The following is a 71,797-nucleotide window of genomic DNA, read 5'->3' as shown; positions in this document are numbered from 1 at the left end:
GAATCAGGATAGTTGGTTACCTTTTAGGCAGAGGGAAAGTGTAGTTATCAGGAGGGTATGGAAGGAATTTGTATTGGGTCAACTTAGCTTATCTGCACTACTTTTTCCAGAATTTTCCATTCTATCATTCTAAGTTAGTGTAGGTTGTCTGAACTCGAGCACAATATCGAAGGCAGAAGTGAAGCAGTAACCATATATATATATTTTTTATGCACGAAAGGTGGTTCAGAGTATCAGATGTGGTTGCATTTAAGTTCATATTGTCCCTGATTTCCTGGTTCACCTTGGTCCTACTGACAGAGGTGCACATGGGGCAGTCCTGCACTCCTACCATGACCCCAAACCTCCTTCAGCTTCTCCAACTCCTGGGCCAGACTGTCTGCTTTGCTGACTTCAGAACCAGAGGCAACAGCTATATATAAACTCTTCACCCAGCATCCACAGTTGTGTAAGGATAAACTCTATATTCTAGAGCAATCTTCATCATTTTCTGTAATGGAACCTCGACTGATTCCATAAGGTCATGAGAGAGGCTTCCTGGGTGCTGGAAACATTTTATGTTTTGACTTGTGGTGATAATGTGAGCTTTCCATCTATATTTAGACCAGTTTTCTATAGTTATGCTATATTTCACAGGAAAAGTTGAAAAAATAATTAAATTACATATTACCGCCAAAATAGACCAAAACTGCTGTCAGGACTTGTTTAGAATTATTGCACTTCACACATTAAAAAAACGGTTTCTTTTAATAATTGTTGTCTCATTTCTAAATAATGAGCTATGAGAAAAGGGCTTGGGATGCTAATTACAGGTTCTTCTCTGAAAATAACACATTACCATAGGTGTGTATGGTCTTCTTTCTAACAAGAAGGAAGCCAAAATATTTATAATCACCACTAAGTTTTTTCTCCTTTAATTCTACTTTGAAATGCTGGAGGCATATTGATGCGCTATTTAAGAATGTTGATAAATGGATGTAATATGTGAATTTAGTTATGACCTTGAGGACATTTACTGAATTAAATGTTATTGTCCTCATTGCTTCATTGTATTTCAGCATCGACATTTGTTATAATTCCTGCCTTCAACCGATATCCATTATGAGTATAAATTCAACAGAATATGAAAATGTTAAAAGCTTATGAGATCCTTGCCAAACCAATGTGACCTCCACAAAACATTACATATCTATACTATATATACTCAGAAGCTCTTAAATCATCCTATTTTAAAGAAGAGAAATATATAAAGTATTAAACTGTGAACTTTTAAAAATAGGAAACTGAGGGGGCCTGGGTGATTCAGTCGGTTGAGCGCTTGACTCTTGGTTTTGGTTCAGGTCACCATCTTGTGGTGGTGAGAAAGAGCCCCACACCGGGCTCCCCACTCAGCATAGAGTCTGCTTGAGATTCTCTCTCCCTCTCTCCCTCTGTCCCTCCCACTTGTGTACTCTCTCTCTCTCTCTCTCTCAAATAAATAAATCTTTTAAAAATGGAAATTGAAATATAAAGTATTATTACTTTAATGATAGAACTCTCCAAGACACCGTTCACAACTCATGGGCATTCATTAACAACTTGAGAAATACCACACTGCCAGGTCTAGCCCCAAACTAAATATTCAGTCTTATCTACATGCTAAATTTTAGGCAATCCAGGCTACTCACCACTCCCCAGTGGGCTCTAAACCTTCCCTTATTTCCCTTTTCTCTTGCTCCTGGTCACCAAATATCTCCAGTTATCAAAACAGTACCATATTTCAAGGCTTGGGTAATTTTACCTCCTCCATAAATCCTTTCCCTGTGCTTGACTTCACCGGAAATGATATCCCTTCTCTCTGGCTTGCATAGTACTCCCCCCCCCCCCCCCCCCCCCGCGAACCCGCCTTGTAGTGTTAAACACATTCTACTTTGAATTAATTAATTTCCAGAGTTTCATGTATTTCCAGAGTTTCATGATTTGGTAGAGTTCTTCTGAGAGAGGGAGGTTTGGGAATCAGGAGCTTTAGTGTTAAGCATGTCAGTAAGTGTTGAGAAGGTCAACCAGAGAAACTGTGTAAGATGAAAAGACAAAGGAACTAAAGACAGAACTCCAAGGAATATCAGTATTTTTTTTAAAGATTTTATTTATTTGTTTAACAGAGAGAGATCACAAGTAGGCAGATGGCAGGGGAGAAGCAGGCTGTCCACTGAGCAGAGAGCCTGACGTGGGACTCAATCCCAGAACCCTGAGATCATGACCTAAGCCGAAGGCAGAGGCTTAACCCATTGAGCCACACAGGCACCCAGGGACATCAGTATTAAAAGGCAAAGAAAGACTTACTTAGAGAAGAGTCAGGAGAATCAGAAGAGAATTGAATACACAGAAGCCAAGACTTTCAAGGAAGAAGTTATCAATGGTATGAAATTTGGCAATGACTTAAAGGAAAATGATGGGAAGCCCTTTGTGTTAGCTGGTGATGTTTTTACTCAGCTTCCTTGTGATTCTGAGAATTTTGAAATATCTAGTCTGTATCAATCTTCCAAAAACAATATATTTTTGGCTGTGTAACTAGGGTGGCCAGATATAGAATTGTAGGAAGGAAGGGGCTTAAACTTATATAAAGACTGAGAAGGGAGTCAAAACATTTAAGAGAAAAACTGAAGATATCTGTGAAGATATCTGATCTGTGGTATCTGTGATGTTTGTTGAGGGAAAATTTGCCTTAGACCAGAGGCAGTACTTATCTTCTGCTGTGATGGGAAACAATGAGTAGGTACAGAGATGAAATAGTAGTCATCATGGAAGAAAAGTTAAGGGAGTTCCTGCCAATTTATCTCAGCTTCCCCCAAGAATAATGATTAAAAACTAACATACATTTAATATTTATTATCTATCAGTCCCATGTTAAGCATTGGACATAGATTTTCTCATTGAGTTCTTGTAATACAATAATGCTATTATTATCTAAATTTACATAGAAGTAACATACAGATTCTAAAGGATACATGCACCCCAATATTTACAGCATTATTGACAATAACCAGACTATGGAGAGAGCCCAAATGTCCATTGACTGATGAATGGATAAAGAAGATGTGGTGTATATACACACATATATATACTATGGAATATTACTTGGCCATTAAAAAGAATGAAGTCTTGGCATTTGCAATGACGTGGTTGGAACTTAAGTATATTATGCTAAGTGAAACAAGTCAGTCAGAGAAAGACAACTATCATATGACCCCTCACTCATGTGACACTTAAAAAAGAAAACAGATGACCATATGGGGAGGGGGAGAGGGGAAAAAGGGGGAGAGACAAACAAGCTGTAAGAGACTTGAGGATAGAGAACAAACTTAGGGTTGATGGAGGGCTAGATGGGTGATGGGCATTAAGGAAGGCACCTGCTAGGATGAGCACAGTAAGTGATGAATCCCTGAATTCTTCTCCAGAAATCAATATTACACAGTATGTTTATTACCTAAAATTTAAATTAAAATAAATATATTTTTTAAAGTAAATTTAGTAGGAGAACACAGAGGCTTAGAGAAATTAATTTGCCCAAAGTCACATCTTCAGAAATGGAGAAGAATCAAATTTTGATTCCCAGGCCCAAATTATTAGCCAATCGGAACCCGTAGTGAAACTGAAGCAGGGGCTTTAGTGGGTGGTTGAAAAGGAATAAGGAAACTTGGATATTGATGAAGAATGGAAGAGAATGCCAGGTAACACTGAAGGTCTGAGTTGTTCAAAATAAGAAATGGTAATGATTCCAAACTACAGAGTCATGGGATCTTCTCTAAAGCTCTTGCAGAGAAGGGAAGCTCTGTGGTCTGACGGGGGATTTAGAGAATGAACACAAAGGAAGGACAAGGGTCAAACGATGCGGTAAAATGGCGAGGCGGTATTTTATGGTGAACCCCGCTACGGAGGCTGGTCAAGAAGATGGTGAAGCTAGCAGAATACCGATCACCCAAGGAACGTTTGTGGCCACGGACCACTTAATACTTTCAAAGCGTATTGAAAAGTGGGAGTGACTAAGTTCATTGTAGGTTGTGGTCTGGTCAGAGTGGGTCAATGAAATTTTAGATTATAGGAGCGGAACAAATCCAGATGCTGAAGTCTAGTGAATGACCACAGGGAAGGACAACTGGAAGAAAGTGGAGGTAAAGTTCATTAAAACTGAGATCAGGAAAATCAAACATTGTGCATTAAATACATTTCCAAGATATCCAAGACACCCAGGAAGATGGTGGAACTGAATCTGAATGAAAGGAGCTTGAGCCAGAAGTTCCGTTTGTGTGAAGGTAAAGGAAGAAAGATTTTGGAAAAGAAAAGGGGTGGGGGGGCGCTAGAATGTGTCCTTGTCACCACGCATACTAAGAGAATGGAGTCGTTTGCAACTGAATGGAGAAGCTGGCAAGCATGGTGGAAAGGACTAGCAAGTAGGGCAGGAGTATGGGGACAAGCCAGGAGAGAGGAAGCCCAAAACAGAACTAGGAGAAAGGATAAATGAGGATAGGTGACCAGAACGGCAGGGATTTGGGGGGTAAAGGTCAGCAGGAATGAGAGATAAACATTGGTCAGCCTCGGGATTCACATGGTAATACCTGAATGCAGATATTTCCATGATAGCTAAGTTTGGGGCAAGGCAGAAATTGTAGCTCCTGATGAACTTCCAATTTCTCTAAAGTTGAGATAGAGGAAATCAGGATAGTGAGAACCATGTTTCCCATTATGCATCTCTTCTTCGGATCTGGAGCAAATTCTATCCTTCTTTCCACTTTTCTGAATCTTAGCCACCCTTAAGACCTACACGACCACCAGCTCTCCCCGAAGGCTGTCTGTCTCCTTGAACGAGGAACTCCTATTGTCATTCTTACACATCAGCCTTGATTACTTGCAACACTAAACTCACTTTTCAGTAGTTACGGCCTCTTGGGACAAGGAGATATAGCTTTTTCAGTGAAACACAAAGCGGAATGTGACAACCAAAGATCTTATAAATTCCTGCCCAACCAGACATCATGGGAGTGAAGGCATGGAGTGAAGGCATGGACCCAATTCCAGAATTCCGAACAAAGCTGACCTAAGAATGAGGGGCGGTCCTTTCCCCACCTTGCCACTTGCCCATTATCTAGAGATAAAATTGTCCCCAGTCTCCTCCTTGGTGACTCCGAGTCATCATGTCACCCATTTCAACATTTGAACAGTACCTGCTTCAGAGGGTTTGTGAAGATTAAATGGGTTAATATACGGGAAAGGCTCAGAGCCCCACCACAGGAAGCATTATTTAAATGTTTTCTATTATTGTTATTCTTACTATTGCTTTTGTCATTATTACTATTATACTCTCTCCCATCATTGGTTAGAAAAATGTAAAAACTGTACAGATCCTGCAAATAAACAAGGGCAGTTGTTCTCATGGACTCACTAGGGGAGCTTTCACAATATAAGACTGTGGGGGGAGAGGAAGAGTGGGAGAGACAGAACAATTCCCCCCAAGTGTGTCCACATTCTGACCCCCAGAATCTGTAACTATGTCACCTCCATGGCCAAAGGGACTTTGCAGACATGGTTATTTAAGGATTCTAGGATGGGGAGTTTATCCTGGATTATCTAGGTGAGCACGGAGTAATCACGGAAGTCCTTACACAAAGGAGGCAAGAGGGTGAAAAATGAGATTTGACAACAAAAGCAGAGGTTGGAATGGTGTGCTTTGGAGATGGAAGACGGGCCATGAGCCCCGGAAGGCAGGCTGCTTACAAAGCTGGAAAAGGCAGGAAAACAGACTCTCCCTGAAGCTTCTAGAACACAGTCCTGCTGACACCTTTGATGTTAGCCTTGTGAGATCCACCTCAGGCGTTTGGGCTGCAGAACAGTAAGATCATGAATCTGTGTTGTTTTAAACCATTACAGCAGCAGAAAACAAGCCAATGAGCGAAAGGGGTTAAGAGTGAACATTTCCATCTGCTCGAGGGACCAGGTCTTGTTCTTGCTGTCGTGGGCTTGGTCTTGGCTTCACCTCCCCAGTGACTTCCCCTCACCTGCAGCCAGAGCTGAGAAGTTCTAAACTGGGAGATGGAGGACAAGAGGAAGGTTTCTGAGACTAAAGGAAGTGACTTTATCACAGAGTCGGTCCATCCAATGGCACCATGCAAGGTTACAGAATAAGGGCTGTGACGCTCCGATGTTGGGCAAAATGAGAAAGAAATATGGACCCGAGCAGTTCCAGATGCTAGGTTTTCCACAGAGGGTCCAAGAGTCTACCAGCTCCCACCGAAGCCTGCCTCAGCTCTGTGCCAATCACTATTATTTAATTAACTTATGCGTTGTGTGTTTCAGTGGCTCTGTTCGTTCCCTTGTTTTCAGCCACACTCAACTGCAAACTTTCTGAGATTAGGGAAGTTTTGTACTTTTTAAAATCCAATTGAAATGGATCCTTGGACTCATTCATTGTGGAAGATACAATCTTGGCCATAACATTCTGGCTATCTTTGCTCTGTAATATCTTGAAACTCCATCTGCTCTCCGATTCAGCCCGGTTTTGACGCTGTGTGTGGCCAGGATATTTTGGGCAATGTCTTACCGCATTTTAGGATGACATAATTAGATTGATTTCAGTCTAGCAGATTTTACTCCCACCAAGCTGGGAACACCTCATAATAATTACCAATGTGATCATAATCACCGATGGCAATTTTTACATGAAGCCAAAAAAAAAAAAAAAGTCTAAAATATATATACCCGAGTATCAAAAAACAGGGTTGTATACCTTAGCCACCACATCTTGCGTCATAGGAAAATATTTTCCTCTCACGGCGCTTCACTTCCTTCAGGTCTCCGCTCAAATGTCACCTTTAAAACGTCCTTTTCGGAGGATTCTCATTTGCCGCGGCACCTCCCTCCTTGCATCCTCCCCTCTGCTCCCTGGCTGGCTGTCTTCCTTCGGTTCTCTATAGCGCGCTCGGCACCCCATTGATAATATCCATTTGCTTGTTTTTTTAGTATCTGTTACTCCTCCCCCTCCAGCAATAGGGACTCTGGTAACATGACTTACTGTGTCCCCAGGTTCTAGAACAGTGCCGGGCTAGAGCAGGTACCCTGTAAGCACTTGTTCAATGTAATGGGGAAAGCACTGGGCTTGGAATCAGGAGGTCGCTGTTCTGAGTGTAGCTTGTGCCGCGCCAGGGTGGCCAGTCGGCTAAGCGTCTGCCTTCTGCTCAGGTCATGATCTCAGGGTCCTGGGATCCAGCTCAGCGGGGAACCTGTTTCTCCCGCTCCCTCTGTCCCTCCCCCCAGCTGGTGATCTCTCTCTCAAATAAAGGAATAAAATCTTAAAAAAAAAAAGAGAGAGAGAGAGAGAGAGAGAGCCCAGCTTGTGCCAATTCACAAGCTGTGTGACATCAGATAAATTAACCTCCCGGATCCTAGATGGTCTTCACTGCAAAATAAGAGCATTTGCTGTCCTGCTTACCTCTCCGTGTCTTCAGAACTATTGAATGATGCACAGATTTCCTGTGCTTACTGTGCCTGGTGCTGGGGGGCCTCCCAGCAAGAGTCCACCCGTCCATATATGTGAAAGATAATTCAAACACACGTTTTGTCCCTCATATCCTATCATTCTGTTTGAAAGCTGCCTACTCGGGTTACCTTATTTGTCGGTTCACTGAATTGCTTGTACCGAATGGCGCTTTGACTTTCTGGACCGAAATGGAAGGACACTGTGTTAAACAGCCAAATGGAAGTCTCTGTTGTACTCATCACAGCCACACAGAGAGGACACCCGCATCCCCAGCTCACGCGGGGCCCTTCACCAAGACTCAGAGAGAGCGCTCTCTCGGGTCTCAGGATGAGGGAAGGCTGTGCTTTGTCCTGAGAACTCATCGGCTTTGATCTCAGAACGCCAGAGTTCAGTAAGCGGACATTGTTTCTTCTCTGATGGCTTAGAGCGTTTACAGCCAGGTCTGTGTCCTTCCCTAGCAACTGTTTTTAGAACATGACTATGTCTTATTTATGTTCTTGCACAAGGAGTCCTCTGGCCCAGATTGCTTAAGTAATTCATGGTAACCTTTTGTATGGTATGTATTTTTATAAATTAATTTAGCCCTTTCATGGGATGAGGTCAAGAGCAGATGAATTTCATACACATATACACACATCTTATAATTAAGTGTTTAGAGAATAAAAAAAGCACAAAATTTGTTTCCAAATGTCTTTCTCGGACTCTAGTTCTGTCTTATGGATTGATTTTGTCTGTCTCTGTGACATCCTGCTGGTGAGTAGTAAGTTCCTTCTCCCAAAGCTGACTGGTGTTTCATGAAGCACAACCAGAATCAAGCAGTCTACTTGCAAATCCAACATCAGTGTTCAACGCTTGTGCAAATGAGGGCGCCTCCTCCCGAAACGGGACTCACGAAACCTCTAGAACTGTAGAGAATACCTTAGATCCTGCCACTTAAATAGGCATCCAGAGAAAAGAAGTAAGAATTAAAACCCTTTCCTTTTTTCTTGCTAAAATCATGACAAGCCAAAAACCAAAACCCAAACGAAGCAAAACGAACCATAAACAGAACCTGGGGCATGAATGACATTTGTCGTAACTGATGAAGCATTCTTTTTGGTTAACATGCTCCTCTTGGGCACCTGGGTGACTCAATCAGTTAAGAGTCTGGCTTCGGATCAGGTCGTGTTCCCAGGATCCTGGGACTGGGTCCCCTGTCCAGCTCCCTGCTCACGGGAGAACCTGCTTCTCCCTCTCCCATTCTCCCTGCTTGCGTTCCCTCTCTTGCTGTGTTTCTGTCAAATAAATACATAGAATCTTTAAAAAAAAAAATACAATCCTCTTAATTGTTTTGAAAGATATGTAATCGATATGGAGACTATGTTACCACCAAGCCATTTAGAAGGCCTTTGAGAAATACACAACCATTAGGAAAAAATACCTTCTTCATGTCAGTAAGTAAAAGGTTCTTTTAAGTTTAATTGTTATGGCACGAGAGCTTTCAGGAGTTTGGGATGCTGTATTGAAAATCTAACCACACAGCTAATCTATTGTTTAGAAATGTGGGAAGGGTTATCTAACTTCTAAATTGTTCTCAGTTAAAATTTCAAAACTGTCCTTTGATCGGTACTGCAGGGGGAGGAAGTTAGATCTGCCTTCAAACACTTATAGACCCAGATGTGGGTCTGACCCTTTTCCAATCCCTCCTACCATTCCTTCTTCTTTCCCCCTGACTGATCTAACCCAAAGAACTGTATCTTTCTAGTTCCAGAACGTCAGCCTACCATGCCATGTGGATTCCAAATATAATTGTCTTCTACCTTCCTTTAAAGACGTCTTCCCCATTTCCCTGCACACGTGACTTCTACCGAAACCAACCTCATTCACTACTTTGCTTTGTCTTCCCCTACTCCACATCTCTGCCAAAGGAGTAATTCAGTTCCTGCTTCTAAGTCACTTGTCATGGGTCAGGATACCCCTCACACTTCCCTCCAACTCCCATTCCGCCCTCTATATTCTTTTAGCTGTCTTAAAAATTAGTAAATTGACCTTCCTAAGCACGGGAAACTAAAGAATATCCACCCTGCTGAATGTACATAGCCTGAGAAGATCCTGGAATTCCATTTTGATGTATATTAAAGATACAAAATGAATAACACCAACATTGATGGTATTAACTCTAACACTACAGGATTCAATTTAATTTGCCTTGATTGACTCAGAAGCGTTATTATAATAATCCCCCTGGTATTATGCTGCTACTTAGAAATCCCTGTTACTAAGTATTTTCCCATAGTCTGCCTTTACTTAGTAGCTCATGTCATCTATTTTTAAGATATTTTAAGAGTGATCAGTGATTTGTACGCTCTGCCTGGCACATAGCTGGCACTTGCTAATATTTGTTGTTTGATTTGAATTTCATGATTGCCATAACTAATTCCATTCCAATATGCCAGATGCTCTTCCTATTAGCACTGATTAGCAAAGCTGAATCATGAACCATTCCAGCATGACAAGTAAATTATATAGAAGTCACATAAGAGAAAAATGCAGACATTTCACTTGGGAAAAAAAAAATGGACTTACATTTTTCCTTTCTCTGAGCTTTCACTTTTCAACATTATAAAGCTAAAAATTTGCCTGAGTTTCTGAAAATTGTGTCACTAAAAATGAAGAGATCAATTAGCATGGCTCTTCCAGTTACATCCTCATGCAGACATTTCGATGGAGTTTTACTTAGGTGAAATACAGATCAGTGGTTTCTAAAACCTAGCCCACTGGCTGCATTACAATCCACTGATAAATTAAAAAAAAAAAAAATACAGGTGTGCCTGGCTGGCTCAGTCCGAAGAACATGCGACTCTTTTTTTTTTTTAAGATTTTATTTATTTATTTGACAGAGAGAGATCACAAGCAGGCAGAGAGGCAGGCAGAGAGAACGAGAGGAGGAAGCAGGCTCCCGGTTGAGCAGAGAGCCCGATGTGGAGCTCGATCCCAGGATCCTGGGATCATGACCTGAGCTGAAGGCAGAGGCTTTAACACATAGGAGCCACCCAGGTGCCCCGAACATGTGACTCTTGATCTCGGGGTTGTGAGTTCGAGACCCATAAGCCCCACATTGTGTGCAGAGAATACTTAAAAATAAAATATTTAAAGAACAAAACAAAGCAAAAACCAATACAGATTTCAGGCTTAATCCCCTAAAAACGTTGACTTGGTCGTGTCTAATGTGGACTCAAGGCGTTCTTATTATTTTAAGTATACCAAAGTGATTGTGATGTACAGACAGGTTTAGGTTGCTAAGACTAACTCAGAACATTACATAATTGGCAATCAATTTCTAAATGAGTCAGCATACAGACAGCTTTAAAAACAGAAGGCATATGTTTTCTTCATTTTATTACCCACTGTGCCTAACGCATTGCCCTGCTCACTCTACGAGCGTCATCATTTCTTATAGACGGACTACAGTCAGAAATACCTGCTCAATCAGGCCTTGTCCAATTCAGTTTTATTCTGTGTGGGACCGAGAAAAACATCTCTTTAGTAGTTTTAGACTTGTTTGAAATACAAGGTCATCAAGAAATATTCAGTCGAGGGGCGCCTGGGTGGCTCAGTGGTTTAAGCCTCTGCCTTCGGCTCAGGTCATGATCTCAGGGTCCTGGGATCAAGTCCCGCATCGGGCTCTCTGCTCGGCAGGGAGCCTGCTTCCCTCTCCCTCTCTCTGCCTGCCTCTCTATCTACTTGTGATCTCTCTTTGTCAAATAAAGAAATAAAATCTAAAAAAAAAATATTCAGTCGACATAACTTCATGTGGATACACCTAAAACCTCAAGAACTTTCTAACTTTCCAGAGGGATGCTGAGGCAAATCTGCTGTGCATAGTTATAAGCATGGACCAAGGGTTGAGAAAGAAAAGGAAGGTGATGTGGGGGGCAAAGCTGGAGGGTGTTTCTGCAATGAAGCCTCATGGTCAGGACATCTGGGCACTGGGACGGAACCGATGGATCTGAGTTAGAATGTTCTACTGTGTTCTGGTGGGCTTCGGTATGAAGTCATCACAGTCAAAGCTAAGATTACATAACTCTTTATGATGGGGTGAGATACTAAAACCAGCTCTTGCCAAGAACTGGGGAGTGTTCTTCAGAGACATGCTTAGAATATTCAACGAAAGTGGTCTGCATTTTAATCTCAGGAGTTCGGGTTATCTGTATAGATCACAGAAAACAAGAGGCAATCTTGAGCTTCCAGATTTTTTGCAGAATGATTCAGTTGAGTCTGTAAAGGCATATATCTGCTGTTTTCGTCATTTATTCAACAAAATGTTTCCTGAGCCCCTACTTTTGGCCAGAAAGTGTGCTAAAAATGGAAGAAACTATTCTAAGCATTGAAGATAAGCTCTTTCATTGCTAATCAACCACAGAAGGAACAGATGCATAAATAAATAATTATAATACATCAAGTGATAAAAGAAGAATCTAAAGGTATTACATTGTCACCAAGTACAGAGCAACCAACTGTTTGAGGGCCAGGGGTCTACTGACTAAGGCAATGGGGACAGAGGGGAGAGAAGCCTGTAGTGTCTTGAGACACACCCTGGGAGATGCCCAGTGTGTACTTTACAAGGGAAGTCTGGGACTGAAGACATGTATTTGAGAGCTGAGGCCATGGCATCGATAAGACTTCACAGGGGGGAAAGAAAAAAACCAAATGCAAAGAGAAAGGGGAAGTAGGGAAAGCAAAAAGGCAGAGACCACCAAGCATCTCCCCCACAAAAGGAGCAAGTGACACAGAGGAAGTCAAAGAGCCTGGGGTGAGCGGAGGCAGGGATAGATGTGGAGGGGAGGAGAACCAGAAGGCAGAACGGCTCTACTGTTTGTCTATGAGGAAGGAGAGGGTTTCAGGAAGGAACGACCGGTCAACACTGTGCATTATCAAAGGTCAGAGAATTTAAGGGCTGAAAGTTGTGCTGTACGTTCTGAGAACTAAGATGAATTTGTAACCTTCTAGCGTGGAGAGGTGCAGGCAGAAGCAAGGTGTGTGTGGAGCAAGGTGGGGTGGAGGGGCAGCAGAGAGAGCAGAGCGAGGGCAACCCCTTCCAGCCGCTTTGCTGGAAAGGGAGAGAAAGCAGGGGGACCACAGAGTGAGGGGCAAACAAGGTGGACAGAGTGGGTTCTTTTTCTCTTGTTTTTGTTTCGGTGGGGGAGGGGGATCAAGGTAGGTAGAGGGGCCGTTCACATCACTGAAGGAACTGCTGGACAGAGATTGTCCCCCAAAACTCCGAACACAATGGGGAGACTACCTGGGAACAAAGCATCCGGAAAGGAAGCCCCAGGAAGGACAGCCAGCAGGGAATCGGGTAGAGCTGGTTTCGAATCCTGACTGGCTCTTTTCCTAGCTGTGTGACAGGGCCCATTGTTCCACTTTTGCAGGATTTCGTTTTCTCACGTATTTCTTCAACCAAAATCCCCCCGCAGAAGCTGGAGTGGAAGGTGCCCAGCATGGTAACAACCAGGTACAGGCATTCCCTCCCCTTCCTTTTGTCGTAAGCAAAAAACAAAAAGAATTTAGTAAGAGCATATACATGTATTTACTCACCTTGAAATAAATATGTGGATGGCAACTGAAATTTACATAGGTTCCTACCCAGAACCAATAACTGTATTCAAACCAGTAATTCTAGATTTGAAAATGTAATAATGGAAAACATAAACGTATTTGGAAAACACATGAAACAGTAGAAATATGTAATAGGTATTTTTAAGTTTGATGAGCAGATGAAATAATGCAACCATGACTTCTACGTGGGGCACATTAGCACATAGACAGAACATGGAAAGGACAATTTGTTAATGTTTATCCTGGCCAGGGGAGCAGGAGGCTGACTGACAGCCATAAATTCTATCCAAAAGAGAAGAGGTTGATTCATTTGGCTCTACTTGCCTGCAATGAAATAATTCTTGCTGATACATCCCAGCCTTTGCTTGGCAAAATGGTGTTCAAGGAGAGGTGTTGGTGGGGGTCGTCCTGAGTGGATTGTGGGTTTGCTCACGTAATCTAGAAAGTGGGTTCCGAGCCTAAGGACTATGACACGCAGACTTTGGGGTCTGGGATTTGAACCCCCTCGGTTTCCCTTCCCCCAAAGGACAGACATCTCATGACAACTGAGAATGCTCTCTTGGTCAGCAAAATCAACTGTTGAAATGATTCCCTGCTGGATGATTCAGGCCAAGACAGGAAGGTCTCAGCCAAGTTACATGTTAATAGTGCAGGCCGTGAGCAGTTTCATCCCTCAAATCAATCCTTTTGGTAAATGTGTGTGGTGTTTGTCCACGCTGGTCTTCCAGTATCCAATCAAGCATATGATTCCCGAATCCAGATTTCCAACCCTACCTACAGCTTGAGAAAACAAGTGGCTCTATAGAGGCATTTGAGGGGCGCCCCGCTGGGTCATCCAATAAAAACATTGTTTCTGGGGGCGCCTGAGTGACTCAGTGGGCTGAGGACTCTGCCTTCGGCTGAGGTCATGATCTCGGGGTCCTGGGATCGAGCCCCGCATCAGGCTCTCTGCTCAGTGGGGAGTCCGCTTCCCCCTCTCTCTCTGCCTGCCTCTCTGCCTGCTTGTGATCTCTCTCTCTCTCTGTCAAATAAATAAATAAAATCTTAAAAACAAAAACAAAAAACCATTGTTTCTGGATGCCGAAATGTTCAACCAGACCTGTGCCCTGACCGCCTTTCATCCTTCTCCGTGAATACATCTGGGAAGGTGAGGTTGTCGGACAATCCGATACTTTAAAAGGCTGAAAAGTTAAGATAAGGCACAAAAAAGTAGGTAGGAGAAGTAGGCAGGAGGCGTGCGCGTGTGTGCGCGTGCGTGACGGCAGAACGTGCCTGCGTGCGCGTGCATGTGTGAGCGCGCAGGTGCGCGTGCTCCAGCGCGCAGACGGAAGAGGCCGCGGAATCCGGACGTGCGGGTCGCGCGGGGACAAGCCCTCAGGAGTGCGGGTTCGGAGAACAGGTCTGGAACATTCCGGTCGGAGCTCTCCCGACTGAACCAGCCAGGCACCCCTGTGCCCCCCCCCTTTTTAATTTACCTATTTATGAGCTTGCCTACCTGTATATGGCTCTTTGAGATACCAGGTTTTTTTTTTAAGATTTTATTTATTGTGTGACAGAGAGAGGGTCACGAGTGGGCACAGCGGCGGGCAGAGCGAGAGGGAGACGGGGAAGCGGCGCCCCGCGGAGCAGGGAGCCGGTCCGGCCGTCCCAGGACGCGGGGATCGTCCGCCGAGCCGCAGGCAGGCGCTCAGCCGACTGAGCCACCCGGCGCCCAGACACCGTGTTTACGCGGACGTACAGTGTGAGGCGCGGGACGAAGGAGGCGCCGGTTTGCTCAACCAGTGGGAAGCAGAAACACCAGACGCCTGGGAAAATGGGAGATGAGCTCCAGGTACTCCCTGCCCCGGAGAAGCCGCAGGCGGACTCAGACAGGGCACCGACGTGCCCGCGGGGCTAGGACGGTACCCCGGGGGCTCCGGAAACCTGCGGGTTCTGACGAATGGATGCCTGTACTTGGAGTGACAGCCGTCATCTGGGGGGTGGCGGGGTGGAGACAGGAAGAAGTACTTATTTTTAAGCCGAATGAAAGCCATTATCCAATGTTTTAAAAGATTTTATTTACTTATTTGACCGACAGAGATCGCAAGTAGGCGGAGAGGCAGGCAGAGAGGGAGAGGAGGAAGCAGGCTCCCCGCTGAGCAAAGAGCCTCCCCGCCTCCAGCCCGTGCGGGGCTCGATCCCAGGACCCTGAGATCGTGACCTGAGCAGAAGGCAGAGGCTTTAACCCACTGAGCCACCCAGGCGCCCCCATTATCCAATTTTTATAGGAAACGCACACCACCTTAAAGGCAGGTAGAGACCAATACATACAACGGTCACCAATATTTGGAAATAACAGAGGAAGGAACGGAAAAGGGACCAACGAAAAGGATTCTTATTTATACAGCTAGTCCCCGTTTTATATTGTCAAAAGATAGATGATTGCATGTGGCATCTAAGTCAAAATAAGTTTTGGTTTACAGCCCTATACCATCTGCACTACTTACTATTTTTATTATGGCAATATGTTTGAAGAAGCATTTGATTTTAAAAGAAATGTCATAACTACTTTTAGAATTATTTTCCTACATAAAAGGCTGTAGACTGCAAGAAAAGCTCAGAGGCATAGGTGGCTAAATAAGATTTTTCAATGGATAGAAATAAACTAAAAGTCCCTAACATTTCCTTAAAATGTCTCATGCTGTCAGGACAAGTGGAACAAGTTAATGCATTGCTCAGGCGTACACACAATTTATTTATGGTATAATGACTCAGATTTGGTGCTTGGCTAGTAAATTCAATTTTTGCATTTCTGTTCACTGGCTGGAAATATTATTTTCCTGTCATACTGACTTAATCATTCATGAATAAAAGGAGATTAACATGTTGGGGAGAAAACAAAAATAAAAGGTTTCTGCTTACAAGGATTTTTTATTAGAACAATCTTAGGCAAAAATTATATGCTGAACCAACAGTTATGGGATTTCATTAATTTTACTATTTATGTTCTTCTGAATATAATAGCAGAATGATAGAAGTGTTGTATACAGTATTTGCAAAACTGGATCAGAAGTCAGAACAATAGGAAACATATATATGCCTCCAGTTCACCTGTGCAGGCGATAATCATGTGATCGTCCATCAAACATTACAGTAAATAGAATTCCTCCTCTTCTTTTCAAAATGCCAGGCCAGTTCAGCCCAGACCAGAATATGTTTTTGACCTGCGGTTCCAGGACTGTCTCTGGAGGTGAGTCACCGTCTGGATCTACTCCCGTCTAAAGATCACACTCGCCACCCACACTTATCTTGAGTGGCACTGTATCCTCAAAGAAACTGTAAGAGCCTGCTCTTCCTAATTCACAGAACTAACTCAGACCTATTTCCATGGTAAAGAACTTAAGTTCTGGAATTAGCCCCCCTAGTATTAAAACCCAGGCTCCATACAAACAGGCTTTGGGCCGAGTTCTTTGAGATCTCTATGTGAGAGTCCACCTGTCTCTAAAATGAATTTACAATAGTACAAACGTCATAGTGTTTTTATGCATATCAAATTACATGGGCCTGTGAAACTGCTTAGCAAAATTTATATTACACATATATAGTTATTTAATGTATAATTTATATGTATAGAGATGATGGATATAGATATGTGTGTGCATTTATATTTTTTTCAGTTTTATTTCTCTTAGCATTCACCCCCTTTGTTCTTATCTTGCCAGTGTTATATACAAAATGGTCTCTGGTATTTCCCCATCCTTGTTCTCCTTCCGTGCTGCCCTTTGCCAAAATAAACACAAGCAATCTAACCAGAAGGAAAACAAACAAACAAAGCTCACATCCTAGAAACTGTCTGTTTTGTATCCATGTCCATCCTTCTGACATTTCCCCCATTACTTGAAATAGCAAAAAGATAAATAAAAACAGCTCGGGTAATCGATAATGTGCTTGTCTTTCACCAATTCGAGTTCTGAGACTCTAGATCCTGGGATAGAAGCAGCTTCCGCTGACGGGAGCTCTTCAGAAGAGCATCTGAACCTGGGACTGAGGGGGCGCGGGGAGACACAGGCAAATAGTCAGATGCGGAAAGTTTATTCCTGCCTGTGTTCTAATACTTTCCTGGGGCTTAATCACTGCTTGCGTGTCAGAAGTGAAGAAATGAAAAGAACAAGCAGAATGGATTAGGACCAACTGAATGGGAAGGGGAGAGCTGGAGCTCAACGGACAGACCTCCCAATTTTGTGTTCAGGCTACCTGGGCTCCCTGGAGCCACACCTGCATGGTCACAGAGCCTCTAGCAGAAAAGGACCTACCACGAGCCTTTTTAAGCAGGAGCTGGGCCTTCTGGCCATTTTGTTTGCCTGTGGGCCTAAGCTCCACAAGGAAACTAGGACTGAACAGTCTTTGGGCTGATGGTTGGTTCCAAAGTGAAAACAGCCCCACCGGTGCAGCTGGAAATAGGAGCCTTCCTTCCCTCCAGCATCATTTACTACACCCGAGGTCACTCACGCACGTGGGAGAGGATCCACAGACAGAGAAACTGGGTGTCCTTGAGGGGCCTTTCTGAACGCTGCCTGCCCAGCGTTATCCAACTTCTCTTCCAGCCTTGCTGCTGGGGATGTGCTCCCCGGGTTCCTTCTCAGCCTCGCCGAGGAAAGACAGCTGCGTGGATTCTGAAATCCATGGTATTGTGATACAATAACAAGTAGTTACTTGGTTTTTATCCCTGTTCCAGCATCCAGTTTCCAAAATTCTCACAATTTCCCAAGACACCAGCCCTATGGAAGTGCTTTTGTTATGCTAATTTGGAAGGTTCCTGGGTCACCTAAGGATGGGGAGAGAGGCTGGTTACCAGAGGAACCCACCACGTGACTGAAAGTTTGCAGCTTTCAGTCCCTCCCACCCCTGACTTTGAGTTGGAGACTGAGTTCAGCCACAGCGGCCAGTGATTTCATCAGTCACGCCTGTGTAATGCAGCTTCCATAAAGACCCTGAAGTCCGTGTTTCTGAGTGCTTCCAGGCTGGAAAACACGAGATCTGGGGAGAAAGATTTGCTCAGAGAGATGTGAAAGCACCACGCCCCTTCCCCACACCTTGCCTTGCGCATCTCTTGCACCTGGCTGTTTCTGAATTACATCCTATGTCCTGAATCATGTCCTGGATTATATATTCAACAAACTGATTTTCTAGTAAACAAAACGTTTCCGAGTTCTGTGAGGTACTTTAGCAAATAATGGAACCTGTTAAAAAAGAAAAGTACAGGCCCAAAGTGGTGTCGTTTAAGTCAGTAAATTAAGACTTTATATATAACTTAACTGGGGTTTCAACTCCCCCCTCCCTCCACCCCCCTACCCCCACTCCAGGAAGAGAACCTTTAACCAGCCAAACTGGAATTTCCTAGTCAACACTAGTAGGTAATCTGATTGACCCCTGCTAGTCTAGTCTAGGAAGGGGCATGCTTGCCTAAAACTGCATTCCTTGCTAATAAATTCCTTTTTCTTGCCCCTCTCCGTGTTTGGAAAACTTCCATTTTGTACAGCTTCTTGGAGCTTTCCTTTGCTTGTTAGATGGGATCCTGCCCAATTCATGAATCACTGAATAAAGCCAATTTGATCTTCAAATCTACTTGGTTGAATATTGTTTTTTAACAAAACCGAGGAGGGGCTCATGAGAGCCACTGGTTTATAGTTGGTCAGAAGCACAGAATCTGGACCTGCAGTGGGGACATCTGAAGTCTTGTGGGGCTGAGCCATCAGTCTGCGGGATTGGACACTCTCCAGGTAGGTAGTGTCAGAATAGAGTTGAATTATAGGACACCCCCCTGGTGTTCGAGTGTCACTTGGTGTGGAATCAGAATCAGAACAGTTCAAATCAAGAGAAAGAGCTGCTGACCTCAAAAGGGTGCGGTAGAAAACTGGGAGGATCATAAAGCCAAAAACAAGATAGTGGCCTAATGACAGCATTTAACACAAAATGGGATACTTACCATCTTCTTCCCAGTAGTTTTTATGATTAAACCATGGAAATTAGGACTGGCCAATTCTTCCTGGAAGAGCTCCATCGGAGGATACTTTAAGGAACCAGGTGAAGGAGAAGCACCACCCCACCATGTGAGAAAGCTGCCACACGTTATCCATGTCCTTTTCTCACCTTACTGGAGCTGGCAGTGAACCAGTGCTGCCAGGGATGGGACTTGAAGGGCTGGAACTAGGTGAGAACTGCCTGAGGAAGCCAAAGGCAGGAAAGCTTGGAAGAGCAAATAACCAACTGCCCCTGGGGGGTAGTGAGAACCCAGCTCAGTGGCAACAAATACCAACTAGGGACTTGAAGGCTGAGTGAACCAGAATTCAAAGTTGGGCAGAGAGAGCAGGAACAAGGAAGCACCAAACAAAGACAGCACAGGATGATTGCCAGGAAGGAGCCAAGCTCCCTTTCCAAGCAAATGATCTGCCAAAGGCTTTCATGCCCAATGAAGCTTCAAGACCAGCTCAGCCACAGGACGTAAGGCCGACAGATATGCAGGAATCAAAGATGGTTCTAATCAAACATCAAATTCAAAGGTTCTGTAAATATGCTATCTGAGGTTCACTTTAAATAGGGAGACGATCCTGCATGTACAGACCAAACAAATCTGGCCCTCCAAACAGAACAGTATAAAAAACTCCTTTTTCATTCAGGATACATCATTCTGAATGGAGATAACAATAGCTAAAAGTTACACATATTCAGGAAAAGTACCAGCTAATCTTGTTAGTGAGGAAGGAAACTTACCCTGCAATGCAAAATTTCCTCTCAGTTTACATCTACATAAAAATAAGAGAACATTGAAGAAAGGAGTCAACTTCACGCAGTTTGAGAGCAAAATCATACCATGTTGTTTCTTTCCCAACGTTAAAATTTTGAAATAAAGAACGATTCCATCCTTAGATCCTGAGCTCTTATTCTTACGGTTTTTGTTCCCAGTATCATCTGTCATGTCACAGCAGCCCTGCGGAAGAGGAAGAGCAGAGTTACAGTGCATGTTGTACCGATGAAGAAAGTTAAGGCCCAGTGGGGTGAGGGAACTTGTCCAAAACCCAACAGCTTCAATAAGTAAGAGTCCCAGCATGGAGCCTCAGTCTGTTGGCTCCAAATTCAGGCCCACTTTGCTGTACGGTGTTACTTCACCCAGTTCCATGGGTTGGTTCTAACTGTCGGTTTGGTATCCCATCCTGGTATTTTGCCTCCTTGTTCAGTCTTTCCAGACTTGACCATTAGGATCATTCCAGATGATGGAGTTCAATTGGCCCTTGAGTAACATGAGTTTGAACTCTGTAGGTCCCACCTATACACAGAATTTTTTTTTTTGCTAAACATAGTACCGTTCTGTAAATGTATTTTCTCTTCCTTATGATTTTAATAACATTTTCTTCCCTCTAACTTAATTTATTATAAGAATACAGCATATAGTACATAGAACATACAAAATTAGTGTTGATTAACTGTTCATGTGATCAGTAAGGCTTCTGGTCAACAGTAGGCTGTTAGTAGTTCAGTTTTAGGAAAGTCAAAAGTTCTACATGAATTTTCATCTTCGCGGAGGTTGGCATTCCCCATATTGTTCAGTGGTCAACTGTATTCTGGTATGCCAGAATATCATGCTATTTTTGAAAATCCAAGTATTTTCTGGTGTTTTTCCAAGTGTAGCACCATTATTTAGTATTTCAAAAACCTAAATTCTGAATTATGTACATTATGAGATATATCCAGAGAGTTCTATACTGCATTTACATTTTATATTAAATAGAGATTACTTGAGGACGCCCAGGTGGCTCAGTCATTTAAGTGTCTGCCTTTGGCTTAGGTCATGATCCCAGGGTCCTGGGATGGAGCTCCTCGTCCAGCTCCCTGCTCAGTGGGGAGCCTCCTTCTCCCTCTCCCTCTGCCTCCCATCCTTGCTCTCATATAAATAAATAAAATCTTGTAAACAATGCAGATTAAATAAATAAGTAAATAAATAAATAGAGGTGACTTGCTAGAAAGCTTTCTCACTACATCACTTCGCTTCTAAAACCTATTCAAAGTACCCTTTGGTTGTATTAATTCCAATTTTCTAAATTACTAGTGAAGTGAGCATTTTTTGTTCTCAGAATCTTTTATTTCCCAGAGCTAGTTTGGGCTCAGTTTCCAGAAGTCCCTGATGGAATTTGAACAGGGGTGAGGGAGAGCATCAGGAATTAGGAAGGGGCTGTGTGGAAAATGGAGTGGGAGGGAAGGCATAGGGCGAGGAGGGAAGAAAAGATGAGGAAGCTGTAGGTTAGCATTCTTCCCTTTCTTTTCTTTTTTTTTTTTTTTAAGATTTTATTTATTTATTTGACAGAGAGAGATCATAAGTAGGCAGAGAGGCAGGCAGAGAGAGTGAGAGGGAAGCAGGCTCCCTGCCGAGCAGAGAGCCCGATGAGGGACTCGATCCCAGGACCCTGAGATCATGACCTGAGCTGAAGGCAGCGGGTTAACCCACTGAGCCACCCAGACACCCCTCTATATTAAAATTTTTAACCCTATTTTAAAATGTCAATGAAAAAATTTCAGCCATGGGGTAGTTCAGTTCTTTGGGATATATACCCAAAAGTGGGATTGCTAGATCATATAGAAGTTCTATCTTTATTTTTTTGAGGAAACTCCATACTGTTTTCCACAGTGGCTGTACTATTCTATGGAAAAGTATACAAGTTTCCAGTTTTTTCACACCCTTGCCAACATTTGTCTTTTTTTGTTGTTGTTTTTTTTGGCAGTAGCCATGCAAACAGTGATGGTCTCATGATGGTTTAGATTTGCATTTCCCTGAAGATCAGTGACGTTGAGTCCCTTTTCATACACCTGCTGGCCATTTGTATCTCTTGATGGAGAAATGTCTATTGGAGCCCTTTGGCCATATTTTAATCAGGTTATTTGTTTTTTCCCTATTGAATTATAAGAGATTCTTATGTCTTTGTTTATTAACCTCTTATCAGATAGATGGTTCACAAATATTTTCTCTCATTCCGTAGAACACATCTCACTCTGTTGATTGTTTCCTTTGCTGTGAAGAAGCTTTTTAGTTTGTAGTCTCCATTGGTTGTTTTGGTTTTGTTGCCTGTGTCTTTGGTGTCAACCAGAAAAATAATTGTCAAGAAGTCTTCCCTTTGTGTTTTCTTTAAGGAATTCTGTGGTATCAGGTCTTACATTTAAGTCTTTAATCCATTTTGAATTGATTTGGTGTATGGACCGCTTTGATTTTTTGCTTATAGAAATCCAGTCTTACCAACACTATTTGTTGAGAGACTATCTTCTCACCATTGTGTGTTCTGACTTTCTTGTAGAAGATCAGTTGACTGTATATATGAGCATTTACCTCTGCACTCCCTATTCAGTTCCATTGATCTACATATCTGTCTTCAGCACCATACTGTTTGAGTTACTATAGCTTTGTACTATATTTTTCAAATCAGAAAGTGTGAGCCTTCCAGCTTTGTTCTTTTGTCTCAGAATTATTTTGGCTATTCAGTGTCTTACGGTTCCATATGAATTTTAGGGTTGTTCTTAATCCAGATCTGTGAAAAGTACCATTGGGATTTTGATAGATTGCAATGAATCTGTAGATTTTTTTGGGTAGTTTGGACCTTTTAAGTATTAATGTTTCCAACACATGAACATGGGAAGTCTTTGCATTTATTTGTCTGCTTTAATTTCTTTCATCAGTGTTTTATATTTCTTTTTTTTTCTTTTCTTTTCTTTCTTTCTTTCTTCTTCTTTTTTTTTTTTTTTTAGTATAGTTGACACGCAAAGTTACATTAGTTTCAAGTGCACAAAGCAGTGATTGAACAAGCTTATACACTATGCTGCCTTCGCCACAGGGTAGCTACCCCTGTCTCAATATACCACTATTACAATATCATTGACTGTAAAAGGCATGTGCACTGTGCCTTTTACTCCCATGACTTACTCCTTCTGTAACTGGTAGCCTCTCTCTCCCACTTCCCTGCATGCATTTTGCCCAAACTCTCACCATCAGGTTGTTCTCCGTGTTTATAGGTTTGATTCTGCCTTTGCTTTGTTTATTCATTTGGTTTTTTCATCAGTGTTTTCTGCTTCTTAGTGTATCTCACCTCCTTGTTTATTCCTAAGTCTTTTGTTCTTTTTTATGCTATTGTAAATGGGACTGTGTTCTTAATTTCCCTTTGGAATAGTTTGTTGTTAGTGTGTATAAATGCAACCAACTTTCTTCCGTCTTCTCTTCCTCCTTTCCTCCCTTTGTGGATTTGTCTACTTCTGTGTCATGAACATGATTTAAGAATTTTAATGGGACTCAGAGAGGAAGCAATTTTCAATGACTGCTTTAAGGTCAGCATGGATCTTTTGTACAGATTGCCTCATTTGAATTAAGACAACTGATTTATTTAGTTTGAGAATAGTTTTCCACTTGGTTATTTGTGTAGAAGCCTAGAGAATATGGAGGGCGGGAGAGCCCCACCTTCTGGCCTTTCAGAGCAAAGGGGGAGAAAAGTAGAAGTCATTACTGCTCTTTTCTTATTACCTACCTCTTATTTACTAACGATTAATGCAGACTTTAAATAGAAGCTGGACCATTTTTATTTTTAATTTTAAAACTAAAATTTTCTTCTGAGTTAATTTGTTAAAAATTTAACTGCTTTATTTGTATTTTGGGGGTTTTGGTGGGTTTTTTTTCCCCCCCACTTAAAAAACCTCAGAATTCTTTTTATCTCTTTGATAGCCTTTTCATTTTACTTAGACTCTTTTATATAATTTCCAGTCACTTAATTTAAGTGGAAATTACTTATTTTTACATAAGGCTTATTTTAACTACTCCCCCCCACACCCCCTTCCAGAGAGAAAAGGATGAGTTTTAGGAAGGGACATCAGTTTCTTTCAAGGAAGTGTTGGCCCCTAGTGGATCAAAAGTGACAACACACGTTTTGAAACAACTGGCTGACGTGTTGGGAAGAAAGCAGTAGAACAGGTTGCTAGTGAAGAAGAGAAACAATTACTTTGCCAAATACCACAAATATATTGGATGAAATCTCATAATACCATTAATAGAGCTGACTGCCCACTAAATTTTAGCCGAGTGTATAAAGTAGCACGAACAAAACTAAACCGGAGGGAACACTGCTAACAGACGCGATGCACAAGTAGAGCGAACCGTGCAAGAGACTCAGATCATGTATATCTTTATATGTCTACAAGGAACCCAGGGAAACCTGAAAACATTTAAAAACTGCATGAAGTCTGTGATTAGTCAAGAGAAAACCCAGACCGAGATACTCAAATTCATTAGCAATCAGAGAAATGCACAGTAAAATAATAACAATTCGTTTTTTTAAGATTTTATTTATTTATTTGACAGACAGAGATCACAGAGAAGCAGGCAGAGAGAGAGGGGGAAGCAGGTTCCCCGCTGAGTAGAGAATCCAATGTGGGGCTCGATCCCAGGACCTTGAGATCATGACCTGAGCTGAAGGCAGAGGCTTTAACCCACTGAGCCACCCAGGCGCCCCAATAATAACTACTCTTACCTGTTAAAGTGACCAGTAAGTATGGGAAGAACGTAGGGGTTTAGGAGTTTTTACGCACTGCTGGTGGGAATTCAGACTGGAATAGCCATCTGAGGAGCAGTGGGCAGTTAGTCACGTCAGGTAGCACCGAGCAATTCCCCTCCTGCTGAGTATACCCACATCCACCCGTCACGTAGTACTCTGCAGCAGTTAGAAGTAAAGTACTAGATACACACAGAGCAACACAGGTGATCCTTAAAATTGTGCTAAGTAAATGTAATATTAATACTACTTGATTTATATCAATCTGAAATACATGCCTACAATATTACGTATTTCACAACACATATGAATGAATACACCAGGAAGCTTGCCTCTGTCGGGTGTGGGGAGAGGCAGTGAGATGGGATGAAAGGGAGCGATCTGCATGGGGAAAGGAATATCATTACCTCAACTCTCTACATTTGAGGTCCAACATCAATAAAAGAAAGACAGGAAAAAGAAAAGAAAGCTTGAACAATCTAGTAGAAAAAATAAGCAGAGGGCATCATGAGTGAGCCGGCTCAGGTCATGATCTCAGGGTCCTGGGATCGAGTCCCGCATCGGGCTCTCTGCTCAGCAGGGAGCCTGCTTCCTCCTCTCTGCCTGCCTCTCTGCCTACTTGTGATCTCTCTCTGTCAAATAAATAAATAAAATCTTTAAAAAAAATAAATAAAATAAATGCAAAAGAAAAACCATACAAGACTTGGTGCTCAACTTCTTAGCAGTCAAATAAATAAAATGGAAAGGAAGAGTGCGGTAACATCTGTCGCCTCGCACACGGTGGAAATGTCTCTTAATGAAAACACCCTACACCGCTGGGGAAGCGTTAGAAGCGGCCCTTTAAAGAACTGGTGGTCTGAATTGCTAATCATTTGCAGAAGGGCAGTCCATACACACGAAGGACAATAAGATCAAGATAATCAAGTTCTGGGGTGCCTGGGTGGCTCAGTGGGTTAAAGCCTCTGCCTTTGGCTCAGGTCATGATCCCAGGGTCCTGGGATCGAGCCCCGCGTCGGGCTCTCTGCTCCGCCGGGAGCCTGCTTCCTCCTCTCTCTCTGCCTGCCTCTCTGCTTAGTTGTGATTTCTCTCTGTCAAATAAATAAAATATTTAAAAAAAAAAAAAGATAATCAAGTTCTGCAATTCCTCTCCAAGGAATTTATTCCTAGGAGGTCGTAGGGTAAGAGGATAAAGATGTAACTACGGCCACCATCTACAAGGAAAGGTAAAAACAAGCTAAATAGCCAACAATAGGTAAACAATTCAATCATAAGGACTCATCCATAATGAAGAAATATATAATGTGATATTTTCAAAAATACTGCACAGGAAAAGGCCTGTGAGATAATAACATATGAGAAGAACTTGAGACTATAGATATATATATATATATATACACACACACACACACACACACATATATGTATGTATGTATGTATACATACATATTGTATATACATATGTATACATACATACGTGTATATATACATGTATGTATATATGTGTATGTATATGTGTGTGTATATCTATCTATCATCTATCTATCTATCTATCTATATATATAGTGCCAAAAAGACATAGACTGTTAACAGTAGTTACCTCTGAATAGTCGGAGTTCAGTCTTCCTGAGGACTTTTGTTTCCGTCTCCATCCATTTCTGTGTTTACCTATGGTCACTACAAAATATGCAGGACAAAAATATGTATTTCTATTATAATGAGAAAATACACATTTATTTAAGAGGCACAAGGACATCTTGACTTGTCACGAACAGGTAATCTGAGGAAGAAGGACAGGACATCTGGTCTAAGCAGAAATTCTACCCAAGGATGACAAAGTAATTACCAGGAGCATTTCCGTAGTTGTTATTCTTTAGGAGCCAGATCGAAATACAAAGTATACAGTTTGTGGGGGGGAGGGATGAGCAGGACTTGTGGTGCATTAGGACCCCTGCCGTTAACCACCAGCTCATTTAGAGGAGATGGGATGTGCCGAGTAGAACAGAGGGAGCAGATGGTCTGCGGTCCACTCACAGTCGTGATCAAAAGGTCACTCAACCCGAGAAGATTTGATGGATAAAGTCAGTGCCCTTTTCAAACAAAAGGTGCTTTGAATCATTACAGTTTCCACTGAAAAGGGATTTCTCAGGTGGTCTGATAATTTCTAGAAAGCTACTAGCAGCATTTCACCAGTATCACAGAGAGACCTGAAAATTCAAAGTTTCAGAGAAAGTATTTATATCACTTGAAGAACTAATGAAGACCGGCGGATAAAAATACAATGGCATGGAGATCAGGGTACGATATCTGGGTTATGCCAACCCAGAAGTGCTTTTGCCAAAAATGTTTGTAAACTCTACACTGCCTTAGAGGAATTTCGAAGCAGAAAATGTGAGTCCACGTCTAATGGAGACAGACTCCCAGTGGAATGGGCTGGGTTCACTATGACTGACACACTTCTTGAGCCAAGCCTCCGTAACGGAGGATCTAGTGCCCAGTGAGCAGAAACACCTCAGCCTGGAGACCAGCGGTAGGTGGTGTGCATAGAAAAGGAACCCAACCCCTAAAGAATCACTGAGAGGCAGTGAATTCAAATTTCCTTCTGGAAGGTCATTGGATCATCAGCTGTGGTGGTGGGCATGTTCCTACCGAGCCTTCTCAGTAGCTTCTTCTCATGAAGGTACGAGGGCAGTGAGCACCCACCTCAGTGGGAAAGAGTGATCCCCGAAGGTAGGGCAGGAAAAAGCAAGGAGGCTGGGAGGGCACCAGTGTGCGGACAAGTCAGATACCCTTCTTTGTGTCTTTGTGGAATTTTGATCATCGAGAATCAGCAGAACAGAAATGAAAAATATATATCACCTAGACAGATACCCAAAGATTTATGAAGGCGTACATATTTTATAAAGTCACCGCATTTTTTACTCCTGAAAACTAATCAAGCAGAGCAGTGGGGAGCTATAGCGTGTTCTGCTGAGGTGCTTTTGAAAGCTAAATAAAGCAAATGTTTGGAAAACAATGTTCTAGGGGAGATGATTCATTATACAGTAGGTACAAAGAACTAAAGAAAGTCCTTCAAGACTCAGAGGAAAGGACAGTGCAAACTTCAGAGCTTTGAATCCTCTGTTTGCAGAACGGATGGAAGTGAGCAGGAAGGAAAGCTTCGTTGTAATGAACAAGTGATCCTGGAACTGTACACAGAGGTGAAGACTCAGAACCGATAAAGCAAGACCAGGGCTTAATGACATTTAGCTTCTTCAAATAAGACCCACTTCCTTCTTCCCATCACTCATTCCATAAATACTTAATAGATACTCTCCAGGTACCAGGCTCTGCAAGGTTTAATAATATCACTGCCTCCCAGTGCTCTGACAGATTGACCCGGCACAAGTGGAGTAAGACTTTTTGGACAAGTGTGAGTAGGACGTTTCCCAACCCACCTGCTATACTGGACCCCTCTCCCTCTCCCCGCCTGGGCAGATTTAATGATTTTCATAGTACTGCATTCCTATTTCCTATTGATTCTGTTCCTATTGTGGCTCCCTTTTATTTTACAGAAAGATGTTCAGCGTTTTGGTCTATCTCCCCACTGGTCTCTAAGCACCGCGGGCACAAGGACAAATGTCCTTGCATTCGTACTCCTTAGCTAAGAGCGTGTCTTACACAGGGCAAACACTCTGCAACTATCTGAGACTGAGCTCTGCTAACAGGTCTTGATGCCTTGAGCCTCAGTTTCTTAACTAGTGCCGTGGATAGGACAGTTAGGCAAGAGTGCTTGACAAAATCCAACACTTGACACAAGCAGGTGCGTGTGGTGACACAGGCCTGCTGAGTGCTCTGGACCTCCTTCTCCTGGTAACATCAGTTAATTTCTCTTTTGGAAGTCACCTTTTACCGCTCTTAAGTCGTGTGATTCCAGTGGCGCTGAGACGGCCTGTCTCTTCTCCCAGCCCTGCTTTCTAGGCTTGGGCATAACCAAAGCCGGGTGGATTAGAGCCAGTAAACCCTTGTCCTGGGCCTTTTGTTGAAGCAGTTGAGAAAAGGCTCCCTCGTCCCATGGAAGTTGCTGAGTGATCAGATAGTAACTTTTGAGCTGCCAAGATGGCCCACACACAGCCTGCCTACAGACACTTCATGTCAAGTGTTGGTGATATCATTTGTTCTCTTAGATCCACCCCTGCTGAAATCCTTAAGCTACCCCTGAACTTTCCAGGTATAAGAGAGTGCACCACTTTGCCAGGGCTCCTGCGACAAAGAACCACATACCAAGTGGCTTAAACAATAGAGATTTATTATCTCACAGTTCCGGAAGATAGAAGTCCAGGATCAAGGTGTTGGCAAGTTGGTTCCTTCTGAGGGCTGTGAGGGAGGGATGTGTCCAGGGCTCTCCCCCTGCTGGCTTGTAGACGGCCAGCTTCTCCAGTGTCTCTGACATTGTCTTCCCTCTATACACATCTCTGTATCCACATTCCCCTTTCCATAAGGACCTCAGTCACAGTGGTGAGATCCCACTGTAATGACCTCATTTTAACTTAATTATCTCTGTAATAATCCCATCTCCAAATATGGTCACCTTCTGAGGTACTGGGAGTTAGAGCTTCAAAGTCATCTTTTTTGAGGGGGATAGAATCCAACCCATAACAGAGGGAATAATGTCCCTTTTTATAAGAGCTTGTTTAAGTTGGGTCTCTGTCATTTGCACCTAAAAGACTTCTGCTCAGTGAATTTCAATTTCCATTCCTTACCTAAGTAGTCTTTTAGGTCTCGGCAGGTTTCCAGAAATGGGTGATAATATGCACAGGCACGATTTTTATTTCACCAATTCACTTCCTTCTGAGGAGTTCTTGAGGGAAAGCTGAGGTTCAGATGAGTTGTGCAGGAAGGGACCTGGGCTCTCATTTTGATACTTCCGTTATGAATGAAGTTGGCCAAATCAACTACAAAGAGAACAGCACTTTCGTTTTAAAGGGAAGTAGCATAATGCTGTAAAAAGCCATTAAGTTAAGGAGGAAAATGTCTTCTTAGATAAAATATTCTGACTCTACCATTTGTTCTATGCTATTATGTGAGCCCTTGAACAGAGCTAAAAACCTTCCTTTTTATGAAAATGACAAACCTGAACTCTCACTAAGTGACAGTGAAGACCAAAAAAAAAAAAAATATGTGTGAAAGCTCTCAGCCTGGTATGGATCACTACACACTATTAAATATCTTGGGCCTTCTTTTTTTTCACTTAACCAATATTAAGACATCGTATTTGCTTTACATACAACATCTCACTTAACCTTCACAATCCTGTTAGATCTCTTACCCACCCCAGCTTCAGATAAACTGAAAAATAAGGAGACGAGGACATTTTCCCCAAGTCAGCTGATTAATAGCCCACGGGAGGCGCAGACCAGATGGGAATCCAGGTAATGTAGGTCCCGAGCCTATGCTCTTCACCAAGCGAGGCGTTACATAAGGAACAGCAGACGACAGCTACGGAGATAAAATATGCTTGTAGATGTACAAAAGAACAATGGGAAAATTGGCCACAGATGTTTGGTAAAAATATTTATTAGATTTTAAATGGTGAGATTAAAGCCTGTGTTTATCATCTGCTTCTGAAAATAGAATTGCTGGCTGAGTAAGTGCCCCGGAGGCTGAAAGACCAGTAAGTGGACACGAATTCATTATTCTTTCATTCTGAGAGCAGCTGCTTCGTGCACAGCCTGGCTCTCTCAACACAAGGACCACTCGTCCCCTCGTAATCAGTGTGACTCCTTTGTTCAAGCCCAGCCTCTCCATCTTGTATTTCTCCACACTAAGCAGGCTGGTACTGGTTGTTCTCCTCACTCCATTGATGTATTGACATCTGCTTCGTGTTTCGGGTTGAATTTCACTGAGTTTCTCAATGGCAGTGTCCCTTCGAGCTGTCTGGTGAAAGAGTGTCCTCCATCAGCTTACCGCCTTGGAGCTATCATCCTGCCGTCTTATTGTGAGCCACAACTTCCCACTCAAGTCAAAAAAGGCCACATCTATTTTTACCTATGGTAGGACTGATCCTGAGTTCACCAGGAAAGGGGATTGCATCTTCTCAACTTTGGTTTTCCTAATTAAAACAAAACAAAACAAAAACAAAAACTAGAAGCTTTGAGATGAGCGAGTAACCTGGGGCAGGGAAGGTCTTCTGGGAGGGCTGAGTGGGGGTAACATGTTATGTTTATTTGGGGATAATTGACTTAGCATTTGTGCATCTTTCTGTGTATATTATACATTAATTTAAAAATACACAATAATGAATGGAAGAATTTGAGAAAGCAAAACAAACAATTCTCCCTCTGCCTCCAGACAGTTCTGTCAAGACATTTTACCATAAGGGAAGCAGAGAGATGGGACAAAAGCTGAAGGGGTATTTTAAAGATGGGAGAATATGACTGTTTGGGAAACTCCATTTACTCATATTTGCCACAAAAGAGAAACACCTGTCCTGTTATTTACTTAATAGATTTTCTTTAAATTGACTCATTTTTTAACTTATTTTTTTTGAAAAGCAAATTTCATAAGTATCACTTGCCATAACAGAAGTAACTAAAAATGCAATGAAAACAAGTCATTCAATGAAAATAATTAAAAACAATTAAATGGAATAAAAACAAGTCAGATTGGACTATAAAAACGGACACCTAAAAATAAGTTCCTCAGTCAGAAAACTAGAGCGCTCAATGACCGTTCTCTTCTGTTGTAGGACAGCAAGCTTCTTGTCTCGCGGAGTCAAAGAAGAACCTCACAGACACAAAAGCGTGAAGTGAAGTGAAAGTTTAGTAACTGAAGGTAAGAACAGAAAGGAAAGGAAAAGCTCTGTAGCATGAGAAGGGTCCCAAATGGGCTGCCACTGAGGGCTTTTAGTGACAGTCTTACTGAGAACTGACTGGGAAGCTTGTGGCCTTGAGACTCTTCCGCCATCTCGGTTTGTTCCCTTAGCTCTTGTTTAGCTCTGTCTCAGCCTCTCCGGGAACCCAGTCAGGGGAGTCAGGGGCCTCCTGTCTCTCCTGTCTATCCCTTCCCCTCTTCCCTACTCATAGACAGGACCTGTAGGTAAAAAGAGTTATCAAGGAATGAGGAGTGACTCACTGCATACTTTTTAATTCGTGGGGGTTAGGGATAGGCAAGTCTCCAAGGAAGCGAGGCTTTCAGGATCTTGAGGGGCCAGCTGCTACCAAGATAAGATTCCTTTTAAACATGAAGGCCCTCAGGCTGCCACAAGTTCCTTGAGGAAGGTCAGGGATCTGTCTGTGGACTGCAAGCTGGAAGGAGATTTTAATTTAAGCGACTTTTTTTTTTTTTTTGCCTTTGTTTCCTGCATCAGTTCCATGTCTATATAACAACCACACTGTTGCTCATCCTTTTCACCCTTACACGGTAAGCATCCTGCTTCTCACACATTCGTGCTGAGCTCAACAGAGAAGCGAAGTGAAATCACAGTCCCCACAACTCTGTGACAAAGAACGCTGACCTTCCCAGCAACTCAGGTCATTCCCTGTTCTATGTCTCCATGGTGTGGAAGGAAATTCGGTGCTGAGCAAAAGCTGCCCATGCTGCCAAGGGGGTATTTCCACCTCTTTTCTTGGAAGATGCTCATTTTTATCTAAGTGTGCGGGGTGGGGGGGAGCACACGCTCTTCAGCTGTTGCTCGAACACCCTGCCTGCAACCAGACGAAGGGGGAGGGGCATCCCAGAGGGGCCCTGAATGATCACCCCTGTTCCGCATTGTAGAAAACTTGACTCCATAACCACAGAGGTAGTATTTTCCAAATTAAAAGTGGGAGTACATGACCTTTCAACAAACTAAAAAAAAAGAGCTGCCCAGAAAAATCTAGAATGCATAGTGCTGTATCTAAGACATTCATTGATTAGTCCACAAATTCTGACATATTTTTATCAGCATCAGAGCTAGACACCAGGGATATGAAAATTAGGAGACTTGATCCTTGCCCCCAAGGTAAGGTTTCCAGATAAAAATATGGAATACCAAGTCAAATTTGAATTTCAGATAAACATGGATTTTTTTTTTAGTATATGTCCCAAATATTGCTTAGACATACTAAAAATGTATCTTTGGCTTGTTTGAAATTCAAATTTAACCGGGTCTGTATTTGCTAAATCTAGGGACAAAATCGATTAAAATAGAGAACATGAGATATGTCAGGGTGAAGGGGTCATTGTAGGGTGTTTGGGTGCGTTTAGGGAAAGCTTCAAAAAACAGTCTTCAGCTAAGAACTTCGGGGCTGTACCACTCATTGCAGAATTTAACAACACACCACCATGATTTGTTCTTTGACTTTTAAAAGGATACGTGTTTTACCTGTATAATCAGAGCCTGAGTTGCTTGAGGACAGGGACCATTTCTTTGTGTTCCCCATTCCACCTCGTATGACAGGGACACCTAACACATGTCACTGCCTGAATTGACTCAAATGGTTCTATCCTCCCAAAAAGTCAAAGGATTCTCTTCAGTGAAATGTAACTGGTGTTTTCTAAAAGTTCCAGGCTTCCAATGCTGCAGCGGAGGAGAATCCAGTCTGACACTTGGGAGTCAAATTAGAGGTATGGGCTGATCATAGCATGGCAACCTCCTGTGTTCGCTTCATGATGGATTCCATGGAGCTGGGCATCTTTCCAAGGTCGGGGTTCCTTCCTAAGAACCCCAAGTATGGCAGATTCTTGGTTGAACCACAGCGGAGCAGTCCAATGACTGTAAGAACAGTTTTCTACAAACACGCCCCGCCCGCACTTAAGCTCCTCTTGCCCCTCCTGCAGTTTGGAACTGTTCCCCATTGAACCCTGTGGTCAGTTCCAAGCTGGCCCAGGGTGAGGTCTACCCATCGCCAAGGGAAGATAGCTCCGCTAGCCTCAGCTCTAACCACCAGACCTGGGGAGGAGGCAGCCCTGTAGCCATTGAGCACAGAGCCCAAGAATGGCACCGTTCCAACAATTTCTAAGGTAAAATGGGTTTTGATAGATGTTATTTGAAAATCATGAAGACTTTAAAAGAAGCATGAGAGAAACGTACAGATCGTGAAATGGGAGCTTTTTTTTTTTTTTTTTTTTTTTTTTTTAACACAAGCTTCTTTCCCCTCAGCTCTTTAAGTTGAGTAGGAATTATCACTCCTGCTCACCCCTGGGCCCAGAACACACTCCCTGGTCTGGGCTGAGGTTCTTCCCCATCTTTTTTTTTAATCACAATATCCTTAAGGGAAGAGGACAGATACAAGGTCTAGAGCATCATGAGGACAGGAAGCCTCACCCCAGTGACCACCAGAGTCTGAAACGTCTTTCAAGTCTGTGCACCATAGGGCTTATTTTCATTATTTGGCTACAAAGCCTGCCCGCCTCGGACCCCATTTAGGTCAAAGATGAATGAAGCTGGACGCTAGGTAAAGCGGTAAGGACAGTTTTAATCAGTGATACACTATTGCAACAGGGAACACCAGTCCTGCTCTTAACTGGTTTGTACTTGGGGGGGGGGGGCGCAGGGGGATGGTTGTTTTCAAGAGGGAACGGCGGAGCGGCAGGGGCGGAATGAAGGCTCAGCAGATTCAAGGAGGTGAAAATGACAAAAAGAAGGGAGTGTCACCTGGGAGCGTGAACCAGCGATTGTAGAAGACGGGCTCCTACCTCCTACAGACCCTGGGAGAAGAGACCCTGCCCTCAGGGGTTGGCTGGGACAAAGTAACTTCTGTCGCAGCCTTGAGGTTCATCAGGCAGGCAAGTTAAAGGTGGCCAAGGGCATCCTGGGGATGTGGCCTTGAGCTGTTGGGAACTGCGGTAGTGTTTTGTTCAAGCCTTTCTGGGCCAAAGATGAGGCCCCGCAGAGAGGAGGGCTTACGGCCCTGTGGGTAGAGTGGGGTCCAGGAGCGACTCTGTCCCTTCCTAGCTGAATTCCTTACTAACCGCCCCTCTCTCCTCTCCCAAAGTCTCCGGGAAGGGTCCAAAGAATGTTATAACTCAAGCCGTATCTTCTGTTTCCCTGCAGCCCGCCGCGCAGGGGTCTCTGGAGACCCTTGGGGTCAAGTGCACACCGCAGTGACTAAGGGACTAATTTGGGACAGTGATCTTTCAGGTTGTTTTAAAAACCCATACAGACGCGCGATGGCGCTCCTTAAACCACCGCAGCCCTGACTTGAGGCCGCCTTCAGCGGAGAACTACAACTCCCAGCAGCCCCGGCGAGAGTGGAAATGACCAACTTCCGGGCGCCGTCTCCCGTGGGCCAGCAGCTCCAGCTCCGCCGCCGCCTTCCGAAGCCGCGCGGTATCCAGGCAGGCGCAGCGGCAGGGGTCGCCGGGCCGCGGCCACCATGGCGTCCGGCGAGGAGCGGGGCTCAGGTTCCGGAAGCGGAGGTCGCGAGAAACGTCACTTCCGCTGGGGCGGGACTCGGGCTCTCCCGCGCAAATTGAAAAGCCCTCGGTGCGCGGTTGCCACCCGGCTCCCGCTGTCCCGCGCCGCCTGCCTCGGGCACTCTGGCCCAGGTGAGTTGGGGGCGTCGGGAGCAGGTTTCGGACCCTGTGCCCACCCTCGCCGGAGCGGACGGGGAGAACCGTTCCCGGGAAGGGAGCGGAGCGGGCTGCGCGTGGCCCCAGGGTGGCGTCCCCTCGGGACTCTGGTCGCCCGGGACCGGGAGGTCGCCCGGGGGTCCGGCGGGATCTTCCCGCCCCGGCCGCAGGATCCCGAGTCGCGCTGCAGGCCCGGCCAAGGCTGCCCCGAGCGCGGGGACGGTCCGCGGGACTCCTGCAAGGCTGCTGCCCAAGCTAGCAGCCCCGCTTTCACGCGCAGCGCCGACTCTTAAATGAGGAAAAGCGAATTTTCTTCTTGATGCCTTGCAGGCGAAAGGAAACCCGTCTCCTGGAATGGGCTTGCTGGCCACTCGTGCACGGCCGGTGGACAGGATTGAAGCGGGGACGTCGCCGGTGTGGTCGTACCTAGCGTGTGGCGGGCGGGCGCACTGAGATGATGCCCGCTGTTTGGCCCCCGGTCATTCCTCTCCGCTGAAGAGGAGACGTTTAGGCGAGCGTATTTACCCAGCTTAGAAGAGACGTACCGGTTTCCCTCGAAGGGGAAGAAAACTCTTTTTAGAGGCATTATCTGAGAGGTAGGAGGCTAATTGCCTTTGTCCAGCTGTGGCTTGAGAACACCTGCATGCGAATTACCCGCGGTATTTAAGAGTCAGAATTCCCCACCTGGCTTCACAACCTGGCGAATGCGCTGCTGTCCTAGAGCTCAGAGCTTTGATACAGTATCCAGGTGAGGCTGACTTCTTACCCTGTTCTTCCTTGTGTCCCCCACCTCCGCCCCGACTTAATGTTTGCTGGGAGGCGTTTATGTTATGAAATGCGAAGCAGCTGTTCAGCCCCGGTGCTTTTCCTTTTTATCTTGAGGAGTGGGGCTGACCCTTGAACCACAGCGGTTAGAACTGTGAGGGTCTCCGGATTCGTGGACTTTTTGTCGACTAATGCAGTACAGTACTGTAAATGTATTTTCCTTGTGATTTTCTTAATGCCATTTTCTTCTCTCTGGTTTATTTTATTTTAAGAATACAGCGTATAATACACATAACGTACAAAATATGTGTTAACCGAGTTTATGAAATCGGTAAGCTTCTGGTTATTAGTAGTTAAGTTTTGGGGGAGTCACAGATCATATGTGGATTTTCTGCTGGGTGGGGGTGGAAGCATACAACCCCCCTCCTTGTTCAAAGGGTCAACAGTAGTGCTTCTGAAAGGTCTGAGCCAGCTCCAGAATTTCTGTAAAGAAGACTTCCAGGCTTCTTCCTGGCTAGGAGGTAGATCTTAACAATGCCTTTCTGGAGAGATAGAGATTCATGCGCTTTTAGCACTTGCTGTGTGCCTAGGCTTGGAATGCATGTCCTGATTCCAAGGGGGAAAGCACTTTGGAAAGAATAAGCCATTGTGGAACTGTCAGGTGAGGTTAGCATAAATACCGTGGCCTGGAACTTCCAGGCAGAGAGGAGCCCAGTTAACATATTAAAGAGCAGTGATTCTCAAATATCAAGCAGTAACAGTTGCTCTATCCATTTCCGAGCTCTTTTTCTTATTTTTCTAAAACTTTTGAGTAAATGTATTTTGCTCTAAATGTTGCTGTTTTTCCTTTCTCCTCTCACATCCCATAGTTGGCGCTATGGGGATACACGGACTACTGCAGTTTATCAAAGAAGCTTCCGAACCCATCCACGTGAGGAAGTATAAAGGACAGGTAGTAGCTGTGGATACATACTGCTGGCTTCACAAAGGAGCTATTGCTTGTGCTGAGAAACTAGCCAAAGGTGAACCTACTGAAAAGTAAGTTGGGACCTTGTATTAATTCTTTGCCAACTAAGAATCAGACTTATATTGGGATCATTTTCATTCAATGCCTGGTTTATCAAGAAATGAAACTGACAACATTGCCAAATCAGGAGCGACTTTATTCTGTGATGTAGTATCAAGACACTAAAAGACAAAACCCAAGGACTGTGTCTTTTATTTTTTACCTAAGAAACTGAGCCCTGTTTGCAAAACAAAACAGTTGCTTCAAAGGGACAAGGTGTTCTGACTCCCCTTTACTGTACTTGGGGCCCAGAGTGGTGGGCCTTGCTGATATCCAGTCATAACTCTGACCTCATCTGAGTCATGTTCCATGGACTAATATATTCTCTATTTTTTTACATAGAAACATTAGAAAAAGAAGCAAGTATAATTTCAGAACAGAGATTTCCCAGAGCTATGTGATTACTATTACGAATTTTCTTTCTTGCAATATGTAATTTATCTCCTAGAGGAAAGGCTCCCAGATTCTTAATGTGATTTACTTAATCACAATGAAAAATAGGTAAAATGTATCAATGCTGTTTGTTTACTGGAGGAAAGAGGGAAAGGCTTTATTGAATGGTAAATGTTTCGGGCTTTCATTCTACTCCAATTAATTTGACCAAAAGTGACCTGGACCAGACAGTTCATGTGGGATCTGAAGGAGCCTGGGCCCTGCTGCCACTCCATCTGCTGGTTTCATTTATTTATTTGTTTGTTTGTTTGTTTCATTTATTTGTTTGTTTATTTAGTTAGTTATTTGACAGAGATCACAAGTAGAGAGAGAGGAGGAAGCAGGCTCCCCGCTGAGCAGAGAGCCCGATGCGGGGCTCGATCCCAGAACCCTGGGATCATGACCTGAGCCGAAGGCAGAGCCCTTAACCCACTGAGCCACCCAGGCGCCCCTGGTTTCATTTTTTTTTTTTTTTTTTTTTTTTTTAAGGCCATTTCTTTTCTGCCACTGAATTTGAGTAACTGCAGGTAGCTAAAGACTGCAAATTTTTCATTCTACCTGTAGTGTTTCTTTGAATAGCTCTTCACAGGTGAAGAGCTTTCTCCAGTCTTTTGTAATCTTGGGGATTCCGAGATTTTTGACTAATTGGAAGAATTGTCCAAAATACAGAAAACATCTTTTTTTAGAGATGTCATTGATGCTTTCCCCAGACCTGCCCTGTAGTAATTTATTGAACTAAAAAGTTTCAGGACTTCTACGAAGTACTGTGGACTTTAATTTTTTTTTTCCTCACAGCAACTAATAAGTCACATTTGATACAGTTTACTTTTCTTTCTTATCCACCTTTGGATGGGGATATTAACCAGAGAAGGTGAGAAAATTTGGATAAGTGTATGATAAGCCGTTTTGACCATTATAAGGAACGAGGTAGATCTAATACACTGACTTGGAAAGATTTCGGCAACAGGGGTCTGATGTTTGGATTCTGTCTGGTGAAAAAAATATGTGAATTTCCTTTGAGATTTATTATGGTTTTGTATTGGCTTTCCCCTGCTTTTTACATGATACTTCCTTAGTAGGCCCAGAATTCGTACAAAGTCACTGTTCTGTAGACCAATTTGTGTCTTGCCACTGGTTTACAATAAAAAGAAGGACCACATAATGAGTCTTGTGTTAAGATGAGTGTATGTGCTTTAAAAGTTATCTTTTAATACTATGTCTATTTCTGTTCGTTAGTTAAAGTATCCTTTTCTTTATAAATGATGGAAGTTGTAATGTGGCTCTTTTGGTTAATTGTGTTGCTGGAATAAAACGTGATACAGATCCTTGTTTGGATCCTAGACTGTTGGGGCGGTGGAGTGATGGAGCAGTGTTGTGCTGGAGCCCGCTCATGGGAGTTTGCTCTATAACACCTTCTCTCAGTTTAGCGTTTGGTGATCCCACCTTGGTGGTTTATTCACCATTGTAACATATTCGTGTCAGGGAAATTGACAAATGCTAGGGAGCAGACATCCCTTCCCCCAGAACTGGCTGTTAAACCTTTACCAGGGCACCGCTGCTTATAAGAAATACCAGGACAATTGGACAAAGTTTAATATACACTGTATATTGGATGATATTTTATTGCTTTTAAGTACCTCTGGTGCGATAATGTATTGTTGGAGGAATCCAATATTTATTGTACCATTCTTTCAACTTTTCAGTAGACTGGAAATTTTTCGAAGCAAAAAATAAATATGGATATATATATAGGGGAAAAAGGCAAGATTTGGAAGCACAAAATATCAGAACTGGAAGGGATGTCAAAGCCTTTTCGTCTGCAGATAAGAAAAGCAGGATTGGGGGGGTAGGGGGATAGGAGAAGAATAAATGAAACAAGATGGGATTGGGAGGGAGACAAACCATAAATGACTCTTAATCTCACAAAACAAACTGGGGGTTGCTGGGGGGAGGTGGGATTGGGAGAGGGGGAGCGGGCTATGGACATTGGGGAGGGGAGGCGAACCATAAGAGACTATGGACTCTGAAAAACAACCTGAGGGTTTTGAAGGGTCAGGGGTGGGAGGTTGGGGGAACAGGTGGTGGGTGATGGGGAGGGCACGTTTTGCATGGAGCACTGGGTGTTGTGCAAAAAGAATGAATACTGTTACGCTGAAAAAATTAATAAAAAGGGAAAAAAAAAATCCCTGAGGCTCGAAAAAAAAAGAAAAGCAGGATTTACAGTGTCAAGTAACTCACCAGCTGTCACAGACCATAGGATCCAAGGCAGGATTTGAACCCAAGTCTGAATTAGAGTTTTCATTTCCTGTGAAAGCATTTGCTAAAAAAAAAAAATTTAGTAAAAACCTCTTTTCATAATCTGTCTCAACTGGTTTTAAAAAGAGCAAGAGTAGGGGCACCTGGGGGTCTCAGTTGGTTAAGTGACTGCCTTCTGCTCAGGTCATGATCCCGGAGTTCTGGGATCTGAGTCCTGCAATGGGCTCCCAGCTCCATGGACAGTCTGCTTCTCCCTCTGACCTTCTTCCCGCTCGTGCTCTCTCTCACATAAATAAATAAAAACTTTAAAAAAAAAGCAAGAGTATTACCTTACAAGATGCCCTGACCCTAAATGCATTTTTCTTTATTTTCATAGGTATGTAGGATTTTGTATGAAATTTGTAAATATGTTACTCTCTCATGGGATCAAGCCTATTCTTGTGTTTGATGGATGTACTTTACCTTCTAAAAAGGAAGTGGAAAAGTCTAGAAGAGAGTAAGTTGATTCTCTATCTATTCACTCTCTAATTGTGTTAAGGCCTGATGCTGTAATCTGTATACCAATTTTTTTTTTAATTTTAATTTGTTGAGGCTTGCTTTATAAGCCCAGTACTTGAACAAATTTCTTTAAATTTGTTCCATGTGTGCTGGAAAGGAATGTGTATTCTCTAGTTATTAAGAGGAAGATTGTATATCGACCAGTCAGTCAAGCTTATTGATTATGGTGCTCAAATCTATCTTTACTGTTTTGTGTCATAAATTACCAAGAATTGTATGTTAAAATTTGGTACTGGATTTGTCATTTACCTTATAGTTCTGTCCACTTCTGTTTTGTTTATTTTGAAGTGATTTTATTGGTTGCATTCAAGTTTAGAATTAGTTACATTTTTGTGGTAACTGAAACAATATGTAGTGACTCTTTTAATCTCTAGTTATGCTTTTTTTTCCCTAAAGTCTATTCTGATATTAGCATACCCATAACTTTTCTGTTTCTACTTTTTTTTTATTTATTCACCTTTACTACATTCATACTACATTACTGTATTTTTATTTATTCAGCTTTACTATATCATTGGTTTTTTAGGTTTGCCACTTAAAAAGAACACATTACTGTGTGTGTATGTGTGTGTGTGTGTTTTAAGATTTATTTATTTGAGAGAACATGTGTATTTGAGTGGGGGAAGAGAGGCATAGGGAGACACAGCAAGAGAAGGAACATAAGCAGGGGGAGTGGGAGAGGGAGAAGCAGGCTTCCTGCTGAGCAGGGAGCCTGATACTGGGCTTGATTCCAGGACCCTGGGATCATGACCTGAGCCAAAGGCAAACACATGACAACTAAACCACCCAGGCGCCCCAGGAGGCTCTGATTCTTAAAGCCAGAACTTTAAAAATTTTATTTGCAAAGGTGTATCTGAAAATGTCTGAGCCCACATTCTATTACAAATATACAGTTTACTAAATATACTCTTAATAAAAAGTTAGTAGGTTCTAGTTTAGTTCTAAAAGGATGGGTGGCGGTCCCAAGCTAGTATGGCTAAGGGACTAAGCCAAACCAGATCCCATCTGGGTATCCCACACCACGTTCTTAATTCTAATTGCAGATTATTATTTTCTCTTGCTAAGCTCAAAAACAGCAAAAAAACCCAACACCAACAAAAAGTTACAACTATATATCTCTGACCCATGAGCTCTTTTTGTCTTTGTAGAATCAGCTTTCCCTGTGCCATTGAGAGAGGCACTTAAAATCCTTTTCTCCAGGTCTCTTCATCTGTGGAGCCCGGTCTAAAAGTGAAACTAGGGAATGTGTGTGTTTGTGTGTGCGTGCACTTACTTAAAGATCAAAACCTCGTGGGTTCTGACTGTTTCTTCTGGTTCAGACGGCTGTGGGGCATCTTTATCTCCTTTCTTCCATACTGAGAACCTTATTTTCGAGGGCATGGGGGGGATGAAGTTACAGTATCTAATAATGACTCACTTATCTCATCCCAAAATAAGTATTTTATTACACCCAACAGTAGATTCAGAATAAAATACTGATACTACCATTACCAATACGATTATTGAAAACAGTTAAAATGTCTTTCTTTCTTCCTCTCGCTTTTCCCATTTTAAAATCAGTCGTTCTCTGTTGTCAGAATGTGTGCTGCCTCTGTCTCCCTGTTTAACTGTATTTAGGATTAATTCTGCAAATCACCACATTCTAACCGTATTTACGATTAATTCCACAGATCACCACGTTCTTGATTGTTAGAGACCGTTCTTATGCATATGTTACTTTGGGTTTTTCTGAAATTAGATCTGGTAGATCCCACAGGCTCACAGGAAGTATTTCTTTAGTTCTTCATATGTTAATAACTGGACACCTTTATGCTTGAAAGTTCCTTTTGATGGTGTGGAAGCCTTGATTCCCATTTTCTTAAGTGTCTTAGTTACTCCATTTTCTTTTGACATAAAGCATTTCTGTGGAAGTCTGAGGATAAGCTTGTGGTCGTGTGTATGATAAATCACTTGTATTCCTTTTACCTGAGAGCCCAGCAGATCTGGGTTCATGTTCTCAGGGACCTGGTAAAGACTATCAGATGAATCACACTCCCGCCCAGGAAAATTTCTTGAATTACCGTTTTATTATGGTTTCTTGAGTCAGCCTCTTGTTGTTGTTTTTTTTTTTTTTCCCCTTGCAGAAGACGACAAGCCAATCTTCTTAAGGGAAAGCAGCTACTTCGTGAGGGCAAAGTCTCAGAAGCCAGAGAATGTTTTACCCGTTCTGTCAATATCACACATTTGATGGCCCACAAAGTTATTAAAGTAAGCCAAATGAGAAAGCCGAAGTAACATGGCTAAGTTCATCAAAACTAATTATGAGTCATTTACTGGTGGGGGAGCAAGAAAGTGAAGGGAGGGAAATTATTCTAGGCCTAACTTCAAGGAAGTGCCGGTCTCAGGAGGAAGAGAGCAGCGTCTTTCAGCAGAGCAAAAGAGTGCAACAGTCTCCAAGGGAGAAATCCTAAGGACGAAGGGATGCCCTCCCTTTTAGGTATTTGAGCTTGGTGGGCACCTTCTTCTGTAGAGATGGAAGGGATGGTTCTTGGAGGGCCAGTCTCACCCCGCTGCCGTGTAGTCGTCAACACTTACCACCTCCACTCCTGATGGCCGTGGGATCTGCCAAACCAGCCTCCCTGGCTCAGGACCTCTCAGACCCCTAGTCTCCTCAGCCTGCTTCTGCATGGACGCGTCTTACCACCATAGATCTTTGCACAGCCGGCAGCCCCAGCCCTCAGAACCCCTGCTTCAGGCCTCTGTTCAGATGGTGTGGTAAACACGGGAAAATCAATACAGTGATTTGTAGTTTTATCAAAACAGTGTAATATAGACTTTTGTAGTCTGAAAGGAAAATGTTGTTTTTACGGGGAAAATATACTCAGAGCTCCAAACAAATGTCCTGTAAGCTTTGAGAGCCTAGGCATCTTAAGATGCAAGCTTTCTACCGTTTGAAATAATTAACTTTCTGGCTTGTGATTATTTTTCTCCCTCTGAATGTACAGCAGTATTTTCTCCTAGAAATTGATTTTTTTAAAAAGATGGCTATATGATTGTGGCATTGTGGCTGTATGATTAGTTCAGTATATGCTAGGCCTAGAAGTAGAAAAACTTACGCCGAAGGAAATGATTTCTGAAAATAACACAAGCAAGTACATGGGGGCTGGTGATGAGATGGGAAGTTGCCTAGCGCTTTCTAGACGCCGTGCTGGAGACTGACTCCGACCTTCTCTGGCAGGCTGCTCGGTCCCAGGGAGTTGACTGTCTCGTGGCTCCGTACGAAGCAGATGCGCAGCTGGCCTATCTTAACAAAGCTGGTGTTGTACAAGCTATAATCACAGAGGACTCTGACCTCCTCGCTTTCGGCTGTAGAAAGGTACTTGACTCCCAACTACTATATGCTGCTTTTCCGTGCCGTTGGCGGTGGTGTAAAGTGAGGAAATAACTATTTTATTGAATACTTGCCGTTAATATCTACTTACAATGCTAATAATTATTTTATTTAAAATGAAGGGTTTTGCTGCTTGACATTTGTGTAATCTGGGCACTTTTTCAGAATAAGCCCTTAAGGTTAGAAGGTTTAGTAGAGAGTAGACTTACTTTTTTTTTCTTAGGATTTTTATTTATTTACTTGACAGAGATCACAAGTAAGGCAGGGGGCAAGGGGAGTTGGAGTAGGCTCCCTGCTGAGCAGAGAGCCAGATCCGGGGCTCGATCCCAAGACCCTGAGATCCTGACCTGAGCCGAAGGCAGAGGCTCAACCCACTGAGCCACCCAGGCGCCCCAGACTTATTCTTATTTTTGGTATAACTTATATGCTTTGCATTTGTCAATTAGGTGAGTTACATAACTTATCCAACCAGATGCTTTGCAGTTAGAATTATGTATAAAACTGTTTAATGGAAAATGTTACCGTGATATTGTAACAGGGGAATTAAGATACAAAACTACAAAATGATCTCATTTTTGTTAGTGCCAATGTTGTTTATGTCATCTGTATTTTTCATAGATGACTCGATCTGTCAGAGGGTTAGTGCTGGGTGACAGTGATAGATGAGAGATGTCAGGCAACTTCTGTTTTCTTCTTCCTGGATTTCCGTGTTCTCCAAATTTTCTATGATGCACATGTATTACTTTAAGGATAAGAAAAAGGGATTTTTGTATGAATTGCTGTTTGATTGCCATGAAAACCCTGGGTGTCATTCAGAGGTAAGAGGAGCAGAAAGGGCATTCTTTCTCCTAGAGTCAGAACAAGGGAGTCCCGGCAGGTGACCTTCTCTGTCGTCTGTGCTTCAGTTTACTTTATTTGCAGATTTCACAGTAATTATCTGGCTTGCCTATCTCTCTCCTCTCTCAGTGCGATGATAAAGAACAAGAAAGAATTCTTAGGAATATCACAGTGGATTAGATAATGAAACATTAAAATGAGCCTTATAGGTGTTAAAAATTTCCCTTTTGAAGGTGATTTTAAAAATGGATCAGTTTGGAAATGGACTAGAGATTGACCAGGCGCGGCTGGGCATGTGCAGACAGCTTGGGGACGTGTTCACGGAGGAGAAGTTCCGCTATATGTGCATTCTCTCCGGCTGTGACTACCTCTCCTCGCTGCGTGGGATTGGGTTAGCAAAGGCCTGCAAAGTGCTAAGACTAGCCAATAATCCAGACATCGTGAAGGTAAGAGTGAGTCACCCACTGTCCTGTTGAATTTCTGGAGCATTTCTTACATCATAGGTGACCACTTCAGAATATATATTTTAAATATTTTATCCTGTCGATAACCCATATTGTGTCATCAAAAGGACAAAATGACTAAAACACTAGAATTTTGCTTTTGGCAACTTTTTAAAATGAAGACCAATATAAAGAGATTTAAGAGCAAAATGTCCTAGGTAGAATTAATGTTAAAATGTATAGTCTTCCAATTTCTGTGCTATTCTCTGTAGTAGTGGTTCTCACATTTTTTGGTGTCGGGATCCCTTTACACTCGAAGCTCTTGGTGGCAAAATTTTTGTTAAATGGGTTATAGCTGTTGATATTTACTGAATCAAATTCAAACGGATAAAATGTTGGCTATTTTAAAGCTAATAATAAATTCATTACATGTTAGCATACGTAGGATATTTTAATGAAAAGTAGCCCTGTCCTCTGAAAAGGTGAAAATTATAACGGGAATTGCACATTTATGTAAATCTCTTTCACATGGCTTGATAGAAGACCGCTGGGTTTCTTCTCTACTTCCTCTGACGCAGTAGCCCGTGTCCCGTGTCCTCCGGAAAACTGAGGCTCCTGCGTCACCGCTCTGTCGCTTCTCTGATATCTTTACCTTCAAAAAAAAGAAAAGAAAACTAGGATATGTTGAAGAAGCTCATTTTGCCATCGAGCCGCTCTCTGCTCGGGTAATCGTCAGGAGAGGTAGCGGCAGAGCGGGAAGGGAGCGGCGTGCACTGACCAGCGGGGGCTCCAGGGCCAGACTTCGCTCTCCGGCTCTCCGCTCGAGTGTGTGAGGAAGTGTTTAAACCACTACCGGCTTTAACCATCCGTGACTCTAACCAGAGTTAGAATGTTGGCCTCATTTTTAATTCTCAGGTTTTGTATGTTTGTATTTTGCTTTTTGGATGAACGGGACTTTGAGGGTGAGGAATGTGTCTTAATGTCACACCTGGAATATAAACTGGGTGTGTAACTGACAGGTTCATTCTTTGGGTTAATTATAGAAAAATCAAGGAAAATGCTGTTACAGAGATAGTTTTTAGTGATATGAAATGGCCACGCTTGCTGGTAGAGGCTTTCAGTACGGATGTGATCAATAGATTTTGTGTCTCCTCAGCCTTCTCTAATGTGAACGACATGATCTTGGTGACGCTGCTTTCCCAATTCTGTATTTGCAGATAACTAGTAAATATTTTTACGTCCATTATTAGGTCATCAGGAAAATCGGACACTATCTTAAGATGAATATAATAGTACCAGAAGATTACATCAAAGGATTTATTCGAGCCAACAATACCTTCCTTTATCAGCTAGTTTTTGATCCCATCAAAAGGAAACTCCTCCCTCTGAATGCCTACGAAGACGACATTGATCCTGAAACACTAAGCTACGCTGGGCGGTATCCTTTCTGAACCAGAACAGTAGAATTTTGCACTTCCATATTTTTATGGTGGTATTTTTAGTGAGGCATTCAGTAAAAAGCCTGCAAATTGTTTTTGCCTTTTTTTTTTTTTTTTAAATAGTGAAGCTTATGTTTTGTTCATTTTAGTTACTGTGCTGGTGAAAATTCAGAGCACCATTTTGTTTATACACCTGCGGCTCATCCATTATAATGTGCTCATTTCTTAGGATGCCTCGACAGAAACACACACTGAGTCGGTCACTGAAGGTACGCATTCCCAAGGTGGCACTTCTCGGCCAGCAAGCTCCCACTTCCCGGGAGGGCACTGCGGATGTGTGAGCACGCCAGCTGGGGATTCCCTCTCTGTCCCCCTTGGAAGGAAGTCTGTGACTTGGGGCTTTGCTTCCAAAAATAGCCAGCCCCCACAATGACAATAGAATACACTTTTTTTTTTTTAAATTTATTTTATTTTATTTATTTATTTGACAGAGACACAGCAAGAGAGGGAACACAAGCAGGGAGTGGGAGAGGGAGAAGCAGGCTTCCCACTGAGCAGGGAGCCCAATGCAGGGCTCTATGCCAGGACCCTGGGATTATGAGCTGAGCCGAAGGCAGTCGCTTAACCAACTGAGCCACCCCGGCATCCCTAGAATACACTTTTCGATCTTGTATGTTACTGTTCAGTTGTTAATAAAGGCATTTTTCCTTAATCTTAACCAACCTAGGTATTTTGATGATTCCATAGCTCTTCAAATAGCCCTTGGAAATAAAGATATAAACACTTTTGAACAGATTGATGACTACAATCCAGACACTGCTATGGTAACATCTTAAGGACTCTTTTTTTTAATGACTTCACTTTTATTTTATTTATTTTTATTTATTTATTTTTTCAAGATTTTATTTATTTATTTGCCGGAGAGAGAGAGATCACAAGTAGGCAGAGAGGCAGGCAGAGACGGGGAAGCAGGCTCCCTGCTGAGCAGAGAGCCTGATGCGGGGCTGGATCCCAGGACCCTGAGATCATGACCTGAGCCAGAGACAGAGGCTTAACCTACTGAGCCACCCAGGCGCCCCATGACTTCACTTTTAAAGAGCACATTTAGTTATGTCTCAGGAACTGTGACTAAAAGATTTTTAGTTAATTTATTAGAGAGAAAGAGCATGAACAGGGGGAGGGGCAGAGGGAGAGGGAAAAGCAGAGTCCCTCCTGAGCAGGGAGCCTGATGCTGGCCTCGATCCTGGGACTCTTGAGCTCATGACCCAAGCTGAAGGCAGGTGCTTAACCAACTGAGCCACTCTAGTGCTCAAGGAACTAGGACTAAAGGCAAATCTTCATTTAGTATGAACTAAGCACTTTTATGTCCCAGAGTGGACGTAAGTGTGGTTTAAAACAACTTGACGCTAGAGAAATTATCTATCTAAGAACATAGGTATATTGGTCCATTTCCTTAAATTAAGCAACCACATGATCTATCACCAGGCCTTTAGACATGAACATTTTGTCTGGATCTACAAGCATTTGATGCCTTTCTTCTTGTCCCAGCCTTTCACCTCCGACATTTGGTATAGTTGAAGGTTCAAACCTAGAAACATGGGAAGTAAACGCTGTTTTCTCTCTCACTCACAAGCACTGCACAAATATTAGTGCATGGCCCTGAGCTGTGTCTCTGAGCCCTTTCCTGTTCTGCTTTTTCCCGGGTGCGCATATCCCTCCTGACACACTCCCCCACCATTCTTTCCTTCCTTGGACTCCACTCTTTTCTGCTCCTGTGTATTCCTTAAGTAAGTGCTGATGACTTTACCTTATTTATGCGGAGAACTCGCACATCTTTAACCTAATCTCTAGTGACAGCCACATAGTTCGGAATGTTTCTTGGATCTGTACATGAGTGATTTCCTGTAACTTTCAATCTGTCCCCGGTCTAGTCATTCCTGATCAGCTTTCCTTAGTAACGTTTCTCCTTTTCAGCACTTACTACTGTCTAAGCCGTGTTTCCGTAGTTTACTCTGTGATCCTTCCCAACAGAATGTAGTTTTTATAAAGGCAAGGGTTTTGTGAACTTCACTGCTATATTATGTTTGCCATGTTTATTTGTTGAAGGAATGAATAGCAGTTACATGACCTCTCTGATTCTCAGACTAGAAAACTTGGAAATAAACCTGGGCTTCTCATTCCTTGCTAAGGCCTTTTGCTTCATTTCGTTCTTCTGAGTGATAGTTTCTTCTTTCTCGTCACTCGAATTGGTCTTTTCTCCCTTTGCTCACTAGTTCAGTTCTTGACTGAGCACTTGTTAAGCACTTTAACAAGCATAGGTTAGCTATTGCTCTGGAATATAAAGAAAACTAAAATAGAATTCTTTCTCAGGTGCCTATTGCCTAGGGGACGGAGATGTGGTTATATATATAGAAATGTGGAAATTTCTGTCATAGAGATGTATTCTAGGCTCCAGGAAAAAAGTGGGGGTGGGGGATGTACATAAGTTCACCTAAGGGAAGAATGCTTCCCTTAATAATAATAGTAATAATATAATAATACAATATAATATAATAGTAATAATAGCGAACATTTATTGGGCACTTACTACATTATAAATGCTTTTTTTTTTTTTTAAGGTTTTATTTATTTGAGAGAGAACATGAGGGGAAGGGGCAGAGGGACAAGCAGACTCCCCCTGAGTAGGGAGCACAATGCAGGGCTTCATCCCAGGACCCTGGGATCATGACCTGAGTCCAAGTCAGATACGCAACTGAGTGAGTCACCCAGGCACCCCCATTCTCAATGCTATTCTCAGCAGTTTGCACGCAGTAACTCATTTACTAATCAACAAGCCTGTGAGGTCAGCACTATTATTCCCATTTTACAGAGGAGGAAATGAGAGGGAGGTTAGGTAACATGCCCAGATCACACTTTTAATAAATAGGGGAGCTGTGATCCCAGGCCAAGCTCTGTCTCTCTCCTTGTAAGGAAACTGGTGTCCCGGGTTTGCAAAGATCAGTGGGGATTTTCAGGATGAGATAGATGAGTGATTCCAGGCTGAAGTGAACAACGCGTGCGGCTATGAGTGGCTAATGATGGCTGGCCCAAGAATGTCCCTGTGTGCACTATGTGAAGGAAGCAGAGTTCCCTGAGAAAGAAGACGAGGTGAGCCTGGAGAAGCCGACCAGTGAGAAAGCAGGACCAGTTGAACATTGAAAAGAAATCATTACCGTCAGCTGAAACAACCCAGGCTAGCAAGAGAGCACAAATCCCTAAAGATACTCGGAAAGAACCTTCTGTTCATCAACTCAAATCATGGAAACCTTATACTCAGGTTGCCCTTTTCTCTTTTGTTTTCTCTTTCTAGAACTTCTCTCTTAATTAGACGTTAGATTTCCTAGTCTTCGACTTTTTCTGTCTTATTCATGTCTGTCTTGTGTTTTCTCTGGGAAATGTTTGCCTTCCAACTTCGTACTCTCCAGCATAGTAGCCAGTAGCTACACGTGGCTATTTAAAATAATTCACATTGAATACTATTTAGTATATGTGCTGCCGAAGCGAGCACAACATTGAATAATATTTAAATTTTATTTCTTCTGTTGCAGTGGCCACCTTATGAGGGGCTAACCATATTGGGCAGCTCAGGACATTTCTGTCTTGCTCAAAATTCTGTTGAATTTTTTTCTACTATCTTTTATCTAAGGGTGCTATCTTTAATTGTACTTTATAAAAGATTCTGTGTCACGGATTTCTCTGAGAATATCAATTACAGTTTCTTGCACATGCTCTGTCTTTTGTATTCTCTATTTGCTTTGAATTGGCTTTTTTCAACTTATTTTGGCCTTTTCTCTTTGATGGTGAAGACTCTTCAACATCCGAAGCTTCTTGTCTGGTTGTTCCTATTTGAGAGATGCTCCAAGCCGCTGGAGATTTGTGTGAACAAGCTGGGCTTATAATCTTGGGCTTTACTCTTAGGTGATCTGGCTGCCAACAAGCTGGCTTGATTTTGTTTTCTCTGCACAGTTCCATTTTTCCAGAAAGGGATCCTCCAGTTTCTACTTAGCATGGGTATACGCGGCAGTTTGCATTTTGAGAGAGGAGGTTAGCGAATGCGGGTTGGGGTGGGCCTTTTATTTGATCTCTATCTTTTTAGACAAATGGATTTTCCCATCTTCTGAGCTGCCTACTGTTTCTGGCTAGGTCAGGTGGAAGATAGGGGCCCTGAGGTCAAATAATCCTTGTCTTAGCCCTACCCCCATGTGGGGCTTTCCTGGTACCTGGTGCCTTAAATCCCTGAACTTTTCTCTGGGGCACCTGGGTGGCTCAGTGGGTAAAAGCCTCTGCCTTCAGCTCAGGTCATGATCCCAAGTTCCTGGGATCAAGCCCCACATCGGGCTCTCTGCTCGGCGGAGAGCCTGCTTCCCCTCCTCTCTCTCTGTCTGCCTCTCTGCCTACTTGTGATCTCTGTCTGTCAAATAAATAAATAAAATCTTAAAAAGAAAAAAAAATCCCTGAACTTTTCTCATGATTGTGTAGGAGAGATTGACTCCCCTTTGGGATTTTTTTCTGCAGACACTTGGGTTTGATTTCCTGCTAAGTTCTTAAAATTTCTCTCTGTACCCTGTCTTCGCATGGTTTGGACTGTACAGATATCCTAATTTTACTGCGGATGGAATTTGTCTGCTTATTGTTTTGGGGAGATGGTAATCAAAGGAAGGGAACTGAAAAGTGTTTACTCTGCAATCTTCTTTATGCATTTGACTTACTGCTATGATTATAATTTCATCAGGAATGATTCTTAAGCTAGCCCCTTTGTCTCAGAAACTCTAAAATGGTTGTGTTGAATATGTTAGATATTAAGAAGAATGTTGTGGCTCACTAAGATGGCCATCCTTTTACAGAGAAATTTTTGTAGGAACCATTAATTGTACCAAACTAATTAATTCTTTTTGTTTATCTAAAATTTAGTCTTCCCAGGCTGTTTTCTACTTGCCTATTTCTTTTTTCTAGTAAAACCATCAGTGGGATCTAATGCCATGAGCTATTATGCTTAAGCTCTTTTTTATAAACTTTCACTCAGATATTCTAAATTACCTTCCTTGTTAATTCTCAGATTATATCCTGAATAATATCACCTTGTTTTAATCTTTTTTTATCCTTTCTTTAAGTGAGAGGCTTTGATTAAGATTCCAAGTGTAGGTGGGATTTTTGTCGAGTGGAATCATGCCCTAAGTACCAACATTTTTTTTTTTTTTAAAGATTTTATTTATTTATTTGACAGAGAGAGATCACAAGTAGACAGAGAGGCCGGCAGAGAGAGAGAGGGAAGCAGGCTCCCTGCTGAGCAGAGAGCCCGATGAGGGACTCGATCCCAGGACCCTGAGATCATGACCTGAGCCGAAGGCAGCGGCTTAACCCACTGAGCCACCCAGGCGCCCCAGTACCAACATTTTTTATACCTTTGCTAGTTTTTCCCATTGCCTCTCTGCCGTATTAGAATATCACTGATATCCTCTTAATAGATCATTGTCATCCAAAATACGTCATAATTTTAAATAACTTATATTAGCATTAAGAATGATTGCTTACCAGTGCTTACTGGCAATAACTAATTCTCAGAGCAGGTCTTATGCAAGACTCAGTGTCGACCCAAGTAGCTTTCTGTTTGTTCATGTTGTCCACTAAAGATGGCACCAAATATGGGTCAAATAGAAACTAGAGTTTTAAATTAGATCATTTTAGGAGAGCATGAGTGGCTTAGTCAGTCTGCCTTCCGCTCAGGTCATGATCTCCTGTGTCCTGGGATCGAGCCCCGCATCAGGCTCTCTGCTCAGCAGGGAGTCAGCTTCTCCCTCTCACTCTCCCTCTATGAGCATGCATGTGTGCGCATGCTCTCTCTCTCTCTCTCTCTCTCTCAAATAAAAAATCTTTTAAAAAAATAAAAATAGATTGCTTTGGTTTAAATTCAACAAAGTTTTAGAGATGGGATGGTTGCTTGCTTTAAATAAAATGTTTATGGTTTTGACCTTCAGGTGCTTTGTAAAGAGTGAGTGTTTTGAGGCTTATGGCCATCAAAGTAGAAAATGTTATTAGAGAATAGATATTTCATCAGAAATTGTTCAAAAAAGTAAATTATTTATTTATAATTTATGTTGATAGGGAAATGATTTGGCTGTTCTCGTTTTTCAAGTAATCCTTTTCGTTTTTACTATTTTAGCCTGCCCAGTCAAGAAGTCAGAGTTGGAATGACAAAACAGGTCAAAACTCGTCTAACTTTAATAGCATTTGGCATAGGAATTATTGCCCTAGATTGGAGCTGGATGTTGTTTCAAATGCTACAAGACTGAAGGAGAATCCAAGTACTGTGGGCGTTGAACAAGTGATCAGTATTAAAGGGTTAAATCTTCCAAGGAAGTCATCCATTGTGAAGAGACCAAGAAATGGTATGTATTTCTGCTTGCTGTACATATTTTGAAATATTAGTGAGTGTTGCTCACATTTAAGAAATCTTTGCCAAACCCAAGGTCACTAAGGTTTTTTTTCCTGTTTTTTTTTCCTAGAACTTCTGTAGTTTTAGCTCTTAGATTTAGGCTTTTGATTCATCTTAGATTAATTTCTTTTATATGGTGTGAGGTAAGGATCAAGGTTCACTTTTTTTGTATATGACAATCCACTTGTTCCACCATTTGTTAAGATTGTCCTTTCCCCTTTGAATAGCGTTGGCACGTTTGGTGACATTGGTTGACCTTGACCACATATATGTGTGAGTCTGTTTTGGACTCTGTCATTCCGTATCATGGATCTCTTGCTGTCTTTATGCCAGAGCACGGTCTTAATTATCGTAGCTTTATAGTAAATCTTGGAATTAAATAAAATAAGCCTAAGTGTACTCTTAAGTGTGAGTTTGTTCTTTTTTTGCAAAGCTGTTTTGGCTACTCTCTGTTTTTCACGATTCCATACAAATTTTAGATTCTGCTTGTCAATTGAAAAAAAAAAGTTTTTTGAGTTGTTGATTGGAATTTAGTTGAATCCATAGATCAGTTTGGGGAGAATTGACTTCCTACTAAGATTGAATTTGCTGATCTAAGTCTTGTCTCATTTTGTTCAGCAGTTCTGTGCAGTTTTTAGTGTCTTAAACACATGTAATGTCAAATTTATCCTTGTGTGTCAGATTTTTGCTGCTACTGCAAATGATCATTTAAATTTTGATTTCTCATTATTCATTGCTAGAAACGCAGTTGACTCTTGAACGACAAGGGTTTGAACTGCGCAGGTCCTCTTATATGTGAATTTTTTTTATAAATAGGGGGCAGTAAATACATTTTCTCTTTATGATTTTCTTAATGATTTCTTTTCTCTAGATCACTTTGTTATAAGAATATGGTGTATGACTCATATAACATACGGAATATGTGTTCCTTGGCTGTCTCTGTTGTCAGTAAGTCTTGCGGTCGGCAGTAGGCCATTAGTAGTTAAGTTTTGAGAGTGTCAAAAGTTACAGAGACAGACTTCTGACCCTGAGGGGGTCAGCCCTGAACTCTCCTGTTCAAAGGTCAACTGTAGGATTGATTTTTGTTTTTTAATCTCCTTTGGCAGCCTTGTAAATCCACGTGTTAGTTCATAGTGTTTCTTTCACAGACTCCACAGGATGCTGCAGTCAAGTCACCTGCAGAGAGAGACAGTTGTGCCTCCCCCTGTCCAGTCTCGATGCCCCTTATTTGCTCGCTCTCTGTGTATTTGTTCATTTCCTCCCCTCCTCTTATTTCTTCTTCTCCTCTTCTGGAACCTCCAGCACAATGTTGAACGGAAGAGTCTGTGCGTGGAATACTAAGTGTTGGGAGAAGGTGTTTGTTGAGTGAGTGGTTGTTGAAATGCAGCCTTCTTCCCACAGAGCACAGTGAATATTTAGAATTAGGTCACTGTTTCAGCCTTCACCCGGAGACTATGCTTGTATTATTGCAAACTAAGATAACTTTTGTTAACAGTCCTGTTATTTTGCTGGCATTTACTGAGTTTATGATCAAAATCCACTAGTTGTTGTTAAGGCAGGTACAGTTATATTTTTAAATTTAAATGTGGATTAAATTATCTCTCCTAATGTAATCAGTTCATTATAATCCATTGTCCTGCCCTTCTTGAAAAAATCTTTGTGTTGTCTACTAATAGATGGGCATTATCTGTATCACCTGGAAAGGAGAGAAGTATAGCTTCTGGTGTCTCAGAGTTATGAATAAAACGTGTTTGCTTATTCATGTTTAAGGTACGGACGTTGAGCACACTTAGGCTAGATTCCAGACCGTTCGCAATGCTAGTCGCCTGTGGTCGTTCCACGTAACTAATACCCTGTTACTTTGCTCAGCCTTGTCCACTAGGATAATATGAGAGACAATGAAGTGTCCTGCTCCACATCTAAACCCATGGAATTCCCCCAGATAACGAGTCTAACAGCCTTATCACAGAAGGAAGATGCAGTTAGCTTTGGTGTGGCTGCTTCTTGGAGAAATCTAGCTGAGGATCCTGCAATGTTTATGTTTTCTTCTTCTCTAAGGGAAGAATTCTCTGCATAATAAACAAATTAAGACTTTTTTTTTAAAGATTTTATTTATTTATTTGACAGAGATCGCAAGTAGGCAGAGAGGCAGGCAGAGAGAGAGAGGAGGAAGCAGGCTCCCCGCTGAGCAGAGAGCCCTATGTGGGGCTCGATCCCAGAACCCTGGGATCATGATTTGAGTCGAAGGCACCTCTGAGCCACCTAGGCGCCCCAACAAATTAAGACTTTTATAAATAATCAAATTTGTATCTTCTTAAAAGTCTGTATTTTTTAATTTAAAGGATCTTCTTCTTGTCTGTAGTATTTGGTACCCCAGCCATTTTACTGATCTCCTAGGGCAGTGAGCACTCATGCCCAGGTGAGGGGGAGCTGTTCAGGCTGAGAATTAGTTGTAGTTGCACTGATTTCAAGCTAGGTAATGAGGGTCCGAACTAGGGCACAGATTACTTCACCACGTGACAATCACGTACACTTCCAAGGCCGTAATGTAGCGGTTGTGTCTATAAGTGGCTGCTGGTTGTATTGGAGCTTTTGAAAATTCAAACAGAAAATCATACATTGACATATAGATTGCCTTAAATTTTTTTAAATCAAAACGAAGCCTTTAGTTTCAGAAGTGTATAGACTTACAGAATTGATTGTATCCTGAAATTTTGGTTTCAGTAATTTCACATTAAATCATACAAAGAATTGACATTAAATCTTAACTAATCTGTGAAATTGTAAAACACAGCTAAAGGATTTGTTTTGTTCTTTTTGACTCATTCTCGTATCTCCTTTGGGCTGCATCGTTAGTAAGACTTCGTCCTTGGGACAGTGAGATGTGGACTATAACGTCAAGGCTGCGTCTCCCCACGGAACAAGGATTTACAGACCGTTTTGTTTTTATTTAGAAGAGCTGTCAGAAGACGACCTGTTGAGTCAGTATTCCCTTTCCTTGACGAAGAAGACCAAGAGAAACAATTGTGAAGATCCTAAATCCTTGCACCCTTCGGAAATGCTCCCGCCCGACCTGACGAATGGAAATACCGTTAGAAAAAATGGGAGCGCAGCACCTGTGACGAGAAATAAATTCGCGGCGTTTTTACGGAGGAAAAATGAAGACAGTGGAGCCGTTGTAGTCCCAGGGACCCGAAGCAGGTGCGGTTCCTCTGCGTGGTGTTGTGTGTCTGTCGGGTCACCCACTCGGTCGGTCCTGATTCCAGTTGTCTTACAGAAACGCCCAATCTGGGTTGTGTGTGTGGAGCCCGGCTTCGGCGGTGTCCTGGTTGTGTCACGTGTCGTCCGAGTCCTGACCAAAATGCACCTCCGGTCTCTTGAACATCTCTTTGTACTACAGCAAAATAAGAATTGTAACTTCTAGTTTGCATGAGAAAAACTGTGGTTTTTGAGGGTCCTTTGCTTTTTTGTTTCTACTGGGTTTTTTTTTTTTTAAACTAAAAACAATTTTCCAGAGTAGTTTTTTGTTTGTTTGTTTGTTTGTTTTTTAAGCTTTATTTATTTGAGAGAGAGAGGGAGAAAATGCGAGTTAGGGGGAAGGGCAGAGGGAGGGGAAAGAAAACGAGACTCCCAGGCAGACCCGCACTGAGCAGGGAGCCTGAGATCATGACCTGAGCTGACAACCAAGAGTCAAGAGGCCCCACCGATGGAGCCGCCTGGGCGCCCCCAGCATAGTTTGTTTTTTTTTTTTTTTTTAAAGATTTTATTTATTTATTTGACAGAGAGAGATCACAAGTAGGCAGAGAGGCAGGCAGAGAGAGAGAGAGGGAAGCAGGCTCCCTGCTGAGCAGAGAGCCCGATGCGGGACTCGATCCCAGGACCCTGGGATCATGACCTGAGCTGAAGGCAGCGGCTTAACCCACTGAGCCACCCAGGCGCCCCCCCCAGCATAGTTCTGCAGATACACTCGATACAGACGCTGAAGTTCTCGTGTTCATTGAGAACCTAATACCATACTGGGCGTTGACTTACGAAGTGAGAGTATTTGTTGAGAAGCCTGTAGTGTGGTTGGAAAGGTCAGGGGGAAGGGACAGGTGTCAGGTGCCATTACAAAGATCAGAGCCTCTACCTTCCCCATGGGCATAGAGCGCGGGGGCGGCTCCTGTTTCTACTCCGGCCAGAATGGAAGTCTGCCAAAGGACGCTGACGGAGCCGAAATGGGCGGCCAGTTGGTGGAAGGTTTGTAAGCCAGGCCAAAGAACTTGTAGACTGTAGAGGTGAGAGGAGCTGTTTGGAGGGTTTTAATCCGGGGAGGGGTGTGATTTGATTCCTGTCTGTGATAGACCGTTCCAAGTGTGCTGTGAAGGATGGCTTCTAGAAGGCCTAAAGGGGAACAGGAAGATCGGTTCAGCTGTTCTGTAGTCCCTGTGAGTGGCGATGAGATTTCAGAGTCGGTGTAATGCAGGGCTCAGGGGTTGGGACCCTGGGGTTGGACCACCTGGATTTGAGTCCTGTCCTGTTCACTCATGAGATGTTTGACTCAGGCAGGTTAATTTCCGGGTGCGCTTCAGTTTCCTCTTTTTGAAAATTGGGGCCAACAATTAGGACAACCTCAGGGCCATCGAAAGGATTACATTTTGACTCTACATAAATGTGCCTAAAACAGTACCTGACGGCTGGTAAACACGCAGGGAATAGCTCTTCCTCTGTGGCCGGGTGGGAACCACACGGAGCAGCAGGAAGTGGCAGTGTCAGAAGTTACTTGGGCCTGACGTAGTGGCCGTTAGAGAAAGCTGATCAGCCCCGGAACTCCTCTGAAAGACCGAGAATGGATGTGTTCTTCAGCCAGGCTGTGGCCTGTCTAACTGTGACGGTGGGAGACGGTTGTGAAGGAACCAACCGTCGGTCATCCCTGAACCTCACTGTGGGTGGCCTTTCAGACCCTTCTCCCATCCCGGTTAAATGATCATTCTGATTCGGCCTTTTCTAGCCCCTCTTGTTGAAGGTGCTTATTACCCGTGGAATGTTGAAAAAGGAGGCTGCAGTGACGGAGAAGAAGGCATGAAGCATGATACGTGCCAGTCACTGCATTCTGGAAAGTTGGCTTTCCTCACTTGCAGAAGTCCTTGGAGCTTGCATTTCATTTTTCCATGTGGATGAAAATAAAATTTCCCTATTCTGTCCCTCGATGCCCAGCTCTTCTCTGAGAGGACAACTGATGAGGGCCATGTTTGCTTATGTCCACGACTGGCCTGGTCCCCACACAAGCTTACTCTGAGATGTCTGTGCAGAGTGGCTCATGTCCACTTTTCGTAGTTTAGACAGATGTGTCACTGATAAATTGTGAAGAGATCCTTGGAGAAACGCATTTTTTTCCTCCATCGGTTTCCTGTGAAATAAGAATTGTGAGTCTTTGATGTAGAATTTTTATTTCTTTTTTAAGATTTTTATTTATTTACTTGACAGAGACAGCAAGAGAGGGAACACTAGCAGGGGGAGTGGGAGGGAGAAGCAGGCTTCTGCTGAGCAGGGAGCCCGATGCTGGGCTCGATCTCAGGACCCTGGGATCATGACCCGAGCCGAAGACAGATGCTTAATGACTGAGCCACCCAGGCGCCCCCTGATGTAGAATTTTCTGACCCGGTGGTATAGCAACATCTAGTAACTAGATATGACTAAATTAGTTTTTTAGCTAATTTATGAAGTTGTTTAATACACTCTCTTATTCCTCACGGCAAAGTCATGAGATTTTCAGGGTCATTATTATTTTCTCTATTTTGGGTGATGACCTTGAGGCTCTGAGAGGTTAAACAACTTTCTGGGGGGTGTAGTTAGTACCGGCGACAGAGTTTCCTAGTCTTCCTCAGTGAGTTGGGTCGAAAGGAGCAAACAGTCTCGTCGGCCTGGATGTGAATTCTCACTGTGTCACTGAATTAGTTGAGGGATCTTTACATGCCACTGAATTACCCTGAGCTTCTTGATATGAACGATCAGATACTGGAGGCTGTTCCGGAGACTAGCAGAAGTATGTCAAGCACCTGACACAGTGCCCTGTCCCTAATATAATATGCGAGAGTTTATCATCACCCACTCTGTAATGTGATCTACATTTAGTATGACCTGCCGCATAAATGTAATGCAACAGGAGCTGTTAAATATGCCAAAGGTTGTCTCCATCCCATCTGCTTTTTTGGAAGTCTGCTGTAACTCTTTCTTAGGAAATAGATACTTATCCGAGAAACATGCCGGTTTATCTTTTGAGACCTAGAAATAGAAATATCCATTAAGCAACACTGTAGGCTAATTGGGAAGAAGTAGCCATGATGTGGGAGGGTTTCTGGGTTTTAATTCTTTAATTTCTAGCTGAGTAATTTTATAACATTGGACACTGTCACTATAACTTCTCTTACCCATGAAATCCTACCTGGAAGGCTATTTGGATATGGCGGGGCTTCTGTTTTACTTAAAAATGGATTTTGTGCTCAGACCTGGGAGCTTCTGTTTTGTGCTTAGTGTGACTAGCCATGGACCACTTTCTTCCTGGCCTGTACCCACACCTCAGCTGGGGATTTGATAAAGGATAGAGAGGATTTTTTTCTCTCCAGCATGTAGTAAATATTGTATATCATTTTGGATTTGAACTAATGCTTATAAGGAGGTAAATTCTCTTTAGGTTTCATATTTATCTGATCATATACTCTGGGAATTTCCTTTTTTTTTTTTAAAGATTTTATTTATTTGTCAGAAAGAGAGAGGGGGACTGAACACAAATGGGGAGCAGCAGGCAGAGGAGAGGCAGGCTCCCTTCTGAGCAAGGAGCCCAATGCAAGACTCAATCCCAGGACTGTGGGATCATGACCTGAGCCGAAGGCAGTCGCTTAACTGACTGAGCCATCCAGGTGGCCCTGAGAATTTCCTTTTTAACCTCAGAATTCTCCGGGTACATCTTCTCCATAATGATATTGTTCTTTCTTTTATACTAGAGTGTTTATAAGTGATTTTTTAAAACTGCAACACTAAGTAATATCTCTTATTAATACAGAATTGTATGATAGATGTGCAAGTCATAACTCAGTATTTACACTAGTGTAAATTTATTGAGTATTTATTTTAAAAGCTGGTAGAGTACCTACCACTACAAGTTCCCAGATGGCTTGCTACTAGGAAATAAGCTTAGATAAAGAATAAGTAGCTAATTTCTTTCATTTTGCTTTTACAAAGTAAGAGTCAGTAGTTATAAATTGTTCCCTCTGTTGCATATTTCTGTAACTCTCAAATATTTGATTGTCAGCCATGTGTTAGCCACTAGTGTAGATGCTGTGCATGGTACCTGTCCTCGGGGAGCGTCTAGTCTGTCTGGGAGTTTATTAAAGAAAGGTTAGAGGGGAAAGACCTATGTGACAATTAGATATAGAAGAAATATGCAAGTGTGCCTGGGTGGCTCAGTGGGTTAAGCCTCTGCTTTTGGCTCAGGTCATGATCCCAGGGTCCTGGGATCGAGCCCCGCATCAGGCTCTCTGCTCAGTAGGGAGCCTGCTTCCCCCCCCCCTCTCTGCCTGCCTCTCTGCCTTCTTGTGATCTCTCTCTCTCTCAAATAAATAAATAAAAAAGAAAAAGAAAAAGAATAAATAAAAAAAGAAAAGGAAAAAGAAATATGCAAGTTCCAAGTACACGTATGTAGAGAGGATTGCTTTTAGGAAATCCTATCTACAGATTCATTGTGTAAATAAATTCCTAAATGTATGAATGTTGGTATAATTGAAATTTAAGCTTTCAGGGTCTGTTTTGTCTTTATTTATGAAATTACATGTTTATGAGATTTTTCTTAATCTAGGCCAGTTTTCATTTTCTGAATCTTAATCACCTTTGTGAGAAAACTCTAAAATATTTATAGGTTCTTTCTGTTGTCTTTTCTGGTAGGTTTTTTTGCAGTTCTCCGGATTTTGTCGGCTGTGTCTCCATGGAAGCAAGCAGCGAGCGCCTGGAGGAAAGCGCCCTCACGGAGGAGGAGGCAGGAAGTGAGTCAGAGCCTGTGGCTGGCCAGGCCCTGGCTGGGTCGGACGGAGCCCTTAGCTCAGGTGATCTGACTGCAGACAGCGGAGCTGGGACGACTGACGGGGAGTCTCAGTCTTCTGAGACCAGCAGGTTCACCAGGACCATTTCACCACCCACTCTGGGGACACTCAGAAATTGTTTTAGTTGGTCTGGAAGTCTTGGGGACTTTTCACAAACTCCAAGCCCCTCTCCAAGGGCAGCGTTGCAGCAGTTCCGGAGGAGGACCGATCCCCCCACCGTTCTGCCTGGCCAGAGGGAAGTGTCGCCTGTGTCGCAGTTACAGTGCGATGGGTCAGGTGATGAAGCCCTTCCCTTACATCCCGCGGGGTGCTCTCCGCAGTCTCGGGAAAGTGCAGAATTATCGCCACACGGTGTAAATGCGTCAAAACTTTCTCAGCCTTCTAGTAAGGATTCGGATTCAGAGGTAAGTCACGTTATAAAGCCTTCGTTTTCAAATCCGTGTGTAAGAGAAAGGGTGTTAATCACATCATCGGGGAAGTGTTGCCTGTGTTTTAGAAATAATTGGCTGTCTGAATTTTTTATTCTAGATCTTGCTGGTAGAAAGTCCACATTCTGTTCACTTTCAGGCCTTCTCTGGATGTTCATATTTTAAAGTCTCGCACGTTCACTCTCACCCTGTATTTCCGGAGTCACTGTGTGCTCCGTCGATAGGTTATCTCAAGCTGTGTGCAGTTAAGACGTAAGCAGAATGACACACTGTAATAAATTTGGTATTTGATTCCTTAATATACTCTCAAATTCAGATAACATCTGAAACCTTATAAGCAAATGGCCTTCTTAATGTGCTGGGGTTCATCTGAAGCTTTGGTATTAGAGATGTGTTTTCATTTACTCTTATTCTTGCTACACTTCCCCTTCTAACAAGACAAAATAACAATACATGTGACTTTGTTACTTAAGTTAATAAAAGTGTCCTAGCCACATTTTTTTCTTATTTAAAAAATATCTTTTAGTCTTACCTAAATCAAAATTTGAAGTAAGTACCGCTCATAAGCCCCAGTGATGTTGTTTTAAAAGGATGGTTTCCTTTTCATCTGAGTCCCCTCAGACTTAGCAGTATACCGTACTTCCTCCCATCCTCACCGGCTCCGATCACCAAGTTGTAAGAACGGTCACAGCCACCGTACTACTTGACAGAGTTTTGAGAATCCCGAACAGTGACGAGTATCTAACAAATCAGGATAGCTTGTGTTATCAAAAGGAAAATATTTTATTCAGGTTCCCAAAGGAAACGTGATTTGTACTGGACTCTAACTGAAGAAAAAAAGAAATCAGTTAATATTATGGAATCCAAAATCTATTCCATGTGATGTTTGAGTTTTGAAGCGTTGGGGCGGCTTTTGAGACTTGGACTTTTCTTTCTCCTTTCCTTGCTTTGGCTTCAGTTCAGCCATACTGGTCTGGAAGCCCCTGTTTCTTTTTCATATAAGCCCCCATTTTAATACCATCATTTTCATTTTGTGCTTCACACCCACGCGTGCCCCCACAGCGGCTGCGTCTTTTTTTTTTTTTTTTTTTTTTAAAGATTTTATTTATTTATTTGAAAGACAGAAATTACAAGTAGGCAGAGAGGCAGGCAGAGAGAGAGGCAGAGAGAGAGAGGGGGAAGCAGGCTCCCTGCCGAGCAGAGAGCCCGATGCGGGGCTCGATCCCAGGACCCTGAGATCATGACCTGAGCCGAAGGCAGAGGCTTTAACGCACTGAGCCACCCAGGCGCCCCGCGGCTGCGTCTTGAACATCTTTCCTAAAAACATCCCTGGCTGTTTACGTGAATGTGCTCAGCCTGCTGAGCTCTTTCTGTTTGTTCTTTTTCCTTTTCTCCTCTCTTCCTTCACTTTGTAAGCTTTTCGCCTTGTTTTGCCGAGAAGCCTTCCCAGCTCACAGGCTGTGGGCTGGGCTTCCCCGTTTCTGACTTCTGGATAATCATTTTTTCTGTCTCTCGCCACCAGATGTAGTGAACTGTTAGGATAAATAAATTGTTAATTCTCAAAGAATTAGAACACTAACAGGTAACATAAAATTATAAAGTCTTTCTCTGAGTCAGAAAATCTTTCAGAAAGCCACAGTACTATTGGGCTTCATTTTTAACAATAGTTTTTACTGGATGGCTCTGAAGAAAATATTTCTCTAGTGGAGCCTTCTGTTGGTAGTTGACTATGAAAAGCAACAACCATAGATTCTGTGTGTATTGAGTCCATTGACCCTATTTGAGGTGAATTAATCTTAGGACCTTACTCAATACTAAAATACTAAATACTAAATACTAAATAAATACTAAATAAATACTAAATAAATACTAAATACTAAATACTAAAATACTTTTTTACTAAAATACCTTTATTTTAAGAAATTTAACATCCTAAACTAACGTGTAGACTACACTTAAAAAGAAGAAAGAAAAAGAAATGATTTATCCCAGAGTCACCACAACTGTTAGCTATGAGCAAGGAATATTGGAGTTTCCTAAGGTTACAAACCAGTTAATGAAGTATTTTTCACTTTGGGGTTATTTTTAAGTGTATAATACTGCAAAGAATCGCAAGATAATTTTTTTAAAAAATCCTCTTGAATACAGAATGTAAAGTCTTCTGAATCCTCCTTCATTGTCCTTTTTTATGTGACTTTTGTGGGAAGCCAGATTATTCTATCGGTAGAAAAGCTCTGCATGACGGGATAGCCGGAGGTGAGATCTCAAGGTCACTGGGAGGAGTAGCTGCATTTGGCACAGTATCGCTCTGCTTCTTCAAAGCAGACCCTCTTTTTTTTTCTTTAATGTTGAACACGTTACACAATTAAAAGATGTGACCCTATTGGCTCAACTTTTTGTCACTAGTGATTTATAAAAACTGTCAGCCAGGCTTGGGTAAACCCATAACATTACAGTAGGAGATTTGTCTTACTTGAGTCAGCATTTTGAGAGGCTCCTGAAAGGGTTAGGAAAGCCTTCAAATTTAAACAGCCTTTATTTTATACAATTTCCCAAAAAACTAAAAGCATCTTGCTTTAGCTACAGGAAACTTGAGGTCAGCTGGCAAACACCATTTCCACTTACATTCATTTTGTTTTCATCTGCTTCATGTTTTGGTTTTTTTTTTTTTAAGATTACTTATTTATTTATTTGACACAGAGAGAGAGAGAGAGAGAAAGAGGGAGATCACAAGTAGGCAGAGAGACAGGCAGAGAGAGGGGGGGAAGCAGGCTCCCCGCTGAGCAGGGAGCCCGACTTGGGGCTCGAACCCAGGACCCTGGGATCATGACCTGAGCCAAAGGCAGAGGCTTAACCCACTGCGCCACCCAGGCGCCCCTCATGTACTTCATGTTTTATATTTTTCTGAGAAATTGCATTTTTATTTATACTGATTTTCTTGTTTTATTTGTTTCATGTTTTGTTGAATATGGGTTCGTTGTCATAAAGAATCCACAGTCAAAATCTAATTTTTTTTTTTTAATCTGGGGGAATCTAGGAATCTGACTGCAGTATGAGGTCACTCAATGATCAAGGTAATCCGAAATCCAAGCTACATTTATCTCAGCTTTTGAAAAAAGACACACTTCTAAGAAACAAGGTAAAACAAATACTTAATTTTTTTAAATCTCAGAAGCAGTGTATGTTTATTACCAGAAACTGAGAAATATCAACAAAATTAAAAACTAAAATGCCTATATTTTTATTTACAGGAATAACGTCTTACTTTCAGTCCTGTTAGGGCCACGTTCATGCCTGATTGTAGGTGGTAAAGTTGTGAAACCCTTGTCCTCTCTGGCAGTATAAAGATCTCTTTTCCCTGTGCTACTGCAGATTACTTCTCATGACTGAGCAATATGCCATTGTGTGAATTTAGCTAATTCCCATACATTTGTCATTTCCCCTAACATGTTTTACTGTGGCAGGCACTGCTGCATCCAGGATCTTGCGGCTGAGGATTTGCTATTTTTGATGGTTTCATAGGGATGAATTCCATGGACTGGTATTACTGGTCCATACGATTTAAAGCATGGAGATATGTTGCCAAAAGACCTTTTAGAAACTGTATATCCAAAAAGCCAGGTTTTTGTTGTTTTTTTAATCAAAAAATATATAAATATTTCCATTGACTGCATAGTGAAAGCTCACAAGTTAAAGCATATTTTATGTGTATATTAAATGTTCTTGAGCGTTAATATGAAAATGCTCATTTCTAACTCAAAAATTCACAAGGGATATAAACAGTGCAAAAGGCCAAGTACAAATGGTTGATGAATATATAAAAGCGTGTGTGGCCCTCATAACTAGTCAATTAATGCAAATTAAAATAATGAAATATAATTTCTTACCTCAGATTTTCAAAAAATATTCTTAATTTTAATTGTACTCATTTTTATGAGTGTAGAGTGAGAAAATAATCTCAAATTAATTGTGTATAAATTGCTCTGCTATTTCAGAAAAGCAATTTGAACAGGTTTAAATAATTCAACCCAGTCAGTGCATTCTAGAACTCGAGTCTAAGGAAATAACGAGAATTACATGAATACTTAATCCTACATTGGTTACAATAGTGGAAAATTGCGAACAGCCTAAATATCTAAAAATAAGGGAGTGAATTATTAAATACATAATTGTTCTTAGCTCTTGGGTGGTAGGAATACAGGTGAATTTTTTTCTTTGTTTTCTCATACTTTTCCATAGTAAACAGATTATTTTTCTAATAGCATAAGAACTTTTTTAAAATTTGAAAAGAGGTCCCCACCTCATACTACATAAATATAAATCCTTAGTATATTAAAGATTTAGATGTAGAATATGTAAATATAAGACTCTTTTTAAAATCTTTTTAAAATCTTTTGATTATAAAGGCCATTTCAGACCTACACTGCCTTGGAAAGGTATCCATATTATTTTTAAGTAAAGAGGCAGAACAGGAAGCATCATGTATGGTGTGTTTTTGCTTAAGTATTCACAGTACTCGTGTGCACTGTGTATGTTTATATAATCATAGTAAAGAGTCAGGTAAGATACCAGAATTTCTTGCAGTGACAGGACTGGATATGTAGAAAGTACTTTTCCGAAAGAAGTTATGTCTAGACCTTAAGCTGTCATCTCATTATTATTATCATTATTATTATTCTTGCTCTCAGAAGTTTTTTCAGGGTTTTAACTGTCACTTCTGTTTTGGTGAAAACTCCCCAGATGGATCTTCCTTCATGCTCCCTAATATCCATCTTTAATATCTAAAATGAAACACCTTTGTCATTGTTGTTATACCTCAAACCAGTTCTTCTCAGAACATTTTTATTTTCATCTGCTACCTAAGATTATATTATTCTCTTTATCATTTAGTTTCAGAATCTTAGGGTCATTTTTCTCTATGATTGCCAGTTTGATCCTTCTTCTGCAGGGGGTAAAGAAAAACACATCTGTACCTGTCCGAATTCTAATGCTTCTGTCTTTGTATTATTTCTCGCTCGCTCCTTTTCCCCCTCACCAATACCCTAAGTCAAGATGGCATCTTTCATATGTGACCGTTCCCGTTCTTTATCCCTCACCTGGCAATTTCATCAGTTTGAAAGCCTTGTTGTATATGCCTCACTCTTACTATCCTAAAGAACAACAACAAAACGTTGATGGCTCCGTATTTCCCACAGGATAAAAATCAACCCTGGGGTAGAGGAAGTGCAGTGTCGATAGACATCTGTTTGAACAACCTACTCAAAAAGAATTCACTTCCACATATGAAAAGGAGAACTATCCAAGATACGTTATTAAGTAGAATCAACACATATTAAGTGAAAAAAATAATTATATATTGCTTATTGGTTATTTTTCTATTTTAATGCGCAGAGAGTAATTCGAAATTAACTAAAGGTCGTTGCTTGAACAGAACGGTATTAAAAGGGGCATTTACTCTTCAGGTTCCTGGACTGTATAAATCTAGTTCTATGGACAGTCTTTCTACAACCAAGATCAAGCCTCTGGTTCCTGCCCGGGTCAGTGGGCTCAGCAAGAAGCCATCGAGCATCCAGAAGAGAAATCATCATAATGCTGAAAACAGGCCAGGATTACAGATAAAAATCAATGAGCTCTGGAAAAATTTTGGGTTTAAAAAGTGAGTTTCCTTGTTACTTATTCTAAGGATAAATTACTGTTTTTTGGTAATTTCTTTCACTTTTTCTCAGTTCTTTCTGTTCTCATAGGAGTCGATTATGATTTCTCTTACCCTGAGAGAATTATTTTCCTCTGTTCTCTTTAGCTGACTCTTTTTAAGTATATTTAACTTCACTGTCTATGCCTTCATTTAGTGAAAAGATGGCAAACTAAAAATCCTCGGTCCTTGATCTGTCTTTGGGGTCTATAGTTAAGTGATTTTTTCTGGCCTAAGTGTGTTGCCTGCCTTCCTTTTGAGTCTCTCAGGATTGTAATGAGAATAAAGTTGTTTTAGATGTGAGAGTGGGAAGTTAATGCTGTAGCATATTTCTTGATTTAAAGCAATTTTTTTCCCTAAATCATCCCATCTGAAATGGGGAAAATCACTGAGCATATGTGATGATTGTGCCAGATTTCTAATGTTTGGGGCAGACACTGTTTTAGAAGAGCTGACCCTCTGTACATCTGCCTTCCTTGAGCCACACAGCACTTCTTTCTGTTAAATTATAAATTTAGTCTCAGAGTAGCTATAACTTCTAATTTATTCTCGCATTCTTCTCCATAGAGCAAATAAATATGCTAAGAATAGAGGAAGGGAAGGTTACATGGGTGGTGGGATTAAACCTTATCTAATAGAAATGTTGCCACAATCAGATGAGATGGTATGAGCAGAAACACTTTGTAGATCAGTGCTCGGCACAATGATTTATGTATTTATGTATTTATGTATTTGAGAGAGAGCGAGAGCGTGTGTGCATGGCAGAAGGGGCAGAGGGAGAAGCAGACGGCCCGCTGAGCAGGGAGGCCGATGCGGGACTCGATCCCAAGACCCTGAGATCAGGACCTGAGCCGAAGGCAGACTCTTCACCTACTGAGCCCCCCAGGCGCCTTCTTTGTTCATTTCAGAGAAGCCCTTTGCCGGATGCCTAACTTTGAGTAACCATGGGGGGTTTGTTTTTGGTTTGGTTTTCCTTTTTTTTGAGTGCCTCATGGTGTGTTTCCCATTTTGTCATGCAGTTCTGAGAAGTCGAGAAGGTTGAGGTGTAATTAAAATGAATGGTTTTTGCTACTTCATCAAGAACTTTTTTCGGCGTGTGTTCGGTTAGCCACGGTTTGATGCAGCGTTCAGTGCTTCGTTAGTTACGGGTGACACCCAGCGCTCGTCACAACACGGGCCCCTACGGCCGTCCCCGCGCGCTCTTCAGTGTCACAGCCGCCGCCAGCATGCCTCTGCGGCTTGGGCCGGCGCCCCGTTCATGCCGAGTGCCGGTCGCTTTGCTTCGCTTGTGCTCGGATCATCAGGTCACGTGTCGGCACAGTGGGAAAGGCAGATAAAGTCTAAATATTATTATGGAAGAGTTGTAATCTTGTAAACTCCCTGGAAGGGGTCTTGGGAGCTTTTAGCGGCCTGTGGGCCGCGCTTTGAGAGCTGCTACTGAAGAGAAATTGTACTCCTAAATGCCTTTTAGAAAATAGGACTTACTGGATTTTTGTTGACTGGAGATCGAATTACCTATGTTCTCTTCATAACAGGATGAATTTTCATAGATTTAAGCTCCTTTCAAGGCAAAACATAAGTTGGAAGAGGGAGGAGTCAAAAGATAGGGCTTAAACCTTCCTTGTGTTTCGCTTAGGTTCATGCTTAGCCAGACTTGAGAAGGGTGCGAAGGAGAAAGGAACTTAAGTTTATTAGTCATTCTGCCTTAGCCAGAACGCATTTAGTAGTGGCCTTGCACCTGCCTTGAAAGGTGATTTAGGGAGCAGGAAGGGGAACTAAGAAGCAAAACTCAAATTTCATAACGATAAGCAGAGGAGACCCTGAACGTGTCATATATTAAATTAAGACAAACTGAAAGGTCTTATGCTCTTCATATACTTTTCTTCGGTCTAGGTAGATTATTCTCTAGTAGTTAGTACCCTAAAAACACCAATTCCTTTTTATTATATTTTGCAGAGATTCTGAAAAGCTTCCTTCTTGTAAGAAGCCAGATCCCCTGTCGCCAGTCAAAGATAACATCCAGCTAACTCCAGAAGCAGAAGAGGATATATTTAACAAATCTGAATGCCTGCGTGTTCAGAGAGCAATATTCCAATAAATGCAGGCAGCTGGGAGGCTGTTGCCTGCAAGAGAGTATCGATTGGAAGTGCTGTTTGGGAATCAGCGATTACCAGACTGAAAGATTAATTCGTAGACATACGCCAAAATAGAGTACATTTTATATATTAACTATGTAATTATTTCTTTTGTTTAGCTTTTTATATTTTCGTAAGAAGCTAAGAGAAATCATTTTATTTTTGATGGTTTTTGAAAGTTTTGATGTTTTGGGGCAAGTCCTCTGGAATTTATAAAAATCTGCTCTAAAGATTTCTGTCATGTTGTCACATGTAAGGATGGTAAATGAAAAGCCCACAATTCTGTAATCATTTTTATCCTGGAGGGTATCACTGTATTTCTCAAGCTTTAAATTTTACCCCCTGCCTTTCCTGTCTCTCTCAGCGTTGAACTGAAAATAAAGTTGCCGGCATGGGAGGGGTAGCTGGAAGGGTTAAAGATCATTGCCCACCTGGGACAGTGCTCTGTTACCCCTGAAGGTTTGCTTGGGTTATGGATTGACAGTGAAGGAAAACTGCTTTCAATATCCTGGGAAAAGAACTACTTATATTATTAATATTCTTAAACTTCAAAATAGCCTGGTCTTTTAAAAAAAGACCTTTTTTTTTTTTAAAAAAAAAAAAAAAAGCCTACTATGTCTTTTTTAAAGTGTGGACTGAAAATCCCTTAACTAGAATCTTACGTGTTGATATAGGATCCTAAAGCGTCAGGGTCTGTGATGTGTACACTCTGCAAAGGCATAGGCAGGTACCTGGAAGGAGATCAAGCCATGCAAGTGAATATTGGGGGGAAGTGGGAGGTAAGGAAGGATGGATCTGGCAGGACACAGAGGCGTGACCTGAGATACAGAGGATAAAGTAAAGGGATCCGGAGTGTTTTAATTTTTAAATAAGACCATAGAAGACTCTTGGATAAAGAATCAGAATGGAACAAAAAACCCAAGTTATAAGAAAGAGCATAAAAGTTGTAAAGGAATCAAAAACCAATCTGAAAAGGACCCAAAGAACATAAGCAAATTCGAGCTTTCTATGAATGTTTCCTTCTAGAACAAATTAAGAATGTGACTCAAACATTGTCTACAAATGTTTATCTCTTCGCCCACTTAAAATGCCACTTAAATGACAGAAAAGGAATAAAACCGTATAAATCCATAAAGGTTAACAGAGGAAGAGACAGCAGGCAAGGAAGCAGATGGATAAGTGGTAAGCGGTTTAGCAAAGAAATGATCAGTTCTGCAGTGGTAGAAGCCAACGGGAAGCAGACGTTTAGTTTAGATGGGCTTGGTAAATGGAGACGTGTAGCTTCCTGCAAGCCAGGGGCTCGAGCTGAGTCTGAAAATGGAACTGCTGAAAACCTCCAAAAACAGTACGGGAGGAGGGGAAGACGGCAACAAGGCCATAGTTTGCGTCTCTGAATTCCCACGTAACAGCAACTGGATAACAAAGTCAAAAACCTGTGAACAGCACTACCACAAATTTGGGTGACACTATCCGTAAATTGCAGAATATACGTGGGTGAAGACAAGCCACCGACAACCACAAATCCACAAGATGGAAAAGCAGTGGGAGGCATAGGGCATCGACTGGACCTGGGAACAGAACGTTAGAATAACCATTAAAACAGCAGGTCCGGTTGGAGCTAGGAGAGGCTTTGGGATTCCCGTGGTGGGTGAGTGCAAGGACGTCTGAAGGAACTGGCTGGCCCAGGCCATGTGAGCTGTTGGAACTGATCTGCAGAGTTGGCCAAGGCTTCTGGGATGGGGTCTCCCAGAGAAGAGAAACTGGTGAAGACCAAAACTGAGCAGGACAGGGATGAAAAGAGCAGAGGTTGAAATACAAGTAGGAGGAGGAACAGGTGACCAAGAAATCTCAGCAAAATACTGTCTTTGGGCACTAAAAACAAGTGCTGTTTGGGGCCCCTGGGGGCTCAGCAGTTAACAGCTGACTTGATTTTCCCTCAGGTCATGATCTCAGGGTCCTGGGATCCGAGCCCCACTCAGCAGGGAGTCTGCTTGAGATTCTCCCTCTGCCCCCACAAAATAAATAAAATCTTTATAAAAAAAGATGTTTAAGAAGCTCCCATGAACTGTGCTTCCTTCTCAAAGAACACTAATTTTACTTTAAAAAAAATATTTTAGATCAATCTCTTAAGATATTAACTTAAAAAGAGGAGAATAACATCTTTATAGGTATGAAAATCTACCAGAAAGGCCCACAGAGCGGATGAAAAAACATTCCATTTGAGAATGTGTTAAAAGTTATTAAAATACAGGATAGGAAGGAACTCAAGAACTAGGAAAACTTAAATAAGGTGAACTCAGAAGAAGCATTTCAGAATTGAAAGTTAAACCAGAATGAATATAAGCAAATAAATACTGCAGATAATGCCTTAAAAGATAGGAGGTAAAAAGTAGAAGAAAAGGGGGGGAGACAAGATTGGAAAGTAACAAATATTGAAGATAGGTACAGGAGATCCAATATACAGATAATAGTCTTTGAAGGGAAAATGATAATTTCAGAAAACATTACTAATTAAATTTTGAAACTTTGTTTTCTTGAACTGCACTTTTTTTTTTTTTTAACATTTTACTTATTTAGAGAAGAGATAGAGCATAAGCAGGGGAAGGGGCAGAGGAGGAGAGAGGGAAAGAGAATCT

The 71,797-nt window shown here is 42.3% G+C and overlaps 1 protein-coding gene across 6 annotated transcripts; it reads left to right on the top strand.

The window, feature by feature from the left end:
• Positions 1-14,443: 14,443 nt before the first annotated feature.
• Positions 14,444-69,508, top strand: EXO1 (exonuclease 1). 6 transcript variants are annotated; one of them, XM_045983564.1, is made up of 20 exons: positions 14,444-14,507; positions 14,665-14,939; positions 16,278-16,337; positions 31,388-31,473; positions 33,184-33,246; positions 34,676-35,169; positions 35,524-35,941; positions 36,828-36,996; positions 40,089-40,208; positions 42,394-42,517; positions 43,488-43,625; positions 44,711-44,923; positions 46,171-46,358; positions 47,087-47,183; positions 52,559-52,784; positions 55,786-56,032; positions 60,752-61,310; positions 64,372-64,473; positions 66,797-66,990; positions 68,983-69,508. In XM_045983564.1, the coding sequence occupies exons 8-20, from the start codon at positions 36,836-36,838 to the stop codon at positions 69,122-69,124; spliced, it is 2,511 nt and encodes an 836-aa protein (XP_045839520.1). In that variant the 5' UTR covers positions 14,444-14,507; positions 14,665-14,939; positions 16,278-16,337; positions 31,388-31,473; positions 33,184-33,246; positions 34,676-35,169; positions 35,524-35,941; positions 36,828-36,835; the 3' UTR covers positions 69,125-69,508. The 6 variants fall into 6 exon arrangements, with proteins under 6 accessions (XP_045839520.1, XP_045839521.1, XP_045839522.1 ...); XM_045983565.1 differs by lacking the exon at positions 14,665-14,939 and having other exon boundaries at positions 14,450-14,507; XM_045983566.1 differs by having other exon boundaries at positions 14,450-14,939; positions 35,524-35,789.
• Positions 69,509-71,797: the final 2,289 nt, after the last annotated feature.

Source organism: Meles meles, chromosome 17, assembly GCF_922984935.1.
Source record: "Meles meles chromosome 17, mMelMel3.1 paternal haplotype, whole genome shotgun sequence".
NCBI classification, from domain to species: domain Eukaryota; kingdom Metazoa; phylum Chordata; class Mammalia; order Carnivora; family Mustelidae; genus Meles; species Meles meles.
This window is presented reverse-complemented; position numbering and strand designations above follow the sequence as displayed.

Bases quoted from the DNA above. Each gene is read 5' to 3' on its own strand.
- EXO1 (XM_045983564.1), top strand. From the start codon at position 36,836: ATGGGGATACACGGACTACTGCAGTTTATCAAAGAAGCTTCCGAACCC. The intron at 36,997-40,088 runs GTAAGTTGGGAC...TTATTTTCATAG, and splicing joins AAAGGTGAACCTACTGAAAA to GTATGTAGGATTTTGTATGA. The intron at 64,474-66,796 runs GTAAAACAAATA...TTTACTCTTCAG, and splicing joins ACACACTTCTAAGAAACAAG to GTTCCTGGACTGTATAAATC.